Source organism: Vigna angularis, chromosome 7 (assembly GCF_016808095.1).
Source record: "Vigna angularis cultivar LongXiaoDou No.4 chromosome 7, ASM1680809v1, whole genome shotgun sequence".
Taxonomy (NCBI): Eukaryota; Viridiplantae; Streptophyta; class Magnoliopsida; order Fabales; family Fabaceae; genus Vigna; species Vigna angularis.
In genome coordinates this window covers 12,018,437-12,079,894 of record NC_068976.1, presented here as the reverse complement: position 1 = coordinate 12,079,894, position 61,458 = coordinate 12,018,437, and the positions used below count along the sequence as shown (strand labels likewise).

The window sequence follows — 61,458 nt, the reverse complement described above, 5'->3', positions numbered from 1 at the left end:
TTAAAAATCAATTTAGACATTGATTTATTTGGTTAATGAAATCTTGACAGAATATACTAGTGAACTATTTTAAATAATAATTAATAATAAAAATTATTTTAATTACTAATTTGGAAACCAAATATATTTTTTATTTATAATATAAACTAGTTTAATTATCAATCATTTTTAATTTATAAATTAATATTTAAATTATATAATGACTAATTATTTTTAATTACTAAAATTGATCACTATCTATCTATGAATTTTCTTGTGGTGCATATTAATAAAAAATTTGGAATATTTAAGAGAGATCACCTTATTTCAAAATTGTTTAATTTGACAACAACATAATTTAATGGACAACAATATTTAATTATTGATATTGTCTGAATCTGAATATTTTATATTTTACAATATAAAATATTTGTAACTAATTACCATAATGATAAACAAATTTAAAATTGTTGAAAAAAATTCGCTTTAATAAATTATATTTTGTTTGAGGACAGATTATCTTATCAAACAATAATGTTTCTATTAATCTGTAATTGTTTTTAAAAAATTCTGATAAGAATCAATCATGTCATCAAATTTATGAACATACTTTTTTCATTCAATTTAATTATAACATAAGTTGAATAATAATTTCATTCAAATTTATTAACATAATTTTTTTTCATTCAATTTAATTCTTACATATCAAATTTATGAATCAATTTCTCAAATGAGGACCGGATGGCAAGCATTGGTATTTTTTTTCTAAATTGAATACACAGAATTTGAGATCACAGAGTCAAAAATCATAACACTAAAGTAATGATGCATAGCTGAGCTGTTGTTGTTCAATAGGTCAGAATTAACAGAATAAATAAATAAAGAAATAAATAAACATCCATGTCTTGGCTTTTGTTGTTTAATGATGCTTTGTTCCTTTTTTTTATCAATCCATGGGTTTCAGGTGTCAAAGCTAGAGGAAGAAATAAGATAGAGAAAAAAAGAGTGTGTATGTGTGTGAGAAGAGAAAGAACGAGACCCTACATCGTTGACAAAATTAGGTAGTGACTCACTCTTCATTCTTCTAATTCTTTTTTTTTCTTTCTTTCTTTTCACTTATGCTTTCTTCTCTTCATTGATTTTGTAGAAGTAATAATTATTAAATTAATGTTAATATTGTTATTATTATTACTAGAGCTCGCGCGCGCCTGTGATGCGTTGCGTTGCCTCAGATCCAGGCAACTAATGGTGGTATGTGGAAAAGGGAGTCATCTTTTTAGGGTTTCCTTGTGATTCTTGAGGCTTTTACCTTTTCTGGGTTTCTTTCTCATGACCCATTTCTTCTTTCTTGTGTTTAGGGATAAGGGGTGTCTTTGTTTTTGAAATTTGTTTCCTTTTAACTGGTGGGGTTTGGTGTAATATGTTTTTATGCAGATAAAAGGTTGTGTTTTTGTTTTTTGTTTTTGTATTATTGTTTTCAGGCTGTTTCTCTCTCATTAGAGTTGACAAAGGTGGATGGGGTTGTAATGCTTGAGAAGGGTGTTGTGGCAATTGGCATAGCTATTTATGATTAACATTTCCAAAAATGGAAGATGGGATGCTTTGATGTTGACTAGATCTGAGTGCCCCATTTCACTTTCACCACCTTTTAGCTAGTTCATGCTTTGCATCGCCTGAATTTGCTTCCCCTTTTGTCTTGTAGGGCTCATTAGGAATGGAAAATGCCACCCTTTCACATTCTAAGATCCTATTCAATCTCAAAAGCAGGTGCAAATTTAGTTGAAGTATGACAGGTTTTGTGATAGCAGAGGGGTGGGAGGGTAACTTTTTTTCCTACCTAGATAGGGATTTCAATGGAGGAGATGTCATTTGTAGTTGCAGTGCCATTAAGAGTAGGTAATTGTTGTTCAGTCTGTGATAACACAACCATAGTTCCCCACATGGATGTATCCAGGTTTAAGCTGATGGCGGATACAGGGTTGTTATCTAATTCTGTAACTAAGGTTTTCACCAAGACAGTTGCAGGTTCCGATGATTGTGATGATAGTGGCAATTTAGAGGATGAAGCTGGAATTACTGAGGTTATACCAGCAAAACAGGATAGAGAAGGAGAGAGTCCTATGTTAGATATGATATCCCAAGATAGAAGTACTTTGGTTGGTGATGAAGTGTTAGCCGATGAAATTGAAGAAGATTCGTTATCATTGGAAGGTGATCAGGTTGTTGATAGCTCATGTTCTCTTTCGGCAGTCAGTGAGAACAGTAGTGTGTGTGGAGAGGAGTCCTTGTGTTTCGATGCTACTTCAGATGTTGGGACACCATTTTCTGCTTATGTAGATAAGAGCATTGGTGCTGTCAATATTGCTGCCGAGGCAGTTGATTTGGAGGAATCAAATGTTGACACAGATATTACAACAGAACCTCTTGCTGCGGCAGTGAGCCTTGAAGAAGAGAATGGAATTAGAACTGGCCCTAAGCCTTCTGATGCTGTTCTTCATCAATTGCCTCAGGAAAAGGGGGTGAGTGGAATGGTTGGTCGGAGTGTTTTTGAATTGGATTATACCCCACTTTATGGATTCATATCTGTGTGTGGAAGAAGACCTGAGATGGAGGATGCACTTGCAACTGTACCTCGATTTATGAAAATTCCTATTCAGATGCTAATTGGTGACCGGGTGCTTGATGGAATAAACAAGTGTTTCAGTCAGCAGACGACTCATTTCTTTGGAGTCTATGATGGCCATGGTGGCTCTCAGGTAAAATTCAATTTTGCTCTTTATCGCCATGATTCTTGTGTTCAATGATTTTAGCTTTATCTGTAATAGCCTTCATCTGGTGCATGCTTTCGTCATTCAGGTTGCAAAGTATTGTCAAGATCGTATCCACAAGGCTTTGTCGGAGGAAATAGAATTTTTCAAGGAAGCTCTAATCAGTGGAAGTATGAAGGAAGGTTGTCAAGATCAGTGGAAAAAAGCTTTAACCAATTGTTTCATAAAGGTTGATGCTGAAGTTGGAGGGAAAGTTGATAATGAACCTGTTGCCCCAGAAACTGTTGGTTCCACTGCTGTTGTTGCTGTTATTTGTTCATCTCATATCATAGTTGCAAATTGTGGTGATTCAAGAGCGGTTCTATGTCGTGGCAAAGAACCCATTGCATTATCGGTGGACCATAAAGTAAGTTACTCCATTTATAGTTACTTATCTCCTTTAATATTCTAAAATTTTAACAGGTGATTCGATTTGTGATATGTTAGCCCAACCGACCTGATGAATATGCAAGAATTGAGGCAGCTGGAGGAAAAGTGATTCAATGGAATGGTCATCGTGTATTTGGTGTTCTTGCAATGTCAAGGTCTATCGGTATGCACTTTTTAGGCATTTACTTTATTTGTAGTGTTGTGTGCAGACTAGTTTCGGTTTCATGGAAATCTTTATTTGCAATGCGTTTGTCATTATCATCTTACTTTACTAATGAAGAAAGAAGATGCTAATTTTTTCTTCCCTTTGTATTTTGTTGGCTACTGGAAAATATGTAAATACCTAGACTACAGTAATACTGAATAGTTGAGCATCATTTTATTCATCTTTTGACGAGGAAGCTATTTTGAAATTTGGGATTTCATCATCTGAAAATTAATTGTAGGTGTACTTATGTATTCAGTATTATTGTAGGACCATACAATTTGCTTGGATCACGGATGGTGAAAGAGATGGAACAGGAAATGGTTGAAAGATAATTTTAAATTTAAGAATTTATGGAGTGGAATTGGATGTGAGGGGAATTATTCCCTCTGAAAATAACTTGTTCCCTTCTTAATTGGAAAATAATGAGAGGGAATATCTGTACATTCATTTAGAAAAGGTCTTCTACAACTTCACTTATATTGTGTTGCTTAGGTGTTCATATACATGAATGTTTGTGCTGACAAAAGTTTAACTTTCCCTTTATACCCTTATCAATCACCCAACTACAGGGAAGAAAACTTTCCGATCCCATCCTGTTTCCTCTAGAACTGCTGAACTTAGCCCTTTGCTGTCAATCTGTGACAATTATTGAAAATATGTCCTGTTGAACCTAAGCTACAAATCATGGTGCTATAAGCTTCTCTACGTGTTATATATTTGGCTATCAAAATACCATTTTTTTTAAGGTTTTGTTAAGTCTAAGCCAAAGATGATTGCAGGAGGGAAGTGAAACCAATGATTTGCATTCAAATGTTCAGAGTCAGACGTAATTGCTTGAATATTATTACTACAGTTGAAATAACTGAAAGACTTGTGTCTGGTAAGAGATTGTGATTATTTTGCTTGTTCAGATAATAAGGTGGTGGGAAATGTACTAGTACAGGCAAATTGTTTTGTTATATGAGGCCAAAGGGGTCGAGACAATTTTTGAAGTATTAACGCTATTGCCTTCTCTCATCCTCTCTCCCTTTCATGCTGCTCCTCCTATATGAGATAAATTAGGACTTTGGCTAAGTAAAAGCCTGTTTTTCTTTTATTTCTAATAAAGAGAATATCTGATTGGCCACAATTGCTACCTTATTGTTTTATGTAAATATCTGTTATTGTAAAAGTTGAGTATATCTTATTAGAAACTATGTTAGCACATTATCACTCTCTTTTTGCTAGTGGTTTTGGCACCACTTACTTGTAATAGTGGTCCCATATCAAAATTTTGTCCCTGTATTAAAATTTTTTAAAGTCTATACTGCAGCAAAGTTCTTAAGAGGACCCATGTACTCCAATTTTGTTTATATTTGAACTTACAATGCACAAAGTTAGCTCAATTTTGTTTTACAAGTTAATATATGCCTTGTCATGCAAAAGGTCAGCTAACATGTCTATGCAACTAGGAAACCTGTAACTTTTAAGCAACAGAAATTATTTGTGCTCATCCTTGCTGTGATTTTCAGGTGATAGATATTTGAAGCCATGGATTATTCCAGAACCAGAAGTTAAGTTTCTTCCCCGCACAAAAGACGATGAGTGTCTCATTCTGGCCAGTGATGGTCTGTGGGATGTGATGACGAACGAAGAGGTGTGTGACCTGGCCCGGCGACGGATAGTTCTCTGGTACAAGAAAAATGGCTTGGAACAACCATCGTCAGAAAGGGGAGAGGGAGTTGATCCTGCTGCACAAGCAGCAGCAGAATACCTATCAAACCGTGCACTTCAGAAAGGAAGCAAAGATAACATCACTGTGATTGTGATTGATTTGAAACCCCAAAGGAAATATAAGAGCAAGTCATGATGTGATGATGCTCTTAGACTTGAACTGCTCTTGGTTATTTGAAGAATGATAGAAATCTTAAAATATAATATAATCCAATATAGTTTTGCCCTCTAATTTTTCAGCAGGGCATTTCCCTTAGCTCAACAAGATTAGGACAATGTACTATATAATACATATCCACCCACCTTCCTTAGAAACTCTCAACTAATCAAGAGTCTCCTTGTTTACTGTGCTGGATTGGGGACTTATTGTATTCATTGTTATGCCTCCGAGTGCAAAGGCTCTGTGAGGCATTTTACTTAATATGACTGTAGTCTGTGTGTTCATAAAGAAACAGTAGCTAATTGGCAAAAGTGGCTTTTAAGGTGTGATCCACTGTCAGGTTTTACTGTTTCCTGATTCCTCATTTCAATGATGCAGCAAAATGGAGCTTGGTCAAGAAGTCTTTGTAGGTGGTGGATTCATATCAATGACCATGATCCAAAGTCCAGTGCTTACATTACGCTCTAGCAATGATGGTGGGGGACAAGGACAAACAGGGCTGCCTAAGAAGAATAACAGTTCCTTTATTCTTTTTGGGGACTATGAATGGTGTACCTGTGCATAATGTTTTGATCATGATCCAACAAATTTCAGAAAGTAACTAGTTGTAAATAGGAATTATTGGTGCACACTGATCTTTCATGCATTCTTCTCCCAAGGAATATTTTATTTTCTTGTAACAAGCTTTTTCAAGTTGTTTTACTTAATATTTTGGTTTACATTGAACCGCAGGGATTAGCCATGTAACTTAAAATTGTTTTTTTTTTGTTTAAATTTAATTAAATAAAACTTTCCTGTAGAAAAAAAAAATGTTCCTGTCGATAAAAAAACTGATCCATACTTTTCCACCACACAAGGTCTTTTTGAACGACATTTACTTGCCATTTCAAAAGAGTTGGTGTTAATTTGGCAGACCTTACATTTTTTTTAAAGAATGTTCACTGAATATTGCATTAGAAATGATAAAAGACCAAGCTGTGTTAAAAATAGTATGAATTATTTGGTTAATTGTATCTTGTCAAATCACATCATACAACAGTTTCGCATTGCTCTTTCTTAGTTTTGGACCATTCAATATTCTTTAGTTTTCATCCACCATCTTGTTCCTTAATTTAGTCATTCAAGATAATCAATCTTTTGTAATAAATGCACACTATCTATCCTGGTATAAATTGATACACCAATAAACAATTCAAAATTAATAATAATAATAATAAGAAGAAGAAGAAGAAGAAGAAGAAGAAGAATAAGAAGAAGAAGACATTAGAAGAAGAAGACATTAGAAGAAGAAGACCTTAGAAGAAGAAGAAGACCTTAGCAAAAGAAGAAGAAGAAGAAGACCTTAGCAAAAGAAGAAGACTTAGCAAAAGAAGAAGAAGAAGACCTTAGCAAAAGAAGAAGAAGACCGAAACAAAAGAATAAGACCTTAGCAAAAGAAGAAAAACCTTGGCAAAAGAAGAAGAAGACCTTAGCAAAAGAATAATACCTTAGCAAACTTCAAAACAAAAACTGTTAATATACAATTAGATGAAAATGAACGAAACAAAAAATACTTTAATTATTAAGCTGGAGAATTTAAATAATAGGATTTTTTTTTGCTTATATATTTTTACTATTTTGAAATATTTCTTTGCCTAAACTGTTCATGTTATGATCACAAATAATAGTGGATTTTTACTAATATGATAGTTTACTAATAAGTTAACGTGATGGCTTAGAATACTTCTTAGTTTATTAATATGCTTGATTGCAAGTATAAGAGAGAATAAGTTACGTGCAGACACTTAAGTAGTTTATACTCTTCATATTATTTAATATTTAATTAATGCTTAAATTAAAAAAAAAATCGTTTTAAACTTTTAGGATTCAGTTATGACTTTCGATTATTTATGGTTTACCTATATTACGTTTCTATAAATTATCAATTGTATTTTCAGGTGGTCAAGTTGACATCTTCCACTCTCTTTCTTATATATACATGTATATATCTTAAAAATAATTTTTATATATTTTTCTAAATTTGTATATAAATTAATTTTAGCATACTTCTTGGCTCCTAACACCATATTCATTGATGCTAACCGTTATTGATGATAACAAAATTGCTCATGATATTTTTAAGTATAGTTTTATATTTAAATCTTGTAAACCGAAAAAATGTGATTGATTGGAAAAAAATTCATTGAAAATGACTAATTAGATATTTTTAGAAAGATTAATTATGATAACTTTAGCAAAATATTTTGTTATAATAATATGATATAAGATAAAATTATAATTTTTGTGTGGGTCAACTCAAAGTCTAAAATGACACAAAAAAGAATATACTTATTGTAGGAACTTACGTGGTAACTATGATGAGGTGTGACCGCCCTATTGAAAAACGTGGCGCCTATTTATTTAACTACCAACAGTAGCCGCAGTTTTTTGACCAAAGTTATATACATTATAACTTAAAGTTTAATTTATTTTCAAAATTAAACAGAAAGAGCAATGAAAGTTTGGTTCAACACAAAAACTGTCTCCTTTAACAAATTGAATCTTTGGTGAATAATTTTATTTCTCAGCAAAAGATAAATATATATATTGATACCTAATGTATAAAGTATAAAGAGTAGTCAGCCTATATATAAAATCAAATATAATTATAAAGTTCTAATACAATTAACAATGTGCATAAATTAGCACTTTTTTTATTGCTTAATGGGTTTAATAATATTACAATAAAATTATGTATATTTATGCTATAAAATCCCACTGGCTACTTTGAATTAGGTGTGCTATTCACTTTTGTTATGGCATTATTATATTGTGCTACTTCCTTGCACTTTCGTTTCTATTCAAATTTCTTGACAAAAAAACAAAGCAAAAATGAAGACAAATAATTGAGACCAGAGAGAGGCCATTTCTATGTCAAAGTCTTCCACTTGTCAGTAAAAAAAAAAAAGAAATCATAAAAAACGTTCTTGAAAATTATAAAGGGCCGTAATTTGAAGAATGTTTTAAAGCGATATATTAGGTTTAGTTTAACACTCTTTATTCACTGCCTCAAATTTTAAAAGATAATTATTATAAAAGCTAATAGATTTATTAATAATTTGTGATTGAATAGATGTATACAACTTGTATGAATTATTATTTTTTTATCTGTTTTTTTTTTTAAGAAAAAGGGAATTGAAAGAGCAAGTACAACTTCCTTGTTAAACTATTATTTAATTTTATTATTTAAGCATTAAAAATATCAGCATTGGATGTGATGTAATATATATATATATATAATATTTTGTTTCTATATACATGCATATAAAATATCATCCCAACCAGATGAGATAATTTTTATTGTCGAACATCGATTTATAAAACACTTCTCATTGCATCAATATATAGATTAATTATACAAGACAACAGTTTTAATTTATTGGTACCAACATTAGTTAATTAATTATAGTAGCCATCTTAAACTTAACTCGATTATTATAAAAGTTAAACTATCTTCTTCTATATAATTAAAAAATAGTATATCCTAATTAAATGTTAACAAACTTTTTTTCAAGAAAAATGAAAAAAAAAAGATAAACAAAATGTATAGTCCGATCAATTTAATGTAGACCCATCGGTTAATTTCGATATAAGATTATTAAATCGATTTAACAAAATGATTAATAAGATAAATAAAACCGAATTATTTTATAAAAAAATATGACTGATATGTTTGAATATCAATTAGACGTATGTATAACCTGATTAAAGACATTTGTAAAGATTAACACAAATTAACTTGATAATTGTAATTAAGAATTGATTGAGTTATAATTAGATTAATAGATAAGATAAGTAATTAATGCATTTAATATCATAATCACCCATTAGGATACCCTTTTTACGTACTTTTCAAACTATTATAAACAAAGACAATATCAAACTAAATTAAACAAAAAATTTAAAAGAAAAAAAAATAATCAAAACCGAATAACTTCACAAGTATTAATTCTAAGGATAATGATATTTTGACAACATTTTAACATTTTTTATTCTATGTTGGTGTTTATGATTATTATTATTATTTATGAAATAATTTTGGACCAATCACATAATAACACGTAGATAATATTGAAATGTTATCAAAATATAATTATCCTAATTCTAAACCAATCTAAAAAGTGTGGTTCTATTTTTACACAGAGTAATGCCCATTTGACCTTAGCTTTTTGTCCTAACAAAACATTTTATTAACACTTGCAAAAGTAAATTTATATATATATATATATATTTTAATTTTTTTCTTTTTCTTAGCCTTTGTATTATTCTTTAAGTCAACTAATATATATTTATATTATTATTTTTAGAATGTCATATTATATTATTGTTTTTTTCTTATCTTTTTCTTTCTGGCAATTTTTTTCCACATTAAACTAAGTCTAATTTTGGAAGAATGTGCAGAAAAGATAACGCCAAGCAAATGTGACGATGATGCTTTTCTTTTGCATATATTCATTCATCACTGACAAGTTGAAATTGCATTTTTCCAAGTTTCAATCTTCACTCATCAAACCATGTCAGGCAATCATCAATTCATTCTCTTCATCTTCTTCACCACCTTCTTCTTCTCTCCCATTCATTCCCTCTTCTTCAACATAACAAACTTTGATGATCCAACAACCTCGTCCGACATATCCTACCAGGGTGATGGAAGATCAACCAACGGCTCCATCGACCTCAACAAAGTTAGCTACTATTTTCGTGTCGGAAGGGCTCTTTACTCCAAACCCCTCCACCTCTGGGACCCATCTTCCAATGTAGTCACCGACTTTGTCACACGCTTCACCTTCTCCATTGACAGAGTAAATAACTCTGAGACCTCTTATGCAGATGGCTTTGCGTTTTACCTTGCTCCTCTTGGCTACCAGATCCCACCAAATTCCGCAGGTGGCACCTTTGCCCTCTTCAACGCCACCACCAACAGCGAACTCCCTGAAAACCATGTTTTTGCTGTGGAGTTTGACACCTTCATTGGCTCCACTGATCCCCCAACGAAACATGTCGGTGTAGACGACAACTCTTTAACCTCTGTGGCGTTTGCGAACTTTGACATCGACAAGAACCTCGGAAAAATGTGTCATACTTTGATCACCTACACCGCCTCCACTCAAACCCTCTTTGTTGCTTGGTCCTTCAAAGGAATACCAACCACAAAGGACAACGACAACAACTCCTCCCTGTCTTACCAGATCGACCTCAAGAAAATTCTTCCAGAGTGGGTCAATATTGGTTTCTCTGCCTCAACTGGACTTTACACTGAACACAATGTTATTTATTCGTGGGAGTTCAACTCCACTTTGAAAGATTCCTCCGTGGATGATGAGGGTGTGAAACTAAAACACAAAGGGTCAAAGCTTGTGTTAATAGTTGCGGTTCTCTGTCCTCTGGTTCTTCTGTTAGTGGCGGCGAGTGTTTTTGTCTTCGTGTTGATAAGGAAAAAGAGAAGAATGGATGATTGTATGTTATATGATGTTGGAGACGACGAAGAGGGTCCAACTTCAGTTAAATTTGATCTGGATAGAGGAGCTATCCCGAGAAAATTCGAGTACAAAGAGCTAGTGGATGCCACTAACGGCTTTTCAGACGAAAGAAGGCTGGGACAAGGAGCTTCGGGGCAGGTATACAAGGGTGTGTTGAGTTACCTGGGAAGAGTTGTGGCCGTGAAGAGAATATTTGCAGACTTCGAGAATTCAGAGAGAGTTTTTACCAACGAGGTCAGGATAATAAGCCGTTTAATCCACAAAAACTTGGTCCAGTTCATAGGGTGGTGTCACGAGGAAGGTGAATTTCTGTTGGTTTTCGAGTACATGCAAAATGGAAGCCTGGACTCTCATTTGTTTGGAAACAAGAAGATCTTGGAGTGGCGTGCGAGGTACAAGATTGCTTTAGGTGTGGTAACCGCGCTTCAATATCTTCACGAGGACGCAGAGCAATGTGTGCTACACAGGGACATAAAATCAGCGAATGTGTTGTTGGACATGGAATTCAACACAAAGGTGGGGGATTTTGGCATGGCGAAATTGGTGGATCCAAGGCTGAGAACTCAACGAACTGGGGTGGTCGGAACTTACGGTTACTTAGCACCTGAATATGTGAACGGAGGAAGAGCTAGCAGGGAGTCAGATATATACAGTTTTGGAGTGGTGGCATTGGAGATAGCAAGTGGGAGGAGGACATACCAAGATGGTGAGTTTCATGTTTGTTTGATGAATTGGGTGTGGCAGCTTTATGTGGAAGGAGAAGTTATGAGGGCTGCAGATGAGAAATTGAAAGAGGAGTTTGATGAGAACGAGATGAGGAGTTTGCTTGTGGTGGGGTTGTGGTGCACAAATCCTAATGATAAAGAGAGGCCTAAGGCTGCAGAAATCATCAAGGTTTTGCAGCTTCAATCACCATTGCCGCTGCTTCCACTTGATATGTATGAACGTGCTCCTCCCATGCAAGCCATTAGGATGCCCCATCATCATTCAGGCCAATCTTCACCCATTAGTAACAGTCTTGTTAGTGTTGGAAGATAGATATGTTTGTTCCTGAATATGTCGATTTTTGTTTGGATTCTTTGTCTGCGTCAGTTGTTCAGTTAGAAGGTTCATTCTGGTTTATGTATGACACAGATTTTGGTAGATAAGACACTTTTCTTTTTCTTCATCAACTCTTTATTCATAAAATTGGTCAAACAGACAGTAACTTGAACATATACAAATCTATATCGGCCTTTATTAATATATATTATTTATTTTTCTTTGTTGACTCTTATATTCTTATCAGTATATCACAAGATTCTCTCTTATATTAGATATATCTCAAACGACACTATTATTTTAATATTTATAAAACTTTTACACACATTTACTATTTTAACTTTCAATATATATTTTTTATAAATATAAAATTTTATTTTTTTATTGACTAGCGGTGCATTGTAAATGTTAAAAAATAAATTTTCTATCATGAATGACTGGATTTGACATTAAGTTGTGTGAGTTAAAAATGTTGGAAAGTGAATGAATTTTATTTTCACCTTTGGCATTGTGAGGTTGGAAAGTGCAACTTGATAACTTATTTTGATTGGACAGCGTTTGAGCATTTTAATATTGCAAGTGGGTGCGGGTTCATTGAATTATTTGTGTAGGCTTACCTGGCTTCCAACTATTTACCAAAAAGACAACGATCTTATGGTTTTTTTTTTTTCTATTATCCATCTATGTTCAATAATCACAAAGGTATTTTCTAATATATAAAAAACTAGCAATCACCCAAGTCACGAAATGAGTGGGGTGAAATACATTTTTCAAAGTTATATAATGGATAAAAATTTGATACTTTTCGAAAATATTTGATAACAATTATAATATTTATGGACAAAATTCATGGAATTTTTTTTCGGGTGTGAGGTCAAATTATTAATACTTACACAAATTTTCTATATTCTTTTTCATTCCACCATTTGAAGGTGTATCTATTGAAAGTTTTCTAATGCTTAAATTAGTTAAGTGTCCATAATAATTTTCGACATGGATTTAAAATTAATGAAATCTTAATCACGATCCAATCTCAATCAAATACCATCGCTTATTACCTTAATCTTGACATGAAAACCTGATTATTGACTATCAGTTCTGTTTATGGCCATCCGATTCTACTTGCTGATTATGTTGCATTCAACTACTTTAATTGTGTTATATTCTTCAGGAGCGTTCGACCGACTTGGTAGTAGGATGTTTGTGTGGTCGTTCGGACCACACAATACAAGTTTATTTTTCTAACATGTTAGACTACTAGTTAAGCTACAAAATTATCTTTAAATTTTATACTTACATGTATTAAATTAAAATAATCAACTTAATTCTTTTACTGTTGTTAAAACTTGGGGGACATTATAATTACGAAAAGAGAAGCAGTACAAATATTATAAAATATGCAATTGTTTGGTATCAACCTCCAAACCCAAAAGTAACATACATATAAAGCTGCATTGGGTATATTTGTGTTTAAACAGACTTTAAGATACATGTTTTCAGTCTTACAGCGAGTCTTCGATAAACTCCAAACTCTATCTAACCTGTATCACACGTTCCTTTTGTTTGCTTATTAAAAAAGTATAATTGACTTGTCTTTTATAATATTTTATATGTTTTTTAAGTCTCTCTCTCTCTTCTTTCTCTCTCTCTCTCTGTGTCTGTATTTTTTATGGTAGCTGATGGAATATGCTTCACTTGATTGTGGAGAAGTTGTGGGAACATAGAGATTAGGGAGAAGAAATAGGTTGATAAATAGAAAATGAGGTATATTTAAAAGAGGGAAACCACATGGTTTTTGAATGATTTTTTCACCTCAGACCAAAGATGAAACCACATCATCATCTTTGACTTCCCATCTGAACTACATCAGAACAATCCACCAAAACCCTAAATCCATAGTCAGCCACCACGTCGTTCAACCATTGCAGGAACACCATCAGAACCTCGTCGGTCCTTCGTTCACCTCCAATGCATCTCGCAACAGCCACCAGCACTGGAAAAACCATTGTGAGCTCGCATCATCCTCACTGAACCACCTCGCGAGCCACGCGTGAAGGCTCCATCACAACGCAAACCAGATCTCTGCACCAGAGTCGCACCACCACGAAACAAAAACATCACCATCACGAGCCCCAAAACTCCTCCGCACAAACCCTAATCGCGAAAGATCACTGCGCCGAAAAGGAGATCAAAATCGCAAGCCATCAACGGAGCAACCCAAACCGCGACGAACAAAAACGCGAACACCTCGAAATCAGATTGTTCTCTACAATTGAAATCAGAAAAAGGAACAACCTTTAATTTCTTTTTCCCAATTTATCCTTAATTTTTTAATTAGAAATTACAAAATACATGTCACAATTATGTATAAACTAACACGTCATCTAAAACAACACCCTCAGCATGTCACGTAATACCTTCTTTAATGACGTCTTCTTAATTTGACAGAAAATCCCTATTTGATTCAATTTTATAAAAATAAGGACCTGGAAAAAGAAGAGCTTATTTGAGATTCTGGACAAAAATAGAAATCTAAGATGACATTAAACCAATAATATATATATATAAATTTATTTTTAATCTTTAAAATTTTAATAATCATATTTGATATTATATTATATTTTGTATCAATATTTTTTTCTAATGATTATTTATAAGTAGTTTAATCAAACTCAAGTAACTTACATATATAAATTTGTTTATGATATTATCATGTTTAGAGATATTATCAAATATATATATATTTTTATCATTTTTAGTAATTTTATTATAAAATTATTTAAATAGGATAAGTTTTAAAAATATTTTAAATTTTGGTAAGCCGTGTAAAGTTTGCATGACTTTTTTTATGAAATCTTTTACTTAAATCGAAATGTACTTATTCCAAATCAAAACAACACTCATGAAAAAATTAAAGTCATCACAACTTGAGATGACTTCGGTACATTTCATAGAGAAACTGAAGTCATTACAGTATCATACGACCTTAGTACATTTAAATTTAATATATTTTGTAAAAGAATTGAAATCATCACAACATGATACAACTTCCTTTAGTATATTCTATAAAACACATAAGTTTATTTTATAAGTCGTCTCAAGGTATGACAACTTTAACATTTTTTATTAAAGTTATCTTGACTTGACTTGACATGACTTCATTTAAGTTGAAGTAAAAAAATCACCTTAAGTACACTTTATTCTTTATGAAGTCATGTCACAAATTGTCCAAAGTTCAAATTTTCTTTTTAAAAGTTATACCATTTTTTGGTAATTTCAAAATAAAATTACAAGGATAAAAAATCTCAAATATCTAGTATTTAACACACTAAGTATATCAAGAAAATTTTTATTTTACATATATCATATGCCACTCTTGTGATATTTGTAAAATCTTTCTATACGCAGTTCAACCATTTTTTTTTATTGTTTTTCATAATATTTTACATTTATCTTTTTTATATTTAGCTTTTTAAAAAAAAATATATAAATATTGCTTATGTACACAAATTTTTTTAAAATAAATTATATTCTAAAAAGAAATTGAATATATTAAAGCAATATTCATTTACTTTGGTTTGAAAATAATTTTGAGAGACTTAATGAAAATTTTAAAAATAAATATAGTGAAATAAAAAAAAGTTGATTCTTAATTATTAAAGTTTCAACCGTCATATATGATATTATATTGTATTTTATATCTACAATTTCTTTTTCATAATATCATTTTATATTATATTTGTGTGTGTGAGATGAGAATAAATGTAATATGTTTGTTGTTTAGGTGGTTTTGTCACAAACTATATATTCAAAAGAGATGAGTGATCTGGGTTGTGTTAGGACAAAGAGATTTTGAGTTGATCATAAAGATTATTTTCCAACCAAAAATCGTTTACATTCCAAGAGCACGGTACATTGACTGCTCAAATAAAATGAATACTGAAAGAATGATACTAGTAGAGATGAGATTGTGTCACTCTAAAAAATTGGCACATCAAATACTATTGAAAAAATTGATATTGGTGTTAATAGTGACGAAGGGAGTTGCACATTTTCATCAAATAGTTTTCCAAGGTAATTAACTTATCTACATTAGTGTAATTTGTTTACGTAAAAAGGTCTCTCTACATTTGCTTATTTTAAAGGTTCTTTACATTTGCTAACTATCTTGTAATTATATTTTAAAATATAGGGGGTGTCAAGTTGTAAATTGTTTGTAGCATCACCATTACTTAGCTTGGTTGCTCACGATAATTTACATAATTTTAAAATTGATACACTACATGGTAGACCTCTGCCTAATGGACATGTAAAAGTTAGTGTAAATATTGCTCTAAAACCAAATTTATCCTTGTCTATACCTAATATTGATGATGACATGTTGAATATAGGACAACTAATAGGAACATTTGTGGCATGGTGAATCAATCTCTTACAGGGTATTGATGAAATATGTTTATACAACTATATTCATTCATATTTATGACCATATATTTTATCTATTAGTTAACTTGTTTAATTTATGATGTTTTAGAATTTCACTCTATCTAAAAGGAAAAAAAAAAGAATAATACAAATCAATTTGTTACACCTAGAATGAAAAGTTAAGAGACAATTATCATTCAACATATTCCTTAAAAACTGTTTTATCTCATTCTTTTTGAATGTGGTACAACTACATCTCTTCATACCTGAAATTAAAATCATAATAATCACTTTCACCAATGCAAATGAAAAAAATACATATTTAAACTAGATGATCACACAAAAATAGTTAATGTAGAAATTATATATATATATATATATATATATATATATATATATATATATATATATATATATATATATATATATATATATATATATATATATATATATATATATATATATATATATAAAAGTTAATTTTTGATGTGTGGAATTATCTATACATTATTTGTAGAATAATGACTGTAATTAAATGGGACAATATAATGATCTCTATGCATAAATGATTATCTCTGAAATTTCCACAAAAATTATTAATTTCTTACATTTTACTTTATTAATGTGAAACTAACGTTAAAGGGTGAAAGCTTAAAAGAAAAACAATGTTAATTGAATTTAGCAAAGCAAGATCTATATTAGTAAGAAAGACTAGGGAAAGGAAATTTGCTCGTAGAAAAGTCCTATAAGTCATTTACTGTTAAATAACACAAAATATATATAAATGTATATGTACATATAAAAAAAAGATGGTAAAGATTGATGAGTTGGCTCACTGATAAAGATAAAAAATAATTCTTCTGTCATACACGTCTAACAATGCATTAATATCTTTTAGTCCCCTTTGTTTCTCCATGCTAAGCTTTGTCCCTGCATTCAATAACGCAACTTATTATCCCATTCATTCCAGGTGCAATGTATTAACCAACACCCTAAAAATTACCAATAACACATCCAGGAATTAAAATCATTAGCAACAATAAAAGAATATTAATTGAGAGAAAAAAGTACGACAAGAAAGGAAACATAAGGTACCCAAAGAGAGAAAACAAAACATCATCATATTAAAAAGTTAGAACATAAAGCCCTCTTTGACATGAACATGACATATTCCAAAGGATGTGAACCAAGTAGAGACCACAAAACAGTGTACCAAAGTTCCACCATATTGGCCAAAAACTCCACCACATTGCAATGGATTGGCCAGAAACACAGCAAAGAGTTCTAATGAGTATCGGAAAGAGGAGAATACGAAGTGTATAATTTAAGCCCTTGGAAGGGAGAGAATAGAGAGTGTATAATTCAAAAAATTTATCCTGTTTTCGCTTGAGGTTTTGGATTTAGGATTTAGTTTGAAAGTTTATTTGTCTTCGTTTTGATAAATTTTGAAAGAAGAAAAGATTATGATGGTGAGATTGTATTATCTCCTACTTTTCATAAATATGCTTGGATTTGAGAGTATAAAAATGTAAAAGTCAATTATGATCTCAAATAAAAGCGAAAATAATAAGAAAATTTTTATTAGAAAGAAGTAATCGATTCCAAAACAAAGAAAATCGATTGTTAAGTGTGATATGAAATTGTAAGTTAGTTTCATCCATAATTTTTGAAGGAGTTTTAGATTGAAGAGAAACTACAAATCAAACAACTTGAACTTAAAACAAAAGAAGCTATCAAAATGGAAGACAAAACACGAACTTGTAATCAATTCTGAACTTAGTGGAATCGATTCCACATACTTGTGCATGAACAACGCAACCAATTATGTTTAGAGGAGTAAACGATTCCATCATGTTAGAATCGAATATATATAGGACATTGTTCTTGGACCTTCTTCAAATCCTATGATGAACCCTTTTGGTGTCACGGAATTGAATTAGGCATGAAATTTAAGTGGTCGTGATTTAGTTCCAATAACTCAATTCCCGCCCCGCATAATTAGGTAATTATTGACCCATGATAAAAATATTAAGGGTGTTACTCCCTCCACCACCACACATGGCTCCCTGCACCTTCTCATTCCTCTTTACCCTTCAATAATATTTAAATGGATGTGAATATGCGTTGGATTCATAAACGAATATCGATCTCCGTTGAAGAACAAACGGATCTCAATATCCGTTTAAGAATATATCTGCAGCTAACAACCTACTTACCAGTATCCCTCTACAATCAGCTCACCATATTCAATATCATTGTGAAAATTTTGTTGAGTTAGTGGAGGACGTTGACGTTTTGTTGGGGAATGGCGGCCACAGGATTATTATTGAAGCGAACAGCTCCAAGACCTGTGCTGACGCCATCTAGAGTGAGTTCTAGGTTTGTGTCTCCATTCTCTAAAAGACCAAGTCCCCCTCGTTTAGCTACACCTATTCCAACAACATCAAGGCTTTCCTTCTCAAAAAGTATTGCTGATAGTTTGAAGAAAACAAATAAGCTTTTGAATCAGGAAGTATTGAAGTTACGTGCTCAGGTATATTATTCTTCTCCCATTTTTCTCATCCCAATCAATTACAAGTTAGCTGCTTTGATATTTACTTGTTATGGTATCAAGAGAAATCAGACATATTTTTTGTTTGTTGAGACCTTGAGACAGAGATGTTAAATGCAAGTATTAGAGCTTCAAAGGTCATAAAAAAAGACTCAGAGAAAAATAAAAGTGAAGGGTGAAAAGGTGTAGGAAGATTTAGAGTTTTAAAAAAAGATAAATAAAATTAAATTAATATAGGATAGTTTTGGAATTAAAAAAAATGGAGAGGTGGAGGAAGCACTTGGGGTGGTGGAAGGAACAACACCAAATATTAAATTGTTAACTCGGTTTAGCTCGAATCCACAGAAAAATTAGATTGACTCATCAATTCTGATCCAGTTTGACATGTCTATCCAATAGCCCACCATTTAATTATTTTATATAAACACGTTATTAGTTTTCTCTAACAATGTTTGTGTTTGTAGACATAAGTGCAAATTTAAAAATTGTTAAAATGGAATTTTAAGAACTTAAAATAAATTAAACTAATAAAAAGTCCTAAAGCTTACTAATTTAAAGATTTAAAGATTGAAAAAAAACAAGTGAGTAAAAATTATAAGTACATTGCATATATACCATGCATAGTTAAAAAAAAAATCCAACTCCCAAGTTTGTTCAAAAGAGAAAAACATTCGTGTTATTATTTAATTTGATAATTGAAACAACGATTGTCTGAACAAATTTATTCATGGTTTAGGGTTTAACTATATATATCAAGGACTTTGCATAAAAATCCTACCCCTTATTAATAACTAATGTAAAATTTCTTAGGCTGTGTTTAAAGATTTGGGGAAAGTGAATAAATAGATTTGAAAAAAATTTGAGAATGAATTAATTGTTGTTTACTTGAGTGGATATGGAGGTGAGTGAGAGAGAATTTGGAAATAAAATTTCTAAAAGTTAGTATAAGATTTGATTGATAAAAAAAATAGTTTAATTGATAAAATTCCATTATTATTATTATTGTTATTAGTATTAATATTACTATCTTATTATATTATTAATAATAAAATTAATAATTGAATTTTTCAATTTAGCTGGAACTGTTTACTTTATTGAAATTCAATCTACCATATTATTATGCAGTATGCATTTTTCAAAATAAATATCAGAAGAATATATAGTTTTACAGGAATAAAATTGATTTTTTAGATAAATCCTGTCAAATCTATGCTGGATAGAGAAGATGGAATTAACCTCCTGCAAATCAACTCCTTTTTTTTTCTTTTTAAATGCCTTAAAGTGAACACAAATAAAATCAAAAATCCATTTATGCAAACAATCGTAAATAGTAAATTCTTTCAAAGTGAACACATAGTTGTTTAAGATATATGTATTAGGTATCACACTAATTGCATAAGAACTCATCATTTAAAGTAAAAATAAATATCACAAATAAAGTAATACAAAAGATCAATCTCTAGACTTATATATATATATATATATATATATATATATATATATATATATTTCACCTAACATATTTCTCACTTATGTGAAATTTCCAAGTCATAATAAATTCCTACCAATATCTCTTCACAGAATCATCTTAGATTTTTATTTATTTATTATTTTTGTCATTAAATGCATACAAATTGCAATTGTAATGCTACACTAGCTTGGTAATTTCGTGTGTTTGGAATTGAGAGTGCAAAAGAATGTCTCTAACTTTGATTGAACTATTTACCATCAACACTGTGTACAAGGGACACCAATTCAACATTTTTGGAGTCTGAGGTCTCAATGACCACCTCGGAATCAACGGTTTCAGTTGTTGGGAGAATGGAAGAGTTGTGGTCAGCTCTAGGAACCAAAAACAGCAGCCAAAGTGGAGTGATCCTTAAGATGTTCCTGATCAAAATAGCCAACCAAATATTATCAAACCTTGTTCTTGTGATCCTCAGAATGTGGAGAACAAAGCCACCACCCCATGCTGCAGAGAGAAGTCCAACATTATCAATTGACATCAAGAGAGCAAAAAAGGTTCCTTCAATGCCTGAGGGACACAGCTTTGAGCTAAGCACAAGCATAGGCATCCACTTTAGCCTGTTAGTCATTTGGGCTATGCTTTCAACAATCACGACAAACACATAATCTGCTATGCCAAACTTCAGGTTCCATCTCAATACCAGAACCAGATCAAGCATCCCTGACAGACCATATATCAACTGAGTCCAGAACAGCAAGTTCCTGAATGCATATTCCTTCAGAGCATACTGATATAGGATTGCACCTAAAAGTGACCCCATTGAACTAATTGAAAATATAAAACCAACACTCTCCTGTGTAACATAAATATTAATTCATCACATTTAGTTTCTTCAAAAACTTCACTGACAAAAACAGCTTCTATCAGATTTTTTTTTTATCCAACCATAACATTGATGAATGAATCAAACCAAATACCTGCGAGAAAGATGGTCCGCCCTTTGATTCTGTATACCAATAAAACATTCCTTCACGAACATCCAAACTCAATGTAATGGATAAATACATGTATAAACAAGGCCTCCATACATCTTCGCTCTTCAATGTAGTCCACATGGCCTTGGAAGCATCAACAAAATTTTGTTTCACCTATACACCACATAGAAACTCAGTTTATGCTTGTATTAGGACCATGGAATGACATGAACTAGTTATACCTGTCTATATGATGTGTGGTGCATGCGAGGCTCATAAAGCAGAAAACCAACAGAAACTACTAGTCCAGCCGGGATAGTCATCAAACCAAACACCCCCTGTGACCAAAAATGCTCTCTTAGTACAGTGTAAAAGACAATGAAAATTTTGCATGTTTTACGGTTGAAGGGTTTTTCAGAGGCTAACCATTGGGCCTATAAGGTGAACAAAGACTCCACTGATGAAGAAACCAAATAGTGATCCAATGGAAGAACTGGCGGCACATAAACTTTGCATATCAGCTGCAAGTGAAGGATGAGAGATACTGTTCTGTGCCACACAAGCATCAATGGTTACATCTGCTATTGCCACCCCAGCACTTCCAGCCGTTAATGACAGAAGGGCCAACACAAGATGCAGGTTTTCATGCAAAGATAACAAAAGCATGGAAACTACTCCTATGATACCTGAAACCATCAAAGAGGGAACAAATTCAGGCTACTATGTCAGTGAAGCAATTTCTGAAGCTCTTCCATACTTACACGGCATCATTAATATGTGATAAAGTACATAGTTAATTCTCAAGAAGAAACTCATTAAATGCAAACGATCCTGGTTGTTAGTTGTAACCCTTCTAAGGTTGTTTGAAGAAAAGCTAATTACTCTCATGCTTAATACACATTGTTATAAAGTAAAAGTAAAAAATTGATCTTCCTAATTTTACATCATTTCCAAGTTCTATGATATGTCAAGTAGCAGTTACTTAGTATTGGGAATTCAAATATGAGTCTAAATTCCACATTAAGTAAAAATGAAGGAGTTGAACACCATATATGGATGAAGACCCATAAACTCATTACCTTATAATTTTGGATTGGGTGGTGTTAATCTCTTATATGTGAGTTGGTTCATGTTTCATTAGTATTGTACTTTTCAATAATCCCTTCTCGAAAGACCTATCAATAATAACAAATTGCAGTTTTTTAGGCAACCTTGCACTTTGATAGATGTGTTTAGTCTTATTTAAACTAGAGACTGACCAATGTAAGACTTGGATCGGACATTTCTATCTTATACGTTAGTTTTGTAAAACTGAAGTAGACCTAAGACTAATTTTAAAATGGTATCAAATCTATACTATATTGCTGGACACACTCCAAGGCCATGGTAGTCCTTATCCCCCAGTACTTTGGAAAGTCATCAAAATCTATTCTGATATTGCTTACTTTTTGAGTCTACATAGATATGTCTTAAATGCAGTTTATAAAGCTAGGACAATGCTCACACCTCACAGAATCACTTTTCCAGCCCCTAAAACAGTGTATTGGAAATGGGCTAAATTTAACTCAACCTTAAAAAGTTAGTACAGAGGAAGATTGTCAAACTATATAAGGAATATTTTGACCATATTCCTATCCAATTAGAGAGACATTTATCACTGCTGAGCTTCCACTCTGTATATTGAGCTTAAAAGCTACAGCATTGACAGCTTATCATTCATTTAAATCTTTCAAACTGATACAGATCTTGGAAAAACATTCAGACGTAAAGGGTACAAGGAAAAGCAAAGCTGCAAAAAATTTAAAAAATTACTAAAACTCCAACCTAAAACAGTAATTGATTTGGAATATAAGTAACCTAACTTAGGAAGATCAGAGAAGAAGTGCATAATGCATTATATACCAGCAAAAATGAAATAAGGTCTCCTGCGATACCCAAAAAATGGGAGAACATCAGTGAGAAGACCCCAAATAGGTTTCACAACCCAAGGAATGGATGTGATTCCTTTATAAATCTGAGCCTCCGATGGCTGCACCTTCTGAACATCTTTCATGTAATACTTTGTGCCAACTTCAGCAAGAGCTACACCAAGTCCTTGGCTTATTCCGTAAATAACCACCACCCCAAATACAAAGCTCCAATGCATTTCCCTAGAAAGCATGCTAAACCATTGGATGGGGATGCAAAAACAGTCCCAAAACCCCCTTTTGGGTTTATATTCCTCCACAGATTCACCATATGGCTCTTCCTGATTCCCCTCCTCCTGCATTATCACACCTTTCATGCACCCTTCACAGCAATGATTAAATCACCTTCAAAGAAATTCCTCCAAGATTTCTTCTTTCAACTACACATGATTCGAATCTAACACTGTCAAGTCTACGATCAACGTTTCTCCCTGATTTCAGTTTCCAGACAAATGATGAAGGGACTTTGAAAAGCAAACAGCTTGCTGGATCAGTAGACAGTTGAAAAAGGAAACAAAGAGAAGAATAAAATCAAGGGAAAGGAAACGAACATGAGTTTGATGCGTATGACAGCAAGTTCACACCACTTGGTTCTTACCTTGTGGTTCTGAGTCTATTGGTGAAATCTTAAAAGAGACTAAAGGGCAAGTCAACATTAACCTTTTGAGATAATAAATGGGTATTTTGATTATTCCCCTTTCCGACGAATCAAAAGAGAAAACGTCAAATTTACATATATTTTTTCTTCATTTTCCCTATATTAATGTTTCTCTTTCTTTTTTCCTTTTACTAAGTTTTGAGCAACCATGCCAAACCAAGAAGCTTCGTTCAGATTTAACATTTTCCCTACCCATAACAGTTGATTTTCTGAAAGTTGTAGTTTAAGGTAAAAACAAATAGTGCTTGTGAATTCACCGGACATATATGTTTGATAGTTATCAGAGGGAAAACAGTTTTGTTGATTTTGAGATCGTGGAGCTACGCCATTGGTGCAAACAGTGAAACTGAGGCCCCACATCGGTAGGATCTTGTTGCCACCTTGCTGACGTTCCACTCCAAAAGTTTTTGGAGTGCAAAAGCAAAAGACATAACTAAGTTTTGTTTCATATAAATTAGTTTTGAAAGATATCAAACGTATGAGTCAACTATTTATATAGATTATAGAAATATCTAAAAGAAATCAATTTTTATTTATTTATAAGTATTATCTTTAGACTTTATTTGAATTGAAAAAGTACTGTATATATATATATATATATATATATATATATATATATATAATTTTATAATTTTTTATTAAAAAATATATATTTTTATATCCCTTGAAGCTAATTTAAGTTACCACAAAATTATTTTCATTTCTCATGTTTACTTCACTAGAAAGGGTTAAGTTATTGAAGAAATGGTGTTCTTCAAATTTTTAAAATAAATTTATAGGGTTGAGATAAACTACAATATTGAACTGAAGTTTTTGAAATTGCATGTTTTTAAGCTTTTGAAATAGTATTATAATTTAATCTATTTAAAATAGTTCCCACTTTACCATAACAATAAATAAATGACTTCATCTATTTATTCTATGTCTCGGATATACTACCTTACTTTTGTTTTTTACTTTGCTGTCTTCTTTTTCTTCAATTTATTTTACTCTCATTTTTAGCTTTTTTTGTTGTCACATTCTTATATTTGCCCCTGTTTGGTCTAACGTCAATGTTAGTAAGTAATATTACATTATTATATGATGTGTCAATGTGCAATGGTGATTAGGTGAGAGACCATAATATATAAAAGCTTAGGATAAGTTAATGTTAAAACTGTAATAGTTTATTTATGAGTCATGAAGTTAATGATAATCATAAATTACAAAATTAACATTTTAAAACTATAATAAAATCAAATATATTTAATACATCTTAAAATTAATCATAGTCATAATTATTCATTTTATAATCAATCATTATTATTATATGACTTAATTAATAATCTAGTTTTTTATATTTAAAATGATGATTAACTTTAACTTTTTATATTTTTTTTACTTGAATCTTTATATATTTTTATTTCATAGAATCTTAATATTTATTTTAAACAAAGTTCATTTGACCATTATCTCAAATTGATAGTAATTTTTTTTACCACAGATATCACATGTCAAAATCTAAAAGGTAATACATGTCAAAATATTTGAAAGATGTCTGTACAAATTTGGAATGTGTCATGTATCAAAAAAGATAGAAAATTATCCAAGTTTTAACATATAACCCCTTTTATATAGGATTAACCTTAATATAATGGAAAAAAATCAAATTGGTTCTATTTAAAAAATATTGAGATTCAATTAAGTAAAAAGAATATTGAAACTCAATTAAGTAAAAAAAATAAAAACCAAAATGAAAAACTTAAATATACAAATTACTAATTAAACTTTATTAATTTTCTAAAATGCTTTTTTGACATCATAGAGAAGTTAAATTCATATTTATTAGTGTTTTTCTAGATCATCCTTCCATCATCATAACACGAAGTTAATGTTATTGGTCTCTCAATCATAAGGTCTTTGAGTACTTCTATTTCTAAATTAGGTCAACTAAGTGACTAATATACACAAACTCTTTTTAAGCTCATAATAAATATATATATATATATATATATATATATATATATATATATATATATATATATATATATATATATAACTTTTCTTTCCAACTTTGTTATTATTATGTCTTTTTTTATCTACTTTTTAATTATTCATTCACAATAACCACACTTTTTTAATTCATGTTTATTTTGTTACTTTTTTTTTCTTTAATTTATGCTTATTTTGTTCTTATTATTGGAAAATTTTCAAATTTTGATTTAACTCTTAATTTGTTGGAGCATTGGATTGATTTTCAATTTATATGTTCTTTAAAGAAAACTGAAATTGTAGTTTGGTATGTCTAGACTTAGAAGTTTTAATGATAATTTGTTTTTGTTTTTCATTTCTTTTATGCTTTAAGGCTTAATTACTTGTTTGATCTCAAGTTTAGTTAGAAAGTTTCAAGTTATTCCTTACTTAGACTTTTATTTTAATTGAGTCTCAAGTTTTATTTCTCCAATTGTTAGTAGGGGAAATTAAACCCACAATTCTCCCACACTTCCTTTTAACTTTACCACTAAGCCAACTTGGCCATTGTAGAAATAGATTGGCCTAGTTTCTCAACTAAGAGGGGGTGAATTGGTTTTGTTTAATAAAAATTGTTCTTTTAAAACAACTTTTCAAAGTCTTTGAATCTTTCTTGGAATGCAAGCAAATAATAAAGGAGTGAAAGAATAGAAAGATCAACACCATAGTTTATACTGGTGCGGTCTCAATGCCTACATTCAGTTTCCTTTAAATTAACTTGAGATTGAAAGTAAATCCACTATATAGATCAAGTTTTACAGCAAGAAATACAAAGATACTCTCTCAATGTACTCTCCTTTCTAACTCCAAATCTACTATAGTAAACACACAGAAAAAACAATCTTCTTTCTGCAACCCCTTTAAGATACCACATTCAAAGTAACCAGAACTCTACAAGTTCTCTTCCTAACCAACAACAACAGAAAAACCACAAGTTTATAATAGATGTCTTCATCCCATGTATAGGAAAGTTTAGCTCATGGATCGTCTTATAACTATCTAGCTTATTGTTTGGTTATGGGTTTGATTTGGTCTGAAGGCTTTTTTTTTTGTTTTTTTTCTTCTCATTTTTTAATGACATCTTCATGAATTTATAAAAAAAAAATAGTGAAAACGCAAATCTAATTTTCATTATTTACAAAAACTTATTAGATTAAAATTGTTATAGTGTCACAAAACGTTATTAACTTTTACTCAGGATTTTAGAAAAGTCGGTGAGATAATTAAAAAAAGGTTTAATCATTCACGAAGTCTCTATTTTCGCGTGGAATCTCAATTTAGTCCCGTTGTTTATGGAAATCTCAATTGGGTCCCAAATTTATGAAAATTGCAACAATTGGATCCTTTCCGTTAAATTGTCTCAAACGACATTAGTGTGTGTTTGACGTGGCACGCTATAGTTAGTTTCTTAACTGACGTGGCTGACTGAAGTAGGGGCAGCTCAAGCACGTGGATATTTCAATTTTTTAAGTTAAAAAAAAAGAAAATGAAAGTTTTAAACCAAAATTGGGATTGAGATTGTTATTTTATCGAATTAGGGATTGAGATTCTTCTGAGTTCTTCTAAGGTTCGTCCAAAGTTCAATCCATTTCACAAATTGGGGTATCATTTTGGGGATTTAGGGTTTAATCTAAGTTGACCTTGATAGAGTGTGCAGTTGTCGTCGTCATCGGAGTTGTGGGACCTTCTTCAGTTGCAATCTCGAGTGGCCAGGTCAATAAAAGTTTGATTTTGTATTGAATATTTTTATTGCGATGTTGGGTGGTGGTCCCTATCGTTGTATTGTGTTCCATTTTTTATTGCAATGTTGTGGTCTCCGTCGTCGGATTGTGTTCCATTTTTTATTGCAATGTTGTGGTCCCCCCATGTTTAAAGTAATTTTTGTCTATGTGTCTGTGAGTGCGTTTTGTTTATGGTTTTAATACATGTTTTGTCGTCATGTGATTACATTATAGGTGTATAAATACTTATATATAGTGTTTTGCATCATGGACGAGGATATTGAGGTTGTCTTTCACCATGGAGGGAAATTAGTTAATGATGAAAAGCTTAAGTATGAAGGGGGGGAGACATCTAGGTTTATGTTTGACCCAGATGTTTGGAGTTATTTCGTGGTTGTTAGTGTAGTTAAATCTTTGGGATACCATGGGTTTAAAGATGTATGGTACTCTGTAGGAGGGGCTTCAGTGTTGGATGATAAGTTAGAGTCTCTGTGTGATGACACTGCTGCCATGCATATGGTTAATTTAGCTAGGCTGAATGGTGAGGTGCATGTGTTTGTGATACACCCTGTTTTTGAACCCGAAGTCATACATATGCTGGAATATGTTGGTAATGATGAAGGACAAGTTGAAGAGAAGGGTGATATTGATTGTGAACAACAACAAATGAGTGATGTTGATGGTGAAGAACAAGAGATGGGTGAACAAGTGAAAGTTGATGCTGTTATGGAGGAAGAGGTTGTTAGAGTTGAACAAGTTGGTGGTGTGTTGGAAGAGATGGGTGATGTTGATGGTGAAGAACAAGAGATGGGTGAATAGTGGAAGTTGATGCTGTTATGGAGGAAGAGGTTGTTAGAGTTGAACAAGTTGGTGGTGTGTTGGAAGAGATGGGTGATGTTGATGGTGAAGAACAAGAGATGGGTGAATAGTGGAAGTTGATGCTGTTATGGAGGAAGAGGTTGTTAGAGTTGAACAAGTTGGTGGTGTGTTGGAAGAGATGGGTGATGTTGATGGTGAAGAACAAGAGATGGGTGAACAAGTGGAAGTTGAGGCTGTTATGGAGGAAGAGGTTGATGGAGTTGAACAAGTTCAGGAAGTTGGTGGTGATGGTGAACATAAAGGTGAAGAAGAGAATGAAGTTGAAGCAGATGTGGAAATCCGAAGCTGGAATTCCTCTTTTGAGAATGGTAGTGGTGATGGAAATACTGAGTGGTTGGAGGGGCTTGTTGATCTCAATGTTGGTTGTGATATAGATGATGATATACATGCAGATTTGGAGGGAAATGTGAAAGTGGAAGTCCAAAGTATGCAAATGACTCTAGTGGACCATGTTCCAGTGTGAGTTCTAACAGCATGTTTGATTTTAATGTGGAGGGTGGGAATGATAGAGGTTTGTCAGATGATGAGTGGGAATCTGAACAATTAATTAGTGGAGCAGAAAGTGATGAAGACGATACCGATGTAGAGGGTTATGGGACTTTTGCAACATTTGTGTTGCCAAAAAGTATGGTTGACTTTAAGTGGGAAGTTAGGACATATTTTGCTGAAAAGCAAGACATTTTGGAGGCTATAAAAAGTTATGCGTTGGATAATGGAAGAAATATTAAGTTTGTTAAGAATGGAAGTTGGGACATATTGTGCATTGATGTTATGCTGATCTTTTAACATGGTTATGTTTCTGAAAATGGTGTTAGAAGGAAAAGCATATTTATCTTTTAGCACAAACGTCTCAAGTTATAATTAAAAGTTATAGTGTGGTTATGCTAAGATTGGAGGCAGTGTTTGAATGAAAAGGTACAAACGTCTCAATTTGTCTTTTACAATGGTGAAGCTATCAACCACATAAATGTTGCCAATTACTATCCATAAATCTCCAGGAATGATCCAAAATGGGCATGACTCAGAAAGATCAACAGATTCTAGTTTTATATAGTGCTTGAGATTAATGTAAATTCTATGAAGTTTATGTAATTTGTGCTTATCAGTTCACTTTGAAACCACTTCATATGATTGTGCTTATTAGTTGACAGTTCATTACGAAGAGTATTTTGGCCAAAAGTTTCAATCAATACTTTGAATTACTTCCTTACCAAAAGTTACAAACAATACAAACTTTTATAGTCAAAATAACTTTGGTTCATTGCATCCTAAGTACATTCCATCATAAGTACAATGAAATCATTCCTATGAACGAAAAAACACTATTGTAAGTACAATAATGTTCACCACAACAAGAACACAGACAATCCCTAACAAGACATTAAGCCTATTTCCCAATTTCTTCACTGACAAGTCCAAATCACTTATAATCTTCCATCCAGCTTCCATTGCTTCTCTGTTCAACAAAGACTCAGAGTTGCCTTCACACTTTGCACTCGTTTCCGTTTCAACAACCCTATGATCTGCACACCATGTGAAATAATTGCAACCACCATCTTCACCACCATTCTGTGACAAGAAAACACCAATCAGGGCACCCTCGAACTCAAAATAAGAACAACAAAAAAACCTTACCTTGAACTTAGGGCAGCCCCAAAATTGCTTGCCTCTGTTCTTAACTGTTCTTGCAGTTTTGACAACACATTTCATCCCACAATAGCAAAACAGACCATCATTGCTACATCCTCCTCGAGCACCACCACATACCACATTACTGTCTTGCTTCCGCCACCCACTGCATGATGAAGACGAACAGAGATGCATCTTCAAGCACAACTTGGATTAAACCCTAAATCCCCAAAATGATACCCCAATTTGTGAAATGGATTGAACTTTGGACGAACCCTAGAAGAAATCAGAAGAATCCCAGTCCCTAATTCGATAAAATAACAATCTCAATCCCAATTTTGGTTTAAAACTTTCATTTTCTTTTTATTTAAAAAATTGAATTATCGACGTCAGTTAAGAAACTGACTTCAGTCAGCCACGTCAGTTAAGAAACTGACTACAACGTGCCACGTCAAACACACACTAACGCCGTTGGAGACAATTTAACGGAAATGATCCAATTGTTGCAATTTTCATAAATTTGGGACCCAATTGAGATTTCCATAAACAACGGGACTAAATTGAGATTCCACGCGAAAATAGGAATTTCGTGAATGATTAAACCTTAAAAAAACTGGTAACAAAGGTATTAAAAATTGGATTTGAGTGACTAATCTTGTAGGGTTTATTGAGATTTCCATAAACAACGAGACTAAATTGAGATTCCACGCGAAAATAGGAATTTCGTGAATGATTAAACCTTAAAAAAACTGGTAACAAAGGTATTAAAAATTGGATTTGAGTGACTAATCTTGTAATATGTACGACAATACTGAATCCAAATGAATGCAGATAGTATTGGGCTTCGTACAGTAACGAAAATTTTACTCAGGAACTAAGACTCTGATTTTCTAAGATAAAATAAAAATATATATGTATTTTACTCGAATTAGATAGGATTTTTTTTTACATTTGATATAAAAATAACAAAGTAGAATAGTTTTATGTTAGGTATTGACATATTCATTATATTTAGTATCTAATCTTATCTCATGTTTTATTTTAGATAAGACAACTAAAACTATGAAGAAAAAAATAAATAAAAGTTTTAACTTCGTTAGGTCATTGCTCATTAAGAAGTAGTTCACCTAACTTGGTTCCCCCTTTTTCTAATCTCTTTTTCCAAGGACTGTCTCATGTTATTAATAATCATAGTTATTTTATGGCCAAGTTGTTGCAAGTTAAAATGCTTCTCATGATACTGAGTAAGCATCAGTACATTAGAAGAAATAGGGAATCCATACAAATTGTTATTTTAAAAAACATCATGTTTAATCCTATGTTCTAGAAAGCTCCATTCTTATACACAAGAAATTATATAACATAGTTTCAATTTGTATTTCATTGTGTTTTCTTGAAATATTCTCTCTTAATTTTAGCATACATAGAATCTCTTTTTCTTATTTGCTAATTTTATATTGAGATCCTGTTTTACCCTGCTTTTCTATGTCCCAAAATCCTCATCTTTTCGATTTGTTGTACTTTTTTTACTATAGAACAAGAAGTGGAAGTAATAATGGTGAAGGACATTCAATGATGAATAGTTCCAAAGTTGGAGGGCCATCATTAGATCAAATCATACATAGAAAAAATAAAAAAGTGTATCAGTCTTGAACCCTCCCCTGCTATCAAGTATCTGTCTATAGAAGACTAGCATTGCTTTTCCTTTTAATTCACCGTTTCTTCATCTTTAAGCATCTTCATATTAACCTTTATACATCTTTTCTCTTCTTTATGCTTTAGGAGGCCCCATTTGAAGTAACCAGTTTTTTTTTTAATTCTGTAATACTTGCCACTTTCATTATTATTATAACACCTGTCCTTTTATCTCCCAATTTTAACTGCAACATAATGGCTACTGCAAAAATATAGATCATTTACTATGTGTAACCACATCCAAACAACTATTACTAAGCAGATGGCAGGTTCTGAACTTTCATAAATAATCTTAATATATAGAAATTAAACTCTATATAATATCAGATACAGACAGATGATAAAAATTCTGGAGTCTGATAAAGAGAAATCCATTTTCACCCTTTGATTCCAAATTTATCTTGCATGTTTTCTAATCTTTAAACTTGTAAAAAATATATGAATATAGTGACATGTTGTCCTTCAATTACCAATTGACTATTTTCTTGACTTCAATATAAGATACTGTTAATCATATAGCAGCATTTTTCTCTCAGCCAGCAAACATAACTTCAAGTTGGAACAGCAATATTCCTCAAATCAGCTTTAAAAGAATAAACTTGCCTTCAACAAAACCCGTCTATTGTGCACCACATAAGCAATCCAATTAAGTAATCTGCGCTCTAACAACAAAGCAGACATAATGGCATGTGAAAATTTGTCATGAGTGTTATTACAGTGTCCTTGTTAGACACGGGAATTAGAAACAGTCATCAACATAGTCTCTTTTTTCCCTTTAACTTTCTTTTGCTCCACACTTCACTTGGTGGTGACAGGAGAATAACAATGGTTGTTGAACAACTTTTGTTAGCATCAATTGAAAAGGGTTATGTACATGACTACCTGCAATTAAAGAATTTGAGTAAGCATAGTTTGAAAAGTTGTGAAGGAGTTGAGTCACTTCTGGCTCCTTGATCTTTGTTGCAAAACTGCTAATGACATTACCACATGCAAATATTCAATTAGAATCAAATTAGCAACCTGGCATCTCATTCCCATATCTGCATTTTAGCAGTCCAAACATCTGAGATGCATATTGCAAATCCGTCTTGTTAACTATGATCTGTGATTCTACAAACCTGAGGGGAAATTTGAAGAGAAATAAATTCCTTCACTCAACATCAAGCTGGCTTTCATCGCCACAAGCACCTTATATTCCACTCTTTGAATGACAAGTACTCACTTTATAATCCTCCTCTCTAGCAACAACCAGCAATAGGAAAATATAGCTCTCTTCCAGGGGAATTTGGAGCGTGACTCTGGTCTTCATTTGCTTTATTGTACAAAGTTTTCTGAGCATAGAAAATCATGTAACACTGTGAAGCTCTAACTGTAGCTTCATCAACCTCAGTTATCCAAGCATCATCACATTTGTACCATTGATTCCTTATACGCACGAACGAAACATAATGGCCGGATTCAAGCGTACCCGAATGAGTCACCACAGCAAAAATTTCAAACTCAGAAAACATATCTGATTCATCACCCCCAAAAGAATAAATTCTATTTCCATATCTGGCTCTGAGGATTGAGGAGGACAAATATGGAGACAAGTCTAAGGAAAATGGGAAGTGTAGGTAGCGGTCTATTTTTCTTGAAGACTTTTTGACTAAAGAGTGCTCAAATCGTTTCACATGTAAACTAAGTACTAATGGAAGCTTTCTAATGGACATTTGCTTCAAAGAGTCTTGCTTTTCCTGACAATTCTGGCAGTAAAGTTTCTGGTCTGACCCCAACTTCTCTGGCCTTGTGAACAAATCTAAACAACCTGAAAGTGTAGACAGACTTCCATCGTCATTCCGTTTGTTAAGCTTTTTACCCTTTTCTGTTGAAGAGACACTGGTGTTCAAGTTAAGTGAAATGTCAACACAAGGATCATAGGTTGTTGAGGTGAATCCACAGGTCATGCACGTAACATCTGATCTCAATAACCCATAGAACACCCTATGAGCAATGCATTGACAGTCTTCGTTACCTGTATAAAACAACAATCATGCATCATACGTTTGAAAAACAACAATTGAGTAATGTAACAAGTCTAGATTTTCTCAGTTACAATGTTTCCCAGACAGCATAATTTTCAGAATGAATCTTCGGTATTAAAGCTGTTATGTGTTCACAGAAACAACATTCTTCCTAGCCAGTTACACCAATATTACTTTAACTATTATTATTATTTAGACAAAGTACATCATTATGATACCAGCAACAATTACCTTTGCTTCCATTTCTTGATTTGCCCTCTTTCTCATGGATTGCATCTAACATCGAAATGAAAAACTCGTGAGCATCCTGCTGTTCATAACTCGCTAAATTTGCTGAATGCTGCCACCAGCTTGAAACAAAAACAAAAAGTTTCACCATTCGAAAGAAACAAGAATTTGATCACCAAAGCAACACAATGGGTGCAAATCCAAAGTGATAAAATTTTTCGGTTTTAACTGGCATTGCTCCATCTAAATTGCAACTAGCTTCATACAAAGACATAATCAACTTCGAACATAAGCATCAAATCAAGTTAGAGCTGTCTGATAACATAAGTGCTCAAAAAACATGCTTGCTTTCTTCACAGAAACCTTCACAGTAGAAGTTGCTACTTTTGCTACTTTAGTCAGACCAAATTGAATATTTTCATAATTCTAAATGTCAGGCTCAGGGAATCAATAAATTTCCTCTTTTCTAAGCTTACTGATTGAATATCGGAAAACTCAACAATGACAAGCTTTATCCCACTAGACGAGGTCACATGGATCACACAATGTCAATAGATTTTATCAAAGACCAAATTCTCAAAGATACCATTCACTATGAGATATCTCATAACAACTATCAGAGAACACCAAATCAGTAACTCAATCAGTTTTTCTTTCAGGAACATTTAAAAGCATACTGAAGCAGATCATTAGATCCGCTGATAAATGTCAGTCACTATTTTCATTAGACAAACCTAAAACCCAAGAGCATGAGTATGAGCAGTATCAGACCTGTATAGAAACTGAGCAGGAGTATATGGATTCTGATCCCCGGAGTACACAGCTGAAAAAATAGCATTGACTTCACAAAGCAAACACATCAGATCTGTGGTTCTTCTACGATGACAAGCTTCCAATCTGTGTCCACCACTAAGGAAATACTCCCTGACAGGAGGAGCATGAAGCAACACTTGGAGCACAGAATTCATGAAACACGTGCTACCCAGATTGTTCAATCCCCTCAACCCCATAGGATAACATGATTTAGCTCTCATATCCTTGGTGGAAACTCCACACTTAGATTTCTGAAAATTCAACCCAACCCCAGAAATCAATCTCCTCCTCTTGATCAACCTCTGCCCAATGCTTTCATTCCCAGTGGCACCACTTGTCAACCCCATTGAGTGCTTAGACATCACAACTCGATCAAAATCAGGGTCATACAACTGATCACAGCACACCCCACAATAAAGTTCAGCCCTTTCAATGTCCACAAAAACAGCATGGCCAATTTCTGACTGAGAGTGCAAAATGGTGTGATCCAAACATGAGAATGAAGAGCAAATCAGACACAAATAGAACCGCCCTTCACAGCCATTACAGAAACTGCATCTGGGTACCGCCTTGGGTTTCTTCACACTGGTTTTCCCAATAGGGGATGTCACAAGGAGCTTTTGGATGGCTTTGTAGCCATTGAAACCATGTTTGAGCTTGTACTCAGCAAGGTGCTGACAAGGTTCTGGGTTTGTGTATAAAGGGTTTCTTAAGAACATTTCCATTACTTCTTGGTTTAAAAACACAATAAAAAACAAAAAATAAAAATATATGATTGAAGCATAAACTGAAGGTTGTTAATGGTCTCTTCAAAGATGATGTGATCCAAAAAAAAAAAGAATGATTGAAGATCCAAAGAACAAGGACAACAACAACTACTGAAACCGTGAATAGAAGTAGACAGTTATTGTTCCTGTCAAGAAGAGATGATCAGATTCATCAAATAACAAAACCTAAAATAACCAAAACACACTTCAATCAAAAGGATATTTTTTTTTATCAGCTTTTGAGTTGGGAGAGGAGACCCATCAGAAAATTTTTATGAGGTTTTTGATTTTCTAGTAAAAAACAAAATTAAAAATGAAAAATAGAAAAAGAACCGACTAGTACCTTGTTGAGTCATTGGTCATATAATATATAATATAAAGAAAAGACATCATTGTCTTTTGTTAAGAGATGAACGCTAAGAGTAAATATAACATTAAGTTCATTAAGCTGTTTTATAGTAATCTGAAAATACATTTAAAAGTAATTAATTAACACATAATTATGATTAACAATTTTAAATGAGTTACTTTTGTAATAAACATGCAGGGAAAATAGTTTCTATTTATATTAGTTTTATATGATTTTAGTATAATTGTTTCTAATTTGTAAAACAACAACATATTTTGTTGTAATGAAGAAAAAATTATACTAGTTTGTATAGTTTTAGAGAGAAATTAGATTATCTAGTAAGGTTGAGAACATTGGTAGTATTTATTTGATTAAGAAGATTAAAATAGGAAAAGGAAATAGAATTGTAGAGGAATCTGAACCGGTGGTTGAAGAAGATGATGATAGAAAGATAGATGCGTGTGTTGGCTTCCTATTGTTCTTGATTTTAGGGTAAAAAGTTGTTGGTCATCATCTTGTTTGTGGACCATTTATTTCTTGTTTATAGTCACGTGGCTTAGACCAATTGTTGGTGTTTGGGTTGGGTCAATTTTAGGGCCACATTTAAGGATACAAGGAAGTTATGACAGTTGGAAAATAACATTGTTAAAAATGAACAAGTAAAATAACATTTTATAACTATATTTTTTAAATTTATTAATAATAATATTTGTAAATATGTCTGTTTTGTGTGCGAAAAAGGAGAAACTCTATTATATGTAAATGCATTATTAAATTATTAATTATATTATTGAATTATTAAATACTTTAATATTTATTTCGTGATTATATGCCAGATTTTAAATAAATTAGGCAATTATTTATAGTTATGCATTGTTGTATTTAACAAGTATGGTGACAGAAGACTGTTTCTTATAAGTAATTTATATATACTAGTATCTATATTTCAATAACTTATCATAATATTCATAATGGAAATGAATAAAAATATAAATATTTATTGTAATTATTTTATTATTGTATATTATTTTAATATTGCAAGGAACGAATGTAAGAACCTGAAAATGAATTAGAAAGTTAATAGGGTAATTAAGTTAATGAGACCATAAATTTTTCATTTAAAAGCACATTTCAGACATCCTGGTTCATTAACCAAACCTCATTCTCTCTCTAGAACTCAGTTTTCAGATTTTCTCTGTCTTCTCTCTACCATATCTCTGCCTTCTCTCTTCAATCTCTTCTTATTGAGCCATCGGATTGTTGATAAGGTGGTGTTTGAGCGTTCCCATCGTAGAGGGCTCCATTTTGAACCGATCACTTTCTTCCTTCTCACCGGTAAGTAGTTCTTCCTTTCTCCTCCGTTGCCTTGGAACCTAGGACATTCGACTCTACTGGTTACATGTAACTAGAAACACATTTCTTCAAATCTCTGTCAAATTCTAGCTCTAAGAGTTGTTTTCTACCATCAATGTGGTGGTTTGTAGGGTTTGGTTGGGTCCTTGCTGTGTTAGGTATTGTAGAGAAACATTCTTGTGAGCTGGGCAGTTCAACTCTGAGGTAAGGGGAGCTAGAAATACTTCTTTATAATTAGTTGCATGTATGTGTATATACTGAGTTATGTATTATTTCTACTGCTTGGTTTGCATGTTAAGTTTTGAGTAGATGGAATGATATGTATTGGAATGTGCATCTGTGAATCTGTGAACTGATGCTTGTGAATTGATTGGGATTTGATGTGTAACTGAAATTGAGTATTTTAGATGAAGGAATCTGCTGTGAGAGCTTAGGTGTATGTTGAGGGAATTTGATAGTGTTTTAGGTTATTTTAGAAGAAGTGGGATAGTGAATTTGAGAGTTAGTGGTCTAAGGATCTTGTGGTATGTTGGGGCAGTCTTAGCAAGTGTATTGTGACTTGTTAAAGTGACCAAAGTGATCCAAATCAGTGCAAATTGGTGGAATGGGGTTTGGGATCTTCAAGTTGTGGAAATTGATGTTGAGGAGTAAAAGTTGAGTGTAATCCCTTTAGAAGTGTAGTAGGAAGGATTAGGAACATCTAGATAAGTTTAATTAGGTGTAAAACATGAATTAAGGGTGTTAGAAATTGGAGAAATGGCTTAGAAATGGTAAGGGCTGGTGTGAGTGCATGATTCTGCAGAATTTGCGTTCTGCAGATGATGGAGAGTCGATATGCAAGTTGTCTCGCATAACGAGTCCTTGTAGAGAGTGTTCACTGTCTGGGTCATTCGCTGTGCGAGCTGGTGCGCTGTGCGAATGGCTGGAGGGTGCTGCTCTCTGTCTGGTGATTCGCATAGCGAATCTAGTCGTTGTGCGACTGGTGGTGGCCTGGAGTCACTGCCATATTAATTCGAAAGCCGAGATTGGGCGCATAGCGAGGCTTTGGGAGGGGTACTCTTTGTCTAGGCTCTCGCATAGCGATCGGGGTGAGCTATGCGAGAGATTTGAGGCCTGGTACCTTTGTGAGTTAATTCGTCCTGTGAGTAGTGTGCACTGTGCGAAAAGCTCTTAGTCTCGCTGTGCGAAGGGGTGCGTTGTGCGAGACATTCAGGATTTTATTCTCTATCTTCTCTTTTGTATTGTTTCACATAGAGTTGAATGTTGTATGGTTTGTGAAGTATGTGTTGGAGCAGATTGTATTGTATGATGGGATTCAAACATGTTGTATATTGTTAAAGTGAAAGTGTATGTGATTCAAAGGTATGATTGGTTTTTCAAAGTATGTGGTTTTAAAAGTATGGTTGATGGACGTAATTCCATGGATCTTAAAGGGAGGTTACATGGTGGTGCCCTATGTTATTGGACGTAATTCCATGATCTTCAAGGAGAAGATCCATGGTGGTGCCCTTGGTGTGTTTTAGAATGATTTGCATGGAAGCTCAGTCTTAGGGGTTATCCTGAAACTACAATGATCAATCATTCTCAAGTAGAGAGGATTGAACCATGTCGTGAGTAGTAGCAGGAGGTCCTAGTCTTGGGTGCTTCCAGTATGGCCCAATGTGAGTGATAACGGACTAACCTCGTGAGTGTGGTAGGGTGAAACTCATTGGCAATGGCTTTGCAAAGCAGTAGAGGCCACCACGAGTGCATGACCCGCCATAGCTTGACAATCATTCTAAGTCCGGACGAGTCAAGTTTAAAGTGTAACAAGTTGTGTTAAGTGACCCAGTATATATGAATTAAACTTGCATGTTGGGTGTGATTGTTATAACATGATTTTTGTATATCTAGCTCACCCTTCTGCTTGTGTTTGTCTGTTGTTTGTATTGTGTTTCTGTTGTAATGATCATCCACTTGGATGTGAGCAAAGGTGGATGAGGTACCCCTGGAGTAGGCCCTGGATGGTGATGACACCGCTGCTTAGCCTAGTTAGGATCCATAGGCTTCTGCTCATTTTGAATTACTCTAATGAGTTTAAATTTTAAACTATGACTTCTGTTTTGAGATGACTGTAACCTTAATACTTTATTTACAGTCTTATTCTAACTGTTCTCTTATATTAAAAATATGAACTGGTATATTATATATTTATATATAATCTATCACAATTACAATGAAAATATGTGTATAAGTACAAATTATTAATTTAGAATCTTTTCATGCAATGTTTTAACTAATAAATACCTAAACATGTTTCAAAAAGAAACATTTCGTGTATAAAATTCAGTAACCCGAGTGTTTAATAACTAAATTTATTGATGCAAGATTAAATTTAGTTAAAAAATCAAATTAATTTTATTCGACATGGAATGTATACAATAGATTTTATTGCTCTGTTTTGATTTTTGTATAGATGATGAATGTAGAAAATGAGTATCACAACTTAAAATATTAGTTTCCAACATAGAATAGATTATTGTGGGTATAATAAAATATTAGTAGAATTCATTAATAGGATGGTCACCTTGGGAGTGTTTAAATTATTTTTATTTTTAAAAAAGTTTCAATTTTTTTTTAATTTTTGAAAAATATCTTATTAGTTTCTATTTTTTTGATAAAAAAGAAATACTAATAACGTTACGTGCATGTCACACGCTAATATTGATATTTTTTCAAAAAAATTAATAATTTTTTAAATTTTTTTATAAAAATTTTGTTGTGGAGTGTTAAGTTTTGGTGACACAATTTAGTATATATATATGTATATATATATATATATATATATATATATATATATATATATATATATATATATATAAATTTTTTCAAAATAGAATAATATTATTTTTTCTGAAATTGAGAGAAAATTTATTATTATTCGTATAAATGTTATATTGATATTTTAACTAAAAATAATTTTTTAATTTATTGCATTATTAATTTATGTTTTGTTATTTTTTATAAGATTAAAATTAATTAAACATAAATACTTAAAAAAAGTCATGTATTTAAAATAAATATATTATTAATTTTTGGTTATAGACTGATAAGGCTTTTTTATTTATCATGTTTTATTATTATGTTTTGATGTAGAAAAAGACAACATATGAAGAAAAATCTTTATTGGCCTTAATTGATAAAATCTTATAGAATTTAGTCAAAAGATTAATTTCGACCTATTGAAAAAATCACCAATTGATAATAATTGTAAATAATTTATTAGAATAAAAAATTCAAAACTCAATAAATTTGAACTACTTTATCTACGTAAATTACTTTTAAAATAAAAGAGTTTAAAATAAAATCAACTAAAATCCCCTATATTTAAATTTCTTGAAAATTATGAAAATTTCTATCCAAAGTATTTACAAAAATTCATTTAAGACTATAACAAATAACTTTTATATCTTTTTGATAGAAATACTTTTTTTTTATGTCTTTTAACTTTTTTAGAGAGTGCTTGATAAATTGATTTTGTCATTCTAAAAACATCATTCTGGTGACGATGTTACATGGTTGCATTTATGTTTATATTTGTCCTCATTTTTTTTATAACGATAAAACAATAACATCTTCAACCTTTATTTCAAGAGATATTTCTATAATGCCCGATCTGCAAAGGCACTTGAAATCTTTATGTTGGTCAGGGTTATTCAATAAGAAAAATCTTTCACAATAATATTAGTTAAATTTTACACTATTATAATTTTTACAATCAATGCAAAAATGGTTTTCTAAATCATTAAACATTATCATGTCACTTTCTATGATTCTTGTTATCAACAAGGTCCATATAGAAATATATCTTTGTACTAGTGCTCCTAGTAACTCGTTCTTCTAAACGATTAATAAAAATATTTTTTATTTTTAAACTTTTTTAATTATTATATATATTTTAAGAATATAAATTGTTAATCATTACAAAAGCAATTTACACAAAATTGGAAAGGCATTAACCCCACTTGGGTTTAGTTGCAAATTCAAACAATTATTCTATCATTTTGTAGTCTTTGCCATGATTTTTTCCCTCACATTTTCATTTCTTATTTTACTGTTTTTTCACATTTAGTGAAAACATTAGTTATAGTTTGTTGTCGTTAGTTGATTGATGATGTGATAAGTTAATTAATAACAAAATAATATTGTTTGTATAATAGACTTTGATGTTGACTTCGTCATATTGATATGAATGACTGTGGATGTTCTGTAGAGATAAATTAAATCATTTCCACTACTATATTTGCACTCGTTTACATATTTATTAACAAAAGTTCTGAATAGGAAACTGACATATAGATAAACTAATTAATTATATATTTAGCATTAACACCATTAAAATAAGTAAATAAATTTTACACATTTTTTAAATAATTTGGAAGCATATAATTATTAATTATAATATACTAATACCACCGAGATTTAGATTTCATTAATTTTTTTTAATAAAAATCATATATTAAACATTACTTTAAACTTCAACATGCTGTCTAGCTTCTGACACTAGTAATAATCTTGTGAAAGAAACTGAAACGCATGTAATTCTTTTTATTGTAAAACTGTATAGCAGAGTGTATATATATAACAGTGAAGTTTCTATTCTATTACAACCAAACAACAACAATGCAATAGTAATAGAATAATGGAATGGGTCGGTGATGGCTGATCTGGAAGCGTAATGATCCAACCTGATGCAGAGAATTATTTCAGAGTGAGCAGAGAATAGCAGAGGGATGTTCAGAGAGTCTAGAAGATGAGAGAAAGATTCATACCAGAAAAACATGTGTCCTCCGTCAAATGAAATCCTCCAAATACTGATTTCTCTTCCTGTGACGTGTGCTTCTCCTAACGGTTTTGCTGCATGCATTCTCTGCCATCTCTTTCCCCGTGTTTATTTTATTTGTGCATTCCCCTTTATGCCCCTGTTCTTTTAAGCATGTTACATTACCCTCTTCATCAAAAACAACCTTGTCCTCAAGGTTGAACAAGGGATAAGCTTCTTTCACCTCCTCCACATCTTCCCAACTAGCTTCTTTAGGCTCTAAAATGTCCCATTGCAGTAATATCTGTGACACCTTCTGCTGGTTTCTTGTTATCACCCTACACTTCAATACTTTCCAAGGTTGCACAGTGGGGCCAAACTCAGAGGTAGTTAATGGCAGAGGAAGATATGGTTGTGGTGGACTACCTTGGAACTTCTTAAGTAAGGAAATATGGAACACTGGGTGAATTTTTGCTGTGTCCGGCAACTGGAGTTTGTAAGCAACTGACCCTATCTTTTCAATCACCTGAAAGGGTCCAAAAAACTTTAATCCCAATTTATGATTTTTACGAAAGGCCAGAGATTGTTGCCTGTATGGTTGCAGTTTGACTAAAGCAAGATCTCCTACTTGTAGGTGAAAGTCTCTCCTCTTTTTATCTGCTTGTTGTTTCATATAATGTTGAGACTTCAATAAATTATCCTTTAACTGTGAAATGATTTTATCTCTGGCTATCAAAGCTTCTCGGACTGACAGGGGATCCTTCTAATTTTGGTCATATCGTGCAAGTTGCGGAGGAAATCGTCCAAACACTGCTTGAAAGGGAGTCATTCCTAAGCTGTGATGAAAAGACGTATTATACCAATATTGGGCCCAAGGCAGCATATTCATCCAAGACTTAGGATTCTCATACACATAGCACCTCAAATACATTTCTAATGTCTTATTAAGATTCTCCGTTTGACCATCGGATTGAGGATGATACGCGGATCCCATGGCTAAAGTTGTTCCTTGAGATTTAAACAAGTGTTGCCAAAAGGAGCTAATAAAAACTCTATCCCTATCAGATACAATGGATTTGGGAATTCCATGGATCTTTACCACTTGAGCAATAAATGCTTCGGCAACAGATTTGCTGGAAAAATCTGACTTTAAGGGAATGAAATAAGCAAACTTGGACAATTTATCAATCACCACCATGATTGTTGTATACCCCGTAACAGCTGGAAGGTAGGTGATAAAATCCATTGCAATGTCCTCCCAAACTTGTTGAGGAATAGGCAACGGTTGCAGTAGCCCTTTAGGTAAAGCGTGATCCACCTTTGCTTGTTGACAAACCACACATTCATTGACAAATTTGCGAATGTCCTGTTGCATATTAGGCCAATGGAATTGATTTCCAATTCTGCTAGCTGTCTTGGTGATACCTGCATGCCCTCCAATCTTAGAATTATGAAACTCTTGCAGGATTTGGTTAATAAGCATGGAATTATTAGGCACCAAGATACGACCCTTCCAAAAAAGAATACCATCCTTGGCAGAATATTCGGAATTGGGACCTTGACCTTGAATACATTGGTTATACAAGTTAGACAATTTCGAATCTGTTTTTGTAAGCTCCATCAACTGTTGAAGCCATACACAATGTGGCTCGGACCAAGCCATGAAAAAACTTCTTGATAAAGCATCTGATAGAATATTGTCCTTCCCAGCTTTATATTGTATCTCAAAGTCATATCCTAAGAACTTTGGCAACCACTGTTGTTGCTCAGGTGTTTGGAGAGTTTGTTCCAACAATTGCTTCAAACTTTTTTGATCAGTTTTAATGACAAAATGGTGGCCCAGGAGATAATGTCTGAATTTAGCCAAGGCTTCGGTAACTGCATACAGCTCTCTTACATATGCAGATTGTTTTTGCATTCTATGTGACATTTTCTTGGAGAAATAAGCAATTGGATGCTGGTTCTGACTTAGGACAGCACCTACTGCCATTCCCGAAGCATCCGTTTCTAACACAAAAGGTTCTTTAAAATTAGGAATAGCCAATACAGGAGCAGATGTCATTGCCATCTTCAATTGTTCAAAAGCTGCAGTAGCTTTTTCAGTCCAGTGAAACCCATCCTTCTTTAGGAGCTCGGTTAAGGGTGCAGCTATAGTCGCATATTGTTTCACAAATCTTCTATAATATCCTGTGAGGCCAAGGAAACCTCTCAATTGTTTTAAATTTGAAGGTTGCGGCCAGGTACGAACTGCAACGAGTTTGCTATCATCCATAGCTACTCCAGAACCAGACAAGGTATGGCCAAGATAGTCAATTTGTGTCACTCCAAAACTGCACTTAGAAAACCTTGCAAAGAGTTTATGCCTTTGCAAGATGCTAATGACAACTTCCAAATGGTATAAATGATCCTTCCAATTGCAACTATACACCAATATATCATCAAAAAAAACCAACACAAATCTCCTTAACAACCCTTGAAATATATCATTCATCAAACTCTGAAAGGAAGCTGGCGCATTAGTCAATCCAAATGGCATAACTAGCCATTCATAATGGCCATGATGGGTTCTAAAAGCTGTCTTGTGTCGGTCCTCTGGCCTTAATAATATCTGATGATATCCAGATCTAAGATCAAACTTAGAGAAGTAGCAAGCACCAAAAAGTTCATCTATCAGTTCGTCTACTGTTGGAATGGGAAAACTGTCTTTGACCGTTATAGCATTAAGAGCCCTATAGTCTGTACAAACTCTCCATGAGCCATCCTTCTTCTTGACCAAAATAATAGGAGAAGAAAAAGGACTTTTACTATGCTGTATAATACCATCCTTAAGCATTCCTTCTACCAGCTTTTCAATCTCTTCTTTTTGACTGTGAGGATACCTATAAGGCTTAACCTTCACCGGATTAGAGCCTTCCAACAAGGGTATAGCATGATCATGTGATCTGGGAGGAGGTAATGTATGAGGAGTATCAAAAATTGTACCATAAGTCTGCAACAAAAGAGCTAACTCAGGTTCCATATCTGTCTGTGCTGCCATTAAGGTACTAGAGTTGAGATTTTCGTCCAATAACTGCAGATTGTAAATTTCTGCTATAGCATCAGTCTGCACCATTCTTCTGATGTGATTTAATTGGGCTTGAGCTGGCACCAATTCCTTGTCTCCTTGTAATGTAATAAACATGCCCTCATGAAGTAATTTCAATTGCAAAGCATCATAATCTGCAATATGAGGACCAATTGTTTTTAACCAACTAGCTCCAAGAATTAAATCTGCACCCGAGATTGGTAGTAAGAAAACAGGCAAAATAAAGGAATGACCTTGTGCCTGCACCTTAAGTTGGTCAATTTTTCCTTCAGCTGTCATGTAATTCCCATTCCCTACCATCACTTTAAACAAGGAAGTCGGTTCTACTGGAAGTTTTAGAAATTTTGCAATCCTTGGCTGCAAAAAGTTATCCGAACTACCACCATCAATTAAGACTTGCACAGGAAGTTGATTAACGTGAGCTAAAAACCGAGTAGTGCCCACACTGATTCCCCCTTTCAAAGCATTTAGTGATAGATGACGCTCCTCCACTGAAAGATTTGGAATATCCACTTTTTCTGGATCCTTTACAGTATCTTGCCCATGCCCAGTCACATCCTCCTCTTCTAATTGCAAGAAAAGATGTTGTCTATTGCTACATTTGTGATTAAAAGTGAATTTTTCATCACAAAAATAACAAAGGCCTTTATCTCTTCTCAATTGCATTTCCGTCGGGCTAATTCTCTTCACATTGCTATTTTTTAGTTGAGGAATACTCGGAGTGGGTAATAGAGGTGGAAGGGTTGTTTTCAGAGGACTTCTCTGATTCTGAGAATTTTGTTGCAGAGGTTGAAACAGAGGTTTCATGGCAGATGTGGAAACCATAGGTTTAAGGAAAGATGGTTTGGTTGTAGGGTTGTATTTATCTTCATATAGCTTTGCCAAAGCCACCGCTCTCAACAATGAAATTGGGGATAGGGCCATCACATCTCGCTTGATATCAACATTTAACCCACTCAAAAAACAATTTAACAGCACCTCATCACTTAAACCTGCTGATCTATTTGCCAGAGACATAAATTGCAAATAATATTCAGATACCGAACCTATTTGTTGCAGTTTGAACAGTTCCGCCATTGGACAATCGAAGGGCGAAGGTCCAAATTGCGACTCAAGAGCACGGGTTAAATCTACCCACGTCTTCACAGCAGCTAACCTTTGTAACATCTAAAACCATGGCACCACTTCACCCTCAAAATGCATAGCCGCTATCTCCACCCTAGCCAAATCCGGAGTATTATGATAGTTGAAAAATTTCTCCGCCTTGAAAATCCAACTAAGCACGGATGACGTTCCATCAAAGTGAGGAAACTCCAGAGAAATATTCCTCATAGGAAGCGCAACATTCAACGGGCCTGGTGAAGCGTTCGTCGTCGACTCTTCATGCTGTTGATGGGTTGATTTTTCCAGCAACAAGCGTTCCAATGTTGCTTGTATTTGATCAAATCGATGCTGATTTTCCGCCTCTTTCTGTGCATTGTATTCGCGTTGTTGACGATCTCGCAGCTCAAATCGGTCCAACAACCTTTGAATCTCACTATCTTGGGTTTTTAATTCAGCTTGAAGATCCTTCAACCGTGTAGCTTCAGCCATGAAGAGCAATGAAAGCACCAATGAAACGTATGTAATTCTTTTTATTGTAAAACTGTATAGCAGAGTGTATATATATAACAGTGAAGTTTCTATTCTATTACAACCAAACAACAACAATGCAATAGTAATAGAATAATGGAATGGGTCGGTGATGGCTGATCTGGAAGCGTAATGATCCAACCTGATGCAGAGAATTATTTCAGAGTGAGCAGAGAATAGTAGAGGGATGTTCAGAGAGTCTAGAAGATGAGAGAAAGATTCATACCAGAAAAACATGTGTCCTCCGTCAAACGAAATCCTCCAAATACTGATTTCTCTTCTTGTGACGTGTGCTTCTCCTAACGGTTTTGCTGCATGCATTCTCTGCCATCTCTTGCCCCGTGTTTATCATATATTAAACATTACTTTAAACTTCAACATGCTGTCTAGATTCTGACACTAGTAATAATCTTGTGAAAGAAACAGACCATACAAATATAAAAATAAATCTAAATTAATGATGGAAAGTAAAACATCAAATCAAATCAAATAAAGTCTAATATATTTTTTAAATCTCAATGTTAGCAAGAATATCAATGACTTAGGCTTTGTTCCTTTGGGTGAATTTGAGGAAGATGATTTGGGAGAGATGATTTGAATGGATTTGAGGATAATTTTTTAGTTGTTTTTTTGAGTGGATTTGTGGATAATTGAGAGTGGATTTGAAAGTAAAGTTTGTGAGAATTAGTATAAGATTTGATTGAGGTGATAGATTTAAAAAATTAGTTTAATTGATAGAAATTAAAGATTACCAAAATGCCCCTAGTTATTAAAGTAATATAAAATGTTATTTATTAATGTTATATTTAATTGTAAAAATATTTATAAAGAGACAAAAATTATAAATAATTCTTAAAAATAAATAATAAAAAGTATAATGCAGTAAAATGAATTTATTTTTAAATGTAGTATTTGTTTATATAATTTACTACCAAGTAGTAGCAATTTATTTGTTACGGAAGTAAGAATGATTAATTTTAAACAAACAAATAATTAAAGAAAGTTATAATATTACATGACCTAAAAAAAAGTGGCAATATTTAAACATACAAATATATTTGTAATAGTTCATGATGACGTTGCTTCAGTAAGGTATTGTTGCAATGCATTGAAACGATATTGTATTGGCATCCTTATTAGACGTCTTGTATGGGATGGACGCGCAGATAAAAAGTCAAAGCACTGTCCGAATAGATTATGATCTTCAATGTTCATAGTCCGTAAGAAGTTTTCAATTTCTTCTATAGTTGGATTAGATGATTGAATCCTAGCATTTACCAGGGATATTCGACGCTCCATGGCCTGTGTATGTCGTTGAAGAGCAACACATAGTCTTCTTGATTGATTAATTTGTTTTTGCAGTTCATCAATGATTAGAGAGTCCATCTAATTTACAGATCAGCAGGTTGACAATAAATAAAACTAGCATAGATAATATGAAAGATAATAACATTGACAAATAGGTAAATTTAACGAAACAAACTCTATAAACTTAACTCAGCGTAAATTTCATTATTTTCTAAACAGTGAAAATTAAACTCCATAAACTTAACTCATTTTACAAACTTTTATTAGTAGCACAAAATATGATGATATAATCAAAATATATATATATATATATATATATATATATATATATATATATATATATATATATATATATATGATAATAATAGAATTTTTGTTTTCCTCTTTTTAAATAGGATTGTATCAACTTTGTCTATCACCAAGCCATATTTTTTTTATTAATACAAAGAGAAATGATATTACCTACCACATAAAATATAGCATAAATACACTATAATACAGTAAGAACTTTCAATAAATATACCTATATATTTGTTGTTATTATTTCAATAGCATAAATTTTTTTTAAAAGAGAAAAAAACTAATTTGATAATTTAATTAAGATTTTTGAAAAGTATCAAGTGAGTGTTTAAATCTTAAATATAAGCTAAATAATAATGTAATTATTCAAAATATTCATTAACACCTTTTCATGAATTTGCTATAATTTATTTAAATAAATGCTTGTAAGATTTACTAATATTCTAATTATCATAAATAATTTTCTTGAAAATCATACTCAGAAAAATAATAAAGAAAAGAACGGTCTAGCTCCTTCCTTACCAAATTCAAACGTGGATAATTAATTAAAAAACTAAAATAAAATAAAAAGGGTGTAAAAAAATAGTAGGTGATATTTTCTCATGAGTTCTTTCAATTACCTCTTCGTATTAATAAAAGAAAAATGGAAGTATCTGGAGGTTCTTCTGCTTCTTCAAGGAAACTCTCAAACATTCAAGAAACATCTTTTCCCATGCTTCCATTCTCTCTTACTTCACACATCCATCACCGAAAACTTATACATCAAAACTCAAACCGATTTCATTATTCACTTTTGTCTCTTCTTTCCAACAAATCAAACTTCATTCAAATTCTTTTTGTTTGTTCCTCCACTTTTGTCCTCCACACGCAGTTCACTCCTCTCCATCTCGCGTCCTCTCTACTCTCCGACAAGGGGGAATCTTCTCCCAAGTGCTATCCAACGCAGCGGGAGAGGAATCGGCCAAGTGAATGCACCACTTCTCTTGCCAAATGCACAAGCTGGAAATTGAATAATTATGGCTGGAACCAGTGATGCAACCTGAAGAAGAATCGAATTTTTGGAATCGAATACACGAGCCTTCAATATTTCTTATTGAAGCATAACCGAATACTGGTACTGCGTAACCGAATACAGTTTGTTTTGGTGGGTTTCTTTCATATGCAGCCATGGTATTTCACAAACGAATGAGGGAAAACATGTCATTTACGCTGAAATCACCGCAAATCTCCACTTCAGCGAAGATCACTTTTCTCTGCTATCTCGCAAATCCGTCTAAATCTATCGCTGCATATCATCTCAAGCGAACACAAATCTTTTCCAAATCCATCCTCGCTAATCTCCGTAAACAGTAATTTCCTTTCAAACGAACACAACATTAGATTTAATTACCTCGACAAAAACTAACATTTCAATATACTTTCTTTTATTAACTCTTTCATCCAAACTAACATAAGTCTAAACTTTTATATAAGATAATTAATTCCTTAATTCATTTTAGATAATAGCACTATACATTTATTAGAGAAGAAAAAAAGCACGAGAAGAAAAATACATTAAAATCTAAAGAAAGTTATATATAAAGTTAAAATTCATGAGTGAGAAAAAAATATAAAATTTAAAATTTGAGATCCTTTAATTACTTTTCATATCCAATAACATAACAATAGTGTAATACTAAATAATTGAATAATTAATAACTCATATAAACTAAAGAATATAAGATTACATGACAAAGAAAAAAAAATGTAAATTTTGATAGTTTGAGACACTGAGAAGGGAAAGGTCGAAAATGGAATGAAATGACATTGCTAAGGGTAGAATTCATCGGCTTCACTTTTGTGCATACATAAAATCATCTCATCTCCATTAAACACTCAAGTCCTCCCACTAAAACACTCAAATCCTATAATCCCTTAGATGAAAGAACCTAGGTTTTTTCACTAAGAACCAATTCCTTAGACACTTAACAAGCCAACTCGCATTAAGATCTAGGGTTAAGACAACTAATAGTTTACGTTCCATTCATAGATACAAACTCTATTAGATTTCATGATTCAAGTCTAGGTTTCACTAGATTCTTCCCAAAACCTAATGAACCATGAATCAAGCTATCCACGTTCCTATTTCAAGTAAGCATTAAGAAAAGAAACAAGAAATTAACATTTAATGGAAAAATCATATATATAATCAAAACATTTACAAGGTACACGAAAGTTCAATGGCTATGACCCTAACAAGATGGGTTTGGCTCTCCATTTCAATGAAGGGCCTCAAGCTTACAAAATGGAAGGTGAAAGGAGAAGGAAACACAAGGAAGAAGAAGAGGATGTTCCCACAAGTCTCAAGCAACTTCAATGAGCTCTAAACAGCAAAGTCGTACCTCCAAACCATCAAAGATGCATCCCTTCGAGTTTCAAGAAGATATAGGGTTCAACTTGCCATATTAGCAACACGTCGCTCAACATAGGGGCCTATCACTCAACGTAAGTCTTCATAAAATACCAAAGTTGCTCTCTGGAATGTGCTCGCTCAGCGGTGGTTCTGGGCGCTTAATGGTAGACTCTCTAGAGTGAGCTCGCCTAGTGGTAAGGAGGTGGTGCCTAGCGCCACCTGGACAAGAAGTTCTATCTGCTCCTATGAACAATAGAAACACAATCAGAGTACATCGTTAGAATCATTGATCAACAAAGAGTCTTATAGAAGACTCAAACGTGACATGCAATCACAACAATGTTTGCATGCAAAGGAAGAACGAAACAGACAAAAAAGGAATAGAAAACTAACTTACTCTATATGAAAAACTAATTGATCCAAATTGAAGAGTTCGTGACCAGAATCAATCATACAGTCTCGGTTCTTCAATTAGACAAACAGAGGATGAGAACTCCTAATAAAAACTTCTAATGAGAAGTTTAAGATTGTGTGTTTTAATATAATAAAACTCGTTCATAAAAAAATTATTTATATTAAAATATTTTAAAAATAGTCGAGTCTCTCTAATTTTCAACCACTCCTACTTTCAAAATACTATTTTTTTAGGTCTTTACAAACATAATTCAATTAAAAAAAATTAAATGGTAGGAACTTAATTTAAAATTGTAATTTTTCTAATACTCAGTATATCATAAAAGTTTAATAAAGACTTAATTAAAATTTTCTAAATTTATCAATAACTTGAAACTTAATTACACTAGAAAAAAATTATCATTTAAGAAATTTACGAAAAGGAAAGTACACCATTTTTTTTTTCATGAAATGTTGTATAAATGTTTATCTTAGATTTTGTGGATTCCTTTTCATGAGAGATTGAGTTTCACTCAAAGGTTGTTGATTCGGAATGACATAATTTGGTCTATTCCCGATTCTTTGATGAATATATCTGCTTTTCAACTTGACTATTATATGATGATAACCAGGAAGAAAACCATCCTAGTTGGACTACGGCTGATTTTGGTATAACTAAATATGAAATATGCTTAGGTTTTTCTTTATGGAAGTCACAGTTCACGCTCTTGGGTTGAATTGATTTGGCCTTTTAATATTCCTCCGACTAAGGTTTTGGCTCTTTAGAAACTTCTTCCTAATAGACTTTCACCTAATAATCATATTCAATCTTGAGGTGTTGCTTTTTGTTCCAACCAATGTAATAACTAAGGAGAGTGAGCGCCATTTATGCTTTGATTGCTCTTATTCTTGTAGGTTTTGGTCTTCGATTTCTCATATTTTCCTAACTTTATGAGTTCATCTACCAAGGATGTTAATAGCTTTATTTCTAATGCTGTATGTGAGATTAGGCCTGTGGTTATTACTTAAATTATATGGATAATATGGAAATCTAGGAATCATGAAAATGCGAAAAAAATATATATGAAAACTTGTTTTGGAAGACATTATTTTAAGGTAATAGGTATACTAATTGTCTTGCTTAAAAAGGGGTGATGAATAAGTTAGGTTTCTTTTGATTTGAATCTTTGTCCCTTCTCTGTATTTAAACTTTTTTATAAATAGACATAACTTTCAAGAATTTAGATTTTATTAGTGCCTGTGGTTTGGTGGTTGGTTTTCTTTTTATCGTGGGTTTGGTTGAAACCTCGTGCTTGTTCGCACATTTCATGGTAAATCATTGTTGAGATTTTGAAGTGTCAAGTTGGCATGCAGTGATGTCTAAAGAAAATATAATCTTATATTTATAAATAAACTAAAAAAGTATTTAAATTCTATTATAAATAAATCGTATAATTCTATATCATTTTAAGTTATCATTAATTTTTGAACTGATTTGTTGTTACATTTCTTAATAATTTTTTTCACTCAATTTATTTGGTTAAGCATAATTTCTTTGAGATATATTTTGGTCACATGAGGTGTGAAAATACTAATTTATTAGATAAAATTATTAAAGTAATAAATTATGTCGATATATCTTGCAGCTTTCATGACTTTGAAAAGAACTCCTTATTTTTTTCTATCACAATACTGACAGTCTAGTATTATATAATATTTAATAAAATTTCAATCAATTATTACTAGCTTAATATTCCATAAGTATAGCCAAAAATATTCAGAAAAGTATTTATATCTTTAAATTTCAATTATAATTAAAAACACTATAGCTCTCACATGACACCTTGAACACGAATTCTGGTAGTGTTATCTATGAATATCATCATGCTCCACAAATTAATAGGAGCGTGTCCTATAGTTAATGAACAAAATTAGTAATTTAACAATGACTAAAAACTTTCATTTTAATTCCTACAAAACTGCATGAAGAGCACACTGATCGGTCAAGGACTAAACTAGACTTGGCACAAAATATTAGCAGCATTTGTAGCTGTTCATTGACTCTGTCTGAACTCACTCCAATAAAAAATTTCCAACCACATCATCAATATCAATATAATCAATATAAATATATACATATGCAAGCCAAAGTTCAAACCTCAAATCATATGGAATCACTTGTTCAAGATGGCTGCCACTGAAACCTTTGGAGAGATCATAGATGGTGATGTCTTCAAGTACTATGCACATGGCTGCTGGAACAAGTCCTCTTCTGGGAAATCCGTTCCCATCATCAATCCCTCCACTAGGAAGCCCCACTTCAAGGTCCAAGGTATTGTTAACACATCCTAATATCAAAACCATGTCTATACCAAATTGGTTTCTGACACAATTTGATTGGAAAAGAATTAACAATATGATCATTTAGTTTTGTCATGTTTTGTTGCTGGAAATCATGATTAATACAGCATGATGGTACTGTCTTTTTTTGAGTTTTGTTTTAAGGGTTGTAAGTTGTAAATTTGGGATATTGATTCTCTTTGACTGAATATCAAACAGCTTGTACCCGGGAAGAGGTTGATAGCGTCATGGAATCAGCAAAAACAGCTCAAAAATCATGGGCCAAGACTCCACTGTGGAAAAGAGCAGAGTTGCTTCACAAGGCTGCAGCAATACTGAAGGAACACAAAGCATCTATTGCTGAGTGTCTGGTTAAGGAGATTGCAAAGCCAGCTAAAGATGCTGTCACTGAAGTATGTACATCTTCAAGACCTTGTTTTCCCCCACTTTTTTTCTTTTATGTTTTAACTTTTAGCATTCAAATACCATGCAGGAATCCTTGATGGGAATATTGAGGTTTATGTTGCACGTTTATGAGATTTGTCCATTTTGGTCTTGGTTTTCACTTTCCTTTTAAATGCTTTGTTTTTTATGTAGGTGGTCAGATCAGGAGATTTGATCTCATATTGTGCTGAGGAAGGTGTAAGAATTCTTGGGGAAGGAAAGTTTCTGGTCTCTGATAGTTTTCCAGGCAATGATAGAACCAAATACTGTCTCTCTTCCAAGGTATTTTTTATTTTGACCTTTCACTTTGAGAGATGGTGGCTGTAACACCAACCATTAACTATGGTTACTTTTTCCCTCGCGTCGCAATGTCAAAAATCTTACTATTTTTTTCACCAAGTAATGACTCACATTCCACTAGACAGTTAGTGATAAGATAAACATTAGTACCATCTTAGGATTTGGACTTATAAACTCTTTACAAAACCTATAATATAATTACTACATTGAACATATCTCTGGTTCATGTGCTGTGGATTATCTAAATCTTATAAGGACTATCGACCATATCTCTGATCCAAGTGAGATTTCAACAATATCCTAGACTTTATGCATGATCTTGTTACTGTAAATGAGGCATTATTTTGAGATATTTCTGATTGCAGATTCCACTTGGAGTTGTTTTAGCCATTCCACCTTTTAACTATCCTGTTAATCTGGCTGTTTCAAAGATTGCTCCAGCTCTTATTTCTGGAAACTCCATTGTTCTTAAACCCCCCACTCAGGTATGCAACTACTTATATAGCATGTACTTATTAGCTTTTGATAGTTAGTGTTACCATTATTTAATTCAGATAAAATCTAAAGGGCTCTCTATATTTTGAATGCTTTGAGTCAGACAACTTGCTTATCTCTTAATCTTTACAGGGTGCCGTGGCTGCATTACACATGGTGCATTGCTTTCATTTGGCTGGTTTTCCCCAAGGTCTTATTAGCTGTGTCACAGGAAAAGGTTCTGAGATTGGTGATTTTCTTACAATGCATCCGGGGGTGAACTGCATAAGGTAATATGCATTTATTTTTCTATATTGTAATTGTTGTCCTCCAGTATGATATAATGGTTATTGTTTTCTATGTAATAATTCATGTGCTTCCTAATTTGCAAATGTAGTTCCAACTTCCAACTAGATATGTTCAAGCTTGATAAATTCATCATGATCATCTTTTTTATGCTGACATGTAGTAATTGCAACAGTAATTCTAAGATATAACATGAAAAATATGAGTGATGTTGTACCAAATTATGAAGATAGAATAGTGACTGGGAGTTTTTTGCTTAGTTGAGAGGTGTTTTGTCATTGCATTTTTGACTGAGAGTTTCCCCACCTAATTCACAATAATCCTCAGTTTTACTGGTGGAGACACCGGAATAGCAATATCAAAGAAGGCTGGCATGGTTCCTCTTCAAATGGAGCTGGGAGGAAAAGATGCATGCATTGTTCTTGAAGATGCTGACTTGGATTTGGCAGCTGCTAACATGGTGAAAGGAGCTTTCTCTTACAGGTAATAATGGACTTTAAATTATGTTACAGGAGAAACTGCAATTTTGCTTCATTAGTCATTTAACATATGGACCGGGATTTTCCTATGGAAATTTGTATTACCTCCTTTCCATATGCTAGATCTTTAAGGTTAACATTCATAGATTAAGAAATATTTAGAGGAAGTAAAATGTTATTATATTTTGACAAAAAATATCTTTATTTAATACCTTCAACCTACACCACTGATAGTGTGATACTTCATTCTGTTCTCAGATATTTTTTAATAAAAATATTAGAAAATTAGTAAAATTTAAGGCAAATATAATCTATCTCTTAATTGTGAATTTTGTTTATTTGAGAATGGATGCAGTATTAAGAAAGAGAAAAAGTATTAAATAGAAGGATAAAACAAATAAAGACATGGGAATGAGACATGTGATCTTGTCTTTCTTATTTGTTTCTCTACCCTCCAAAAGGTAATTCATTCACTGAAGTTATTTTATGGAACAATAATGTAAAGAAGGAAACAGTTCATGCAACAAAATCCACTAAAGGCGTCCTTGAATTTCATGATTAATGTGGAAGTTTCACATATTCCCAAGTTTAAAACATCAGTATGTGAACTTATTCATTTATACATTACAATTTTCTCATTGTGGCTGCATAAATTCCCTTGACAGCAATACTCATAAATCCTAATACAAATGCTGTGAAAAATTTTATGCCAGTGGTCAAAGATGCACTGCTGTAAAGGTTGTTTTGGTCATGGAATCGGTTGCCAACACCCTTGTTAAGAAAATCAACGATAAAGTTGCCAAGTTAACTGTTGGACCACCTGAGAATGACTGTGATGTAACACCAGTTGTCACAGAATCCTCTGCTAACTTCATTGAAGGATTGGTAATGGATGCTAAGGAGAAAGGAGCAACATTCTGCCAGGAATACAGAAGGGAAGGAAATCTCATTTGGCCATTGCTGTTGGATAATGTTCGTCCTGATATGAGGATAGCATGGGAGGAGCCATTTGGACCAGTTTTGCCAGTTATCAGAATAAATTCTGTTGAGGAGGGAATCCACCACTGTAATGCCAGCAATTTTGGCCTTCAGGTATTGTACAGTTCATCAATATTTAATTTTATCATTTTTATTAGAGGTAAGATTTAATTTCATATTTGGAATTTTCTACCAGAAAGTGTAAACTAGAATCAATTTTCACTTGCTAAATGAGCTTAAAAGTTTGAGCAGTGTTTTATTTTCAGAAATAGGATGCTTTTGTGAATATCTAGTGTGCTAAGTGGATTGTCCATTTAAATCTAAACTTGTTTTCATCATATTCATGATCACATGAGTGACAGCATAATCTTGAGTGGGGTCTCAGTCAAAACTCCCAATGCCATTTTATCTACTACAAAGCAGAAATGTTTGCTTTCCTTTGTTTAATTTAATCATATGTATAATGCAGGGATGTGTCTTCACCAAAGACATTAACAAAGCAATGTTGATAAGTGATGCAATGGAGACAGGAACAGTTCAAATTAACTCAGCACCATCTCGTGGACCTGATCACTTTCCTTTTCAGGTGAAAATTGTTCTACATTTGCCAAGTTGCCATAAAATTTGTGTAGGTTGTAATACTAGTTGCAGAACTCCTTTTTACAGGAAGCAAATTCAAAGGTTTCTACCAATAAAAAAAGATAGAAAAAATTCCTCATTTATTTCAACACACCATCATGAATTGATGACTTTAGTTTATATACACATACAGTGACAACATGGAATAAGAATTATATACTGTGAGTGCAAAATATTTTGATAACATTGATATATACACCTTGGCCTATTTCCAAGTGTAAAACAGTAAGTGTTTGTATCACAGACATTCAATAAGATTTGATCACTTCACCATGTCACTTTACTTAATTTCTTTTTCTAAACAAGCAAATATGATTTTTGCAGGGACTGAAGGATAGTGGAATTGGTTCTCAAGGAATTACCAACAGTATTAACATGATGACAAAGGTTAAGACTACAGTAATAAACTTACCAGCAGCTTCTTACACTATGGGATGAGATGATTAAGAAACTATTAAGTTACTCAAAGTAGTGGTATCTAGTCACCTTATAAAGAAGGTGTTTTCCAATCTTCCACGTTTCATCTTTAACATTAGAGTAGAGTGAAAGAATAGTGTTTGAGAGATCTGCTGCACGTAAGTAACTTTTGTTTTATGTGGCTTGTGTCTCTACAGAGAAATGGTAACTATTTGTTTTGTACAAGTAGAATATGAATCTTGAATAAATTATGGTTCTCGCACTCCTTTTCTTGAACTTATGATGGTTGGATCATCACGTGATAATTTTAGGGAGAAATATGTGTTATAATTAAAAAGATTAAATGTTATTTTGATTTTTTAATTTTTTGTGAAAATTGAATTTATATTTTAAAAATTTTAACCCAATTTAATATTTTAATTTTAAAAATGTGTAAATTTAGTCATTTTAACTTAATTTTATTAAATTTATTTAACACATTAAATAGTATAAATAATACAAACGTTATTAAATAAATTTAACAAAATTTGGTTAAAATGACTAAATTCATCAAGTTATAAAGATAAAAGACTAAATTGATTTAAAATTTTAAAAAAAAACTAATTTTAATTTTTATTAAAAATTAAAAGACAAAAACATATTTAATATTAATTTAAATAACTACAAATAACAAGTACATACAAGAAGAACAAAACAAACATCACCAATATTATGAAGAGTGTTATTTCTAGACTAAATAACTAGTTATAAAGGGGATAGTTGCAAAGGGAAAGATTTTCCCGTTGTCGTAGAAAGTAACATTTGACATTTTTCGTTGATTAATTTCATAATCAACATAAAATATATTGTTTTCTTATTTTGATGCCTAGAAATTGAGTAAATTGAAACTTTTTTTACGTTAGTTATTATATTGACGTGACTTTTTTTTTATGTAAGTGTGAATATAACATAAAGGTGCTTTCTCTTTTATATCAACCCTTATTTACAATAAGAGATGTAATTCGATCAAAATAATTTATGTAAATCTATTTTATACCAATGAAATAATGAAGAATGTTATTTGTAAACATAATGAATGAAGAAACTTGCGGAAAGAAAAAAAATAATCGCATTTTAAGAGTTTCTGTACCCATTTATTGTAATTATGTTGGGAAGATTGAAAAAAGAAACTAGATTTGAGTAAATATATAGGATTGTTTTTGTAGGTTGAAAGTTTGCCAAATTTAGAAGCAAATTTTTTGCAGTGTAGTAGTGGAGACAAATTTGGATTTGAAGACAAATGAATATACGTATCCAACTAATTTTTACAAAATAAAATTTCATAACTCTAATCTTGTATTTAAGATTATCTTAAAATTATTTTCCACCGTTCTTAGATACAATTGTTCTCGATATACTAATAAATAAATCTCCACACAAATGAATACAATTCCATAACTCCTACTCCCATTACCATGAGAGGAATTACATTAATTTTGTAACTTCTAAGTATTACACTTGCATAATGATAAAGACAAATAATAAAACATTGATGAGAAAATGAAGGACACACCTAAACAGAATAGAAAGAGAGAAAAAAAAGAATAAGAAAGTAGTCTAACTACATAAACGAGCAAAGGTGACACGTTTTCATCTTGTTCTATTGTTTCAAATAATCATCCATGTGAAATGTGAATATGTTAAATCATCACCCTTCTAACAACGTCAAGGTTAATCTAACAGAATAAACTATATTAACTCATTTTAACAAAAACAGAGGCTTGGAAAGAAAAAAAAGAATTGAGGACATATTGACTAATTTCAATAAATATTGAAAAAAAAATCTATTAAATTAAAAGTTTTACAACATTAAAACTTTTGGTATTAACTTAGTATTGGAAAATACTACTTGATCTTACCATTTTATAATATTTGAACGATTTGGTATACTTAACGACGACCATTAACACCTATTTCAGTTATTGAAATTAGTAGTTGAACATGTTGAAATTGTGTTGTGTTTGATGGTTATATGTTATTTGATCTTGGTCTTGAGTTAAGAAACTGAGGATTTGATCATTTTAGCAAATTGGTAGATACTGTAGCATTGAACTAAACACTAAGTTAGAGACATCAATTTGATCATCTAAACAAGTTTTTGTCTTCTCAAATAATAGATTTGAATGTATTGGTTTCTGATATGGCACTAAGCGGCATTGGTGTGATGTTGAACGCAAGCTTGGTTGTGAAAGTCTAGGAGCATTTAAGCTCTAGACCACTAAGTGTCAGGTTTGTGCCACTAAGTGACTAAAAATGCGTATGCTCTGTTGTCGAGCGGTGGTTTTGTACCGTTCAACACCACTTTTCTCTATATGTCTGAAATCGTTTAATTTGAGGTTGCTAAGCGAAAAAATGGTCTTGTTGGGCGAGACAATTTGTGAGAGGTTTGACGCTAAGCACTCTCCTCTGTGAAAGGTCTCGCATTGAGTGTCACTATGAATGCCAATGTATGTTTTTGGTGAATTTATGATTCTTTGAATTGTTTGAAGTTATTTATCATGGTTTCTATGTATGGTTATTATGGATTGTGATGTTTCATAGATTGGTAACATGATTGTAAGTATGTATGGTATTTATTCATATATGATATTGTTGTGAATGTGAGTTAATTAAAGCATGGTATGAAAGTGATGATGAAGTAGTGATTTCTAAGGAGGAAATTCTGTGAAATGTGTGTTTCACTATGGTGTGACTTGAGGTAAGGATTGTTCCATTTAGTGTAGCTACCATGAATTCTACTAATCATTCATATTCATGTGGAGGAGGATGATTAGGTGGAAGAATGGTAGGAGGTTCTATCATAAGGACGATCCTAGGGTTCTTATTATTGTGACAAGGACTAAACTTGTGTGTGCTAACTCGGTAGAACGGTATCTTATCACCACATGTGTATGGCTTCACTAGTTTGATTCAAGGGCACACATCTTGATAATTGAGTCTAGTATAGTCTTCAAATGTGATATTGTTATTTTTATTAATGAGTTATTTATGATAATATATTTGTGTTTGTTTCATGAAAACTCTTTTGATACATTAGCTTACCATTTCTTTTCTGTTTGTCCATTTGTTTGTTTTTCTTCTTAACTACGATGACCAATTTAATGGTGTGAGTAGATGAAGATCTTCCAATTAATCCGGTATAGGGTAAGGGAGATACAATAGCCTAGCTATAATTTGTTCTATTATGTAAAAGCTTTCGTCTTTTAAAAATTCTAGCTTCTTGTTAGTGTGTATATATAGTTGGCTATACCTATTACATGTTTCATAGATTACTATAATACAGTAATTATATTTCTATCTAATGTGCTTATATAATTTTTATTTAGTAGTTTTATAATATTAAATGGAATCTTACAATGTCAAACATAAGTGAAATTGTTACCATATTTTATTATCTTACTTAGCAATGATTATATGTAATTTTATAATTTTATATTATTATTTTATAATTTTATAATTTTTTGTTTTATAATTTTACAATTTTATAATTTTATAATTTTATAACTTTAAAATTTTATAATAATTAATATTTTGACCTTGGGGATCACTTTTAAGACCACTAAATTTTGTTTTTATTACAATTAAAAGTAAATCAAGAAGTTAAAATAAATATTATAATTTAAATAATGAGAATAAATATGATTTAAAATAAGAATGTTAAGTTAACAATGTTAATGTTTCCTAAGAAATATTAACTTAAGTATTCTGTAATTTTAAAGTATACATGAAATATTATTTTTATATTTTATTATTTAGTTTATTTTGAGATTATTAATGATGTCAATATTTAATTATTTATTTAT

General features: G+C 32.3%; 5 protein-coding genes across 12 annotated transcripts; 3 read left to right on the top strand and 2 right to left on the bottom strand.

Annotated features, from left to right (window-relative positions):
- The first annotated feature begins 885 nt into the window (after positions 1 to 885).
- LOC108337951 (protein phosphatase 2C 77) lies at positions 886 to 5,983 on the top strand. 5 transcript variants are annotated; one of them, XM_052880351.1, is made up of 7 exons: positions 886 to 1,040; positions 1,175 to 1,230; positions 1,682 to 1,746; positions 1,934 to 2,735; positions 2,836 to 3,153; positions 3,234 to 3,339; positions 4,896 to 5,983. In XM_052880351.1, exons 2-7 carry the CDS (start codon positions 1,225 to 1,227, stop codon positions 5,231 to 5,233), a joined length of 1,635 nt encoding a protein of 544 aa, XP_052736311.1. In that variant the 5' UTR covers positions 886 to 1,040; positions 1,175 to 1,224; the 3' UTR covers positions 5,234 to 5,983. The 5 variants fall into 5 exon arrangements, with proteins under 5 accessions (XP_052736311.1, XP_052736309.1, XP_052736310.1 ...); XM_052880349.1 differs by having other exon boundaries at positions 1,682 to 2,735; XM_052880350.1 differs by having other exon boundaries at positions 1,461 to 2,735.
- A 3,730-nt stretch (positions 5,984 to 9,713) lies between these two features.
- On the top strand, positions 9,714 to 12,268 carry LOC108337950 (L-type lectin-domain containing receptor kinase IX.1). Its single transcript, XM_017574534.2, has one exon. It carries the CDS (start codon positions 9,811 to 9,813, stop codon positions 11,812 to 11,814), a length of 2,004 nt encoding a protein of 667 aa, XP_017430023.1. The 5' UTR covers positions 9,714 to 9,810; the 3' UTR covers positions 11,815 to 12,268.
- An 8,099-nt stretch (positions 12,269 to 20,367) lies between these two features.
- Positions 20,368 to 23,915, bottom strand: LOC108336422 (probable folate-biopterin transporter 2). 2 transcript variants are annotated; one of them, XM_017572869.2, is made up of 6 exons: positions 23,754 to 23,915; positions 23,138 to 23,666; positions 21,662 to 21,921; positions 21,478 to 21,573; positions 21,239 to 21,409; positions 20,368 to 21,114 (listed from the first exon to the last, which is right to left on the bottom strand). In XM_017572869.2, exons 2-6 carry the CDS (start codon positions 23,517 to 23,519, stop codon positions 20,512 to 20,514), a joined length of 1,512 nt encoding a protein of 503 aa, XP_017428358.1. In that variant the 5' UTR covers positions 23,520 to 23,666; positions 23,754 to 23,915; the 3' UTR covers positions 20,368 to 20,511. The 2 variants fall into 2 exon arrangements, with proteins under 2 accessions (XP_017428358.1, XP_052736927.1); XM_052880967.1 differs by having other exon boundaries at positions 23,138 to 23,915.
- Positions 23,916 to 32,071: 8,156 nt separating this feature from the next.
- LOC108338565 (ubiquitin C-terminal hydrolase 22) lies at positions 32,072 to 35,955 on the bottom strand. Of its 3 annotated transcripts, none has more exons than XR_001833047.2 (4): positions 34,818 to 35,955; positions 34,050 to 34,168; positions 32,815 to 33,808; positions 32,072 to 32,676 (listed from the first exon to the last, which is right to left on the bottom strand). XR_001833047.2 is itself a non-coding variant. In XM_017575514.2 (3 exons), the coding sequence occupies exons 1-3, from the start codon at positions 35,582 to 35,584 to the stop codon at positions 33,033 to 33,035; spliced, it is 1,662 nt and encodes a 553-aa protein (XP_017431003.1). In that variant the 5' UTR covers positions 35,585 to 35,955; the 3' UTR covers positions 32,072 to 33,032. The 3 variants fall into 3 exon arrangements, 1 of the variants encoding a protein (XP_017431003.1); XR_008250484.1 differs by having other exon boundaries at positions 32,913 to 33,808; XM_017575514.2 differs by having other exon boundaries at positions 32,072 to 33,808.
- A 17,420-nt stretch (positions 35,956 to 53,375) lies between these two features.
- On the top strand, positions 53,376 to 57,878 carry LOC108337515 (NADP-dependent glyceraldehyde-3-phosphate dehydrogenase). The gene is made up of 9 exons (XM_017574063.2): positions 53,376 to 53,571; positions 53,799 to 53,992; positions 54,177 to 54,305; positions 54,689 to 54,808; positions 54,951 to 55,087; positions 55,431 to 55,586; positions 56,296 to 56,674; positions 57,030 to 57,146; positions 57,524 to 57,878. Exons 1-9 carry the CDS (start codon positions 53,427 to 53,429, stop codon positions 57,635 to 57,637), a joined length of 1,491 nt encoding a protein of 496 aa, XP_017429552.1. The 5' UTR covers positions 53,376 to 53,426; the 3' UTR covers positions 57,638 to 57,878.
- The last annotated feature ends 3,580 nt before the right edge of the window (positions 57,879 to 61,458 follow it).

Coding starts and splice junctions, on each gene's coding strand:
- LOC108337951 (XM_052880349.1), top strand. CDS start 1,833: ATGGAGGAGATGTCATTTGTAGTTGCAGTGCCATTAAGAGTAGGTAAT. Junction 2,736..2,835: donor ATGGCCATGGTGGCTCTCAG/GTAAAATTCAAT, acceptor TTCGTCATTCAG/GTTGCAAAGTATTGTCAAGA. Junction 3,340..4,895: donor TGCAATGTCAAGGTCTATCG/GTATGCACTTTT, acceptor TGTGATTTTCAG/GTGATAGATATTTGAAGCCA.
- LOC108337950 (XM_017574534.2), top strand. CDS start 9,811: ATGTCAGGCAATCATCAATTCATTCTCTTCATCTTCTTCACCACCTTC.
- LOC108336422 (XM_052880967.1), bottom strand. CDS start 23,519: ATGAAAGGTGTGATAATGCAGGAGGAGGGGAATCAGGAAGAGCCATAT. Junction 21,410..21,477: donor ACCACACATCATATAGACAG/GTATAACTAGTT, acceptor TGTGGTGTATAG/GTGAAACAAAATTTTGTTGA. Junction 21,115..21,238: donor GCGGACCATCTTTCTCGCAG/GTATTTGGTTTG, acceptor TATGTTACACAG/GAGAGTGTTGGTTTTATATT.
- LOC108338565 (XM_017575514.2), bottom strand. CDS start 35,584: ATGGAAATGTTCTTAAGAAACCCTTTATACACAAACCCAGAACCTTGT. Junction 34,169..34,817: donor CCTGCTCAGTTTCTATACAG/GTCTGATACTGC, acceptor TTTTGTTTCAAG/CTGGTGGCAGCATTCAGCAA. Junction 33,809..34,049: donor ATCAAGAAATGGAAGCAAAG/GTAATTGTTGCT, acceptor TGTTTTATACAG/GTAACGAAGACTGTCAATGC.
- LOC108337515 (XM_017574063.2), top strand. CDS start 53,427: ATGGCTGCCACTGAAACCTTTGGAGAGATCATAGATGGTGATGTCTTC. Junction 55,587..56,295: donor AAAGGAGCTTTCTCTTACAG/GTAATAATGGAC, acceptor ATTTTATGCCAG/TGGTCAAAGATGCACTGCTG. Junction 56,675..57,029: donor CCAGCAATTTTGGCCTTCAG/GTATTGTACAGT, acceptor TGTATAATGCAG/GGATGTGTCTTCACCAAAGA.